The 72,089-nt window shown below is 33.1% G+C and overlaps 1 protein-coding gene and 2 pseudogenes across 1 annotated transcript; 1 reads left to right on the top strand and 2 right to left on the bottom strand.

The window, feature by feature from the left end:
- Window positions 1-30,880: 30,880 nt before the first annotated feature.
- Window positions 30,881-34,172, bottom strand: LOC111989377 (beta-hexosaminidase 2-like; annotated as a pseudogene).
- A 16,066-nt stretch (window positions 34,173-50,238) lies between these two features.
- On the top strand, window positions 50,239-58,973 carry LOC112023282 (ankyrin repeat-containing protein BDA1). Its single transcript, XM_065774145.1, has 3 exons — window positions 50,239-50,476; window positions 56,734-57,410; window positions 57,763-58,973. Exons 2-3 carry the CDS (start codon window positions 56,811-56,813, stop codon window positions 58,606-58,608), a joined length of 1,446 nt encoding a protein of 481 aa, XP_065630217.1. The 5' UTR covers window positions 50,239-50,476; window positions 56,734-56,810; the 3' UTR covers window positions 58,609-58,973.
- Window positions 58,974-64,081: 5,108 nt separating this feature from the next.
- LOC112023281 (G-type lectin S-receptor-like serine/threonine-protein kinase LECRK3) lies at window positions 64,082-66,684 on the bottom strand (annotated as a pseudogene).
- Between the last annotated feature and the right edge of the window lie 5,405 nt (window positions 66,685-72,089).

Here is a 72,089-nt window from a genome sequence, read left to right as displayed (position 1 = left end):
ATCGTGCAAACACACTCCTAGCACATTGGTGGCTATTTCATTTTCCTAGTTTGATATCTAGGCCCGTCTTCAATTGACATATTGATTGGAATATAGGTTCCATCTAGCGCACCTAGGCAATTCTATTATAGGACTTATTCATTAAATTTAAATCAATAATGAGAAATACATAGAAACATTCTAATCTAAATAGTAATGTACCTTAAACCATTTCCATCTTTCATCAGTACAATTCTCAGGTATAGGCTCTGGTTTCTTAAAAAGGATGCTATGAAGATGAAGGACAACATGCAATACAGCATTGAAGTTTCTACTTAAACTCTCACCCGATTGAGCTAATTGTCGTGCTACAACTCTATTTTTTGCATGATGTGCAAGTACATGTAGAAAAGACACTACCATCTCATCCATTTCCATATTCTTAGATGACCTCAAAACCCCATGTATGTGGAGCATGTCACAAAATTTTCTAAATGCTCTCCTGTCCATTTGTACATTGTTTATGGATGTTGTATCATCCATCCAAACCATTTGATTCGTATTCACAACTCTCACATTTGCTCTGTCTAATATTTGGTCACCCCAACCTCCAATTCTTCCAACTCTCCTATTCCTAGAAAGAATCACTATTGCACACATGTGCACTAACATCATCCACATTTGATGTAGTAAATCTAATTGATGTAGCAATACAACTAAAATTTTCTTTTTATGATTCCTTGTTGGTTGAGCCATCACTGCAATCATACACAAGAAATAAAAACTTGACATTTAAGAAAATTACAAATTATTAAAGGCGAAAACCACATTTCCGTCCTTATATTTTCACGAGATTTCCACTTTGATTCCTATCTTTTATTTTCACCACTTTTAGTCTCTATTTAGATAAATGCTTTCCATTTTAGTCCTTTCCATTAGTGCCCTAACGGCAAAATCCTACATGGCAGACGGAACTATTAAAATAATAATAATTTTTATTTTGGCATTAAAAAATGCCACGTCAGCATCTAAATTAAAAAAAAAATTAATTTATTAATTTTAACTAAATAAAAACCAAAAATTACATTAATTGAGATCTAAGTGTGTCTTGAACAAGAACACAAATTTAGATATAAGACCACAAAATTAAAATCTAAAAATTACAAACCCAGCAGCTGAAGTATAATTTATTTTAATAGTTTCGTTTGCCACATAGGACTTTGCCATTAAAGCACTGACAGAAAGGACTAAAATGGAAGGCGTTTTACTAAATAGGGACTAAAAACGGTGAAAATAAAAGATAGGGACCATAGTGAAAATCACGTGAAAATGTAGGGACGAAAATGTGGTTTTCACTATTATTAAAACAACTGCTACTAGACTAGCTTCCAGTGTGACATATAGCTATGTAACTAATATAATGGAAGAAAAGTACTTGGGATACTTACTAATAAATTCTTATTAGTTAAAAAAATCTATTATTTTTAATCTTAGATTAGCTATTGCCCGTAAATGACCAGTGCAAAAAGAGTAAAATGAGTTTCCTCCATTATATATTCTCACAATAATATCAAACCAATGAATGAAAAAAAAATAGCATATACTCTGTTTAGGATTGGTTGGTTACTCACCTTGTGTAACATATGAATCTAGAAACGAAGCCATTAATCTATTATTTAAAAAAGAAAAAGAAATAAAAAAAGACAGATTAAGCCACCAATCCAAATCTATATTTTTAGCAACTAAACAAAACCAATATCTGAGATACGAATAGATTCACTAACAAATTTCCATGAAAATAAATCCATTAATAATTTGTTAAGCAACACACATACAATAGCAAAAGTGAATACTTGGCAATAACGGAGAGTCCCCTTCAAACTTTTTTTTTTCCACACATGAAACCTAAATAAAACTTTGTTAAAGAATATATCAACAGAGTTGTCTATTCTGTTTATGTTATTTTGGCGGGAAAAGATAAAGACAAGGGAAAAGATATTGATGATTTGTTTTATATTTTATCTTAATTGCTTAAATGATAAGGAAAAAGGGGTTAAAAATGTCAATTTATAATTAAAAAAAAAAAACAATTTCCTTTAAGCTTGGGAATCTGGATTCCCACATGTTTTAAAGGAAATCCACATTCTTACTAAGAGGGTTTAAGGGGGGGAATTCAGATTCCCCTGGCATCTGATTCACTAGCATGATTTGCAATCAAACACGAAAATCTTTAAATATTCCTAGGAATTCTAAAACATTACATTGTACCAAACGCCACATAAGTGGTTTGCGGATTCAATCATGGGAGAAGAATTGATGGGAAACAAAATATTAGCTGACCTAACGTGTCTAAGTTTTTACTTTTTTTTTTCTTTGATAATAAATTTTAGTCCATGTTTCTAAGGGCATAGTTGAAGTGCGCAATGTCATCTATGAATATAATGCATATTGCAATAAAGCAGTGTGATTGCATAGCATTACTTAATTTTTGAATTTATAATTAAATTTCTCACATATCTTGTGTCAGAACCATATCTCTTCTCCATTGTACGTCTGTAAACTCTAAAAAGCTATAACAAGACAAGTTTTGATTTATGTGCTTGTCTAAAATAAAATATTTGGTGTTAACAATATAGACAACATTTAATTTATTGGTAAGATATATTTTCAAAATATTATTCCATTCAAAATTTATAAGGTGGTGTAACATTAAGTAAGAGTTAACAATTAAACATAGAAAGAGTTAACAAGAGCAGCATGCCAATTAAACATAGTAGTCGTTATATCTTGCACAAACCATATCATTTTGATCGGTTCACAAGAGCAAATTGCCAACACTTTTGGGTCATGGAGGGTGGGGGCAAATGATGTAATTTAGTTTGGCTCTGTTAAGAACAGAGTTTATAGTAGTTGAATTCGAGGTTAACTAGGCCTCCTTGAACAAAGATGAAGAGAATTAAGTTTGGAGATAGAGAGAAGATACAGAAGAAAGAATTATCCAATTAACAAAATGGTTCAATGCCTCCCTTACAATTGGTTATTCCCTTATATACTTGTAACCCCCCAATCATAACTGTGTAACTCCTTCTAACTACCATGACAGCTCACAGTGTAACTACCTTCTAACTACCATGACAGCTCACAGTCTAACTAACTCTTACATCTACTAACACACTCACACAACTCCTTACACGTGTTACTAATTACACAGATGTGCATAACAACACTGGCAGCCCTCCCAATCAGCTGTGCACGCATGCTGCATTAGCAACTCCTGCCCTTCCCATCAGCAACTTAGGCACCCTCTGTTAGTACCCTCTCATGCAGCCCCACCTGCATTAGTCATCAGCACCACATGCATTGGCCATTCAGCTTCACATACACCTGTGCCAACCTTACCTTCACTGAATTCCTAACAGGCTCCTCAATATTTGAAAGCTCTAAAATAGTTTCAGGTGCTCTGAGGGTCTAATTTGAATGAGATCATGCTTTGGAAGCATAAATTTATAACGAAAAAATAGCGGTCATACCTGTGTTGGTTGCATTCATAGTTTGAACTTCTAAAAAAGAGTAAATTATACTTCAAATTGGAGTGAGTTGAAACACTGTTGGCCGAGTTGTAATGCACATACTAAATTATGTATAGTTTCAAACTCCAATTATCCATAAACATTTTCTCATCCTCATAGGCGACTAACAGAACAAACAGAAGTGTCATCTTAGCTTTCTTTAATGCAATTTTTCTGTCTAAAATCAAAAGAAGAAAGTGGCATGGAATTTCATGGATTTTATCAACTGCAGCCTACCCGGCAAGTTGTGGTGAAGCTTCAGTGTAGGGATATTAATTCGGTTCTAAAACTCACGAGAAGCAAAGATTTGACTTTTAACAGTCAAAGAAGCAGATGACAAATGTGTAGGCTTTTAGATCAGTGTACTATTTTTTAAACTTCTTGAAGGTTGGACAATAGAGTTTCGCTAAAAGCAAGTTCTTTTAATAATTTAAGGCTAGAATGTGTTAAAGGAAGAAACTCAGAGCGCACAAGATTCAAAACTGAGGAAGAGGATGAGTAACGGCTATTTTACCAACGGTCAAACGTCAAAGGCCAAAACTTAAACGTATTGTGTTTAATGAAGTGGTGAAACGGTGACGTTTGTATTAATCAGAATTCAGAACGGTGGTGTTTTGGACTTTGGCTCTCCTCTTCATCCAGACTTCTTTCCAGAATTGCTCTGTTTCTTGTTCAAGTATGGAATAGCTACAGAGTTATTCTTCAAGCTCTGGTTCTTAGCTGTTAACCCGATAAATAGAGTGCTTTGTAATGTACGAGTCAAGCTTGCATAATCAAAATATTTTAATTCAGAAATCTCTCTCTCTCTCCCACTTTCTTCCATTCTGTTACAACTACAATTGTTATTTTCCGCCATTGTTGAACCTTTGCAAGCTCAAACAACACCTCAAGACACTGCTCAGTCCTGACATATTGCTCATTCAACAACACCTCAAGATACTGCTCAGCCCTCACATACTACTCATTCAACAACCTCTCATTCATCACGAGCTCAATCTCCACTACTGTTACTATCTAACATGTCAAACCTCATGTCAATCAAGTTAGACTACACTAATTACATTCCATGGAAGCACCAGCTGATTACAATACTGGAAGCCTACACTTTGATTGAGCATATTGAAGGTACTTTAATAATTTCTTGCTTGCAGTTTGGTTTAAGAAAATAAAAGTTTAAACCATAGTTTGGTCTGCAAATGGCAATAAACCAGCAACATAAGGTTCTGAACTGAAGCTGAATAGCTACAATGAGTTTGTTCTCAATGACCGTTAAGGCATAGAATTATGGAAGGTTCAAACGAATGGTTCTAAACCTAGTTGCATAGCTATGCTAATGGAAACTTGGTGATTAGAGACAAGTATAATAATCCTATATGGGAGAGCTTCAAAGAACCTACTGATACAATTTTGCCAGGGGATACTACACAAGCCTAGCAAGGTCAGGTCTCACGCATCTAAGATAGTCATTTTAAAGGGCACTTTCAGCTTTATTTGCAGAAGTGCTTTATTCTCTGTCTATGCCTTCTGAATAAATTGAGAAACCTTATTATGCCACCATGACACTGCAATGGGATTCACAGTTGGTCTTTAAAGAGGCTGGATACGTCTACATCCAAGATGTAGTGAAGACCTACAAGACCTACAATCTTACTAGGGAAGACCCAGGCTCAAGAGAAATTTTCTATCACATGGCTAGGATTGATCATGATGGAGTCTTTAGAATATACAAACACCTAAGGGACAATACAAGTGATGGGAGCTGTCCTTCATCATGGACCATCATGCAAGGCATTCCTGATGATATATGTGGTGGCAGTGGTGCATTGGCCAGTGATCACATTAATGCTGGTGATCATGATGGGTTCTGCAGACCCAATGGCATTTGTAGTGTTAGAGATATATTAGTCCGATAGCATAGGCCCAAGCCTAATTCTATTTTGTGTGCAAGTCAAGTCTCTTATACTAGAAGTCTATTAGTCTAGGGTTGAGTCTACTATATACACACATGTTATAATTCATTGTAACACATGATTTGTACTACACTATAATATATTATTGATGTAGTCCTTTAGGGTTTTCTTCGTGGATGTAGGTCGTTAGGCTGAACCATGTAACCCTCGTGTGTTATTGTGTTTTATACTTTATGTTTTTGCTTTCGCATCTATACTAGCATATTCAACATGGTGTATCAATGCTAATATTTAACATGGTATCAGAGCTAGGTTCTTGTGGCCATGGTTTTTTGTCCTTGCGGTATATTTAAAAGAAATCTTTGTCTTCTTCGGTGTTTTTTTTCGCTGCGTTCATCTTCTTTGGCTTCCTATTACTACCTTCAAAACTCTCTGGTATAGTCATGCCACCGTTAGAAGTCGCATCAACACTGCAAGACCATTGCCTTCCTCAAACTATCGTCACAAAGCCAAATTTTATTCAAGGGATCTTCTTAACCTTATCAAATCTCAAGATTTCATCAAGCTTCCACCTTGAGTTTGAGAGGGGGTGTTAGAGATATATTAGCCCAATAGCATAGGCCCAAGCCTAATTCTACTTTGTGTGCAAGCCAAGTCTCTTACTTGTACTAGAAGTCTACTATTCTAGGGTTTAGTCTACTATATATACACATGTTGTGATTTATTGTAACACAGGATTTGTACTACACTATAATATATCTTTAGGCATGATTGTCAAAATCGCGATCCAGATCGTAAAATCGCACGATTTTACGATCCCACCTCACCAAAAAGTTTAAAATCGTAGTAGGATCGCAAAAATGGTAGGATCGTATGTAGAATCGTGTAGGATCGCATAGGATTGTAGGATCATATGGGATCCTACCGATCCTACCATTTGGCATGATTTTTTTTTTTTTGTTTTTTTTTTTTAAATGGGATTCATTTGGGTAAGATAATCCACCTAAACCCACAAGCCCAACGGGTTATCAGAAGCCCAATAATGAATTAAAGTCTCAAATTCACCTCTATGTCAACATAAAATCTCAAAAAAACCTATAGTACTTAAGTTTAACGTTCTCAAAAACAAAACCTAAAATATTTAGATGATGAAATGAAATATGAGATTGACAATAATTAGATTAGAAGAACCTGAGAATGAGAATTCTCTTTTGGATTTCATATTTGTAATTATCTAGTTTACCTTAGATTGAGAAATCTCTTTTGGATTACATATTGTAAATTTGTAGTTAGCTAGTTTTTATATGCTAACTAGCCTAACTTATTTTGGATTTGGAACTTAGAATTGGGAAAACATTTTTCATATGTGTAGATAATATTTTGGTGCTTAGTTGCTAATTAAACATGTACTGAACTTTTTAGATACACTATGTCAAAAGTTAAATATATTTTGTTTCATTAGAATGACATAAGAACGATGTAGTGCGTGCAAATTACATTTTATGATGCATTTTTTTTTTTTTTTAAATTGATGGATTCATATTTTAAGTGATTATATAACATACAAAGTCACTATCAATAGGTTTTTTGCTTAAAATCTGAAAGTAGATAGGATTTTACAATTCACGATCCGATCCTGCGATCCACGATCTTACCTACCTCCCACGATTCTCCGTAGGATCCCGATTTTGACAACCTTGTCTTTAGGGTTTCCTCCGTGGATGTAGGCCGTGGCTGAACCACGTAACCCTCGTGTGTTTTTGTGTTTTATACTTTATGCTTTCACTTCCGTATCCACATTAGCATATTCAACATGGTGTATCAATGCTAATATTTAACATGTAGTACCTCAGATAATTCAAGTGGGAGAGCATTTTGCTCATGTCCTAATGAATTTTCTCCCTTGATCCAACTTGACAATTAGGTAGGGTGTAAACCAAATTTTCCATTGCCTAGCTGCCACAAGGGATGGGAAAAAAAATAAAGAGCTTGTAGATTTTGTAAAGCTTAAAAACGTGGACTTTCCATTCACTTCATATAAACTAGTTGAAGGACCTTAAGTCAATTTGGCAAGCTGTAGACAGCTATGCCTCGACAATTGCTTGTGAGTTGTGGCCGTTTATGAGGAAAAAGGTAATTTATGTTGGAAGAAAAAGTATCCTCTATCCAATGGAAGACAAAGCCCAAATATTACTAGAAGAGCTCTCATTAAGTTACATAAAAATCATGGTTCAGATAAGAAAGACTAGTCTGTGGCAGCTATCTTGGCACTACTCCTTGGTAGCTCTGAATTTTTAATAGTCTTTTTCTTCTTAATTAGTTCTATGGCTGTTTACTACTTATACTATAAAAAGATGAAATTGGCATGGCATATTGATAGAACACTTGCAACAAATGTGAGAAACTATACATATAAAGAACTCAAAGAAGCAACTAGGGGCTTCAAGCAAATATTAGGTAGAGGTTCTTTTGGAATAGTTTCTAAAGGGTGTTTGTTTATTTAGACCCCTTAAACCAAATTGTTTAAACTAATTAATTAGCTAAGCAGTTACTTAGGTTTATTATACAGATCTAGGTTAAACACATACAATTATATCACTAAGTGCAGAAAAGTAAAGAAGACAAGCGATATGATTACGTAGGAAAACCAATGAAACCGTCCAGTTTCAAGGTAAAAAACTTGGGGAAGATTTGACCTAACTATCTTCAAAGTTTGAGAAAGCACAAAAAGCAGTTATGTGTTAGTCCAGTGTTCACATGAACACACTTACCTAAAAGACTATAAACAAAAAGCCCCCTTGAATTTAGGTCTTCTTGAGTAAGGCCTTATATAAAATGTAAAATGATTTTCATGGTGGTGGGTGGAAAGAGGCCTTGGATGCCAAGACCCTTGACTTTAGGTCTTCTTCAACAATGTTTAGACTTTCTTAAACCATACATTTTTAAAATATATAATGATTTCCCATTATATATATATATATATATATATATATATGATTTAGAAATTTGGTTTAGAATCTTTGATTTTTGCACTCAATAATTCATTTGCCAAAAAATTAAAAACTTAGAAAGGCATATGACAGAAAATTAGACTCAAATTGAAATCTAATTTACAATCTAATTGGATTTGGACTCTTCGATTTTTACACTTTTTTTTTTTTTTGAGGGGGTTCGATTTTTACACTTAATAATTCACTTGGCACAAAATTAAAAATTAAATGGGATATGTGGTGCAACATTAAGAATCCAATTAAAATCTAATTAGATTTTTTCTAAGATTCGACTATTAATATATGTTGGAATATTTTTATATAAATTATTAAAATTTATTATTTAAGTGAATAGATGAAATCAGTTTCCTTTTTACCAATCACAATTGCATATATATATATATATATATAAATAGATTTGGCTATTTAAGTGAATAGTGTGTAACTCTGTGCATATGCACGGATACATTTAAAAACAATCACAATTGCATATATATAATTTAGAATCTTATTACATCTAGACTCTTCTATTTTTGCATTCAATAATTTACTTGTCTCAAAAATTAAAAAATTAGTTGGAACACATGCGTAAAATTGAACTCCAATTAAAATTCAATTTAGAATCTAATTGAATTTAGACTCTTTAATTTTTGCACCTAATAATTCACTTGAAACAAAAATTTAAAAATTAGATGAGACACGTGCCACAAAATTAGACTCCGGTTTAGAATTTAATTGGATTTTCTCTTAGTTTTGGCTATTAATATATATATATATATATATGACTTATAAAATTGAATTGTTTTAAGTTATACAAAAAAAAAGGCTCATAAATATAAAATCATTCAAAAATTATATATATTTTTTTATGGTTTACTTATATTGGACTCCTCATTTTTTACACTAAATTAACTCATTTGACACAAAAATTAAAAAACTTAGATTAGATGGGAGACATGGCACAAAATTGAACTCTAATTGAAATCCAATTTTTATATTGAATTAACTCATTTGGCACAAAAATTTATAAACTTAGATTAGATGGGACATATGGCATAAAATTAGACTCTAATTTAATTTAAATTTGAAATCTAATTAGATTTTCTCTCAGGTTTACCTATTATATATATATATATATATATATATAGATTTGAATGGCTATAAATATTCTTAATTAAATGAACATTTAGTGGCTCAATTTATATGGCAATATTTCCTTACCAAATACATTGTCATTTCCTAATGAAAATGTTTTGTCCTGATTGTCTTTAAAACGCATTTGAGGACTAAAAGCAAGTTATGATATTTCCATTTATATAATTCAACTTTTTCTTGACATTGTATGAGAATGGTTAATTGTATATAGACTACTATTTTCTTTGGAATTGATCGGTCAGAGCTTTTGAAGAAGTTATTTCTAATATTAATTCCTACCATCATGGATGTTAAGTGGGTTTTTTGTTTTATATATACATATATGGCCTATATGTTCAGTTAGAATGTAGAATATATGAAAATAGGATATAGGGCTGATTTTATCTTCTTCCCATTAAGCAACAAATATTTGCATTATATTCCTCTTCTTCAATCATTAAATATATATATATATATATATATCCCTACTATACTATATTGTGGGTAAAAGAAAAGTATTATTGAGAGCTTCCTATTCTACAAGCGGTGTAGGTTTGAAGGATAATTAGTGAAGATGGCTGGGTTATTGTATCATGGGGGTGGCGTGCATAATGTTTAGTTTACTACACTGGAAACCTCATAGACGCGTGTATCCTCTAAAGACAGTGACTTGGTCCACACCTCAACCTTGCCATCTAAAAGCATATATGAATTGATGGTAATTTACTTCTAATGTTATGAGACTACTTTGAAGCATCATCAAGGTAATATCTCTCTATTGTTCTCTAATTTTATTGAAAACTATATATATATATATATATATATAGAGAGAGAGAGAGAGAGAGAGAGAGAGAGAGAGAGAGAGATTGTTTAATGCATTTTGAGCATAAGGGATGAATTATGGGCCAGGTTTTTAAACCATACAGATCCCACATCATTTTTACAATCCACTTTGGAAAGACACCCGAAATTTTCTCATGATCCTGTTGGGCCAATATGGTTTCATCTCAGAGGCCTATCCCTATCTCATATATTCATAGCACTTTTATCTTTTTGGTGAAAGCATATAGGCTAGACCTTTGAATCTTTTTTTCATTATTTAATCAAATTCTTTATTGATTGAAAGAAAAGGAATTATCTACTACAAACTTATAAAAAAAAAAAAAAAATCTGATGGTGGTGAGTAGAAAGACACATGAATGTGAAGTTTTCAATGTCGTGGTCTAGACGTTTTTAAATAATGCAAAGTTCATAATGTCAGAGATGTTAACAATATAAAGTGAGAGAGAGAATGACTGAATAGTTTGTATATTGTGTGTATCAAATAATGTACAAAAGAGAGCCTTATATAGGCCAAGTATGTGTGCAATACAAGTAATATACTGGGCTAAGCCCAATTGGCTAATTTATGCTAATCTATACACCAACATTCCCCCTCAAACTCGAGGTGGCAAGGAGGAAGCCAACTGGAGTTTGGATATAAGATCTCGAAGACGACCAAGTAGGTGAGACTTGGTGAACATATCAGCAGGCTGGTTAGCAGAGGAGATGGAGAACAACTTGAGATTGCCTTTCTTGAGACGCTGGTGGGTGATATGGCAGTCGATCTCAATGTGCTTGGTGCGTTTGTGGAAGACATCATTATGAGCAATGTAGATAGCACTACGATTGTCACAATAAAAAGGAGTAGCAGTGGGCCGTGGAGCATCCATGTCAGCCAAGAGCTAGCGAAGCCACACAAGCTCGCAAGTGGTGTCGGCAAGGGCACGATACTCAGCCTCAACATCTTGCTTCTTACTACGCCACGAGACAAGAGAAGTACCCAACAGGAAATAGAAACCAGTGATAGAGCATCGATTAGTCGGATCACCTGCCCAGTCCGCACCTAAATAAGCATGAAACTCGAGAGAAGACCGAGAGGAGTAGTGTAGACCATGATAAAGTGTGCCCTTGACATATCGGAGAATCCGAAGAACAGCAGCATAGTGGACAGAACGAGGGGCATCCATGAACTTACTAACCATACCCACGACATGTGAAATATCCGGCCGAGTAACAGTAAGATAGATCAAACTACCAACCAACTGACGATAGCGAGTAGCATCGAATATAGGTTCACCATCCAAGGGTGTGAGCTTTGCATTGTATTCCAAGGGAGTGGAAACAGTCTTGTTGTCGGTGATACCGGCTTTGGAGAGAAGATCAAAAGCATATTTAGCTTGGGAAAGATAGTATCCATTAAAGGATAAGGTAACCTCAAGCCTAAGAAAATAGTTGAGAGTGCCCAAATCTTTCATTTCAAAATGCTGACTAAGGAAGTGCTGAAGAGAGCGGATACCTATAGAATCATCTCCAGTAATAATCATATCATCAACATAGAGAAGAATAAGAGTGATACCAGCAAAGGATCTTCGGATGAAGAAAGCAGTGTCATGAGGACTCGAAGTGAAACCTTACTGAGCAATAACTGAGCTAAACTTTTCAAACCAAGCTCGAGGAGCCTGCTTGAGGCCATAAAGAGCATGACGAAGGTGACAAACTTGACTGCCTAAGTGTGGATAGCCAGGGGGTGGTTGCATGTACACTTCTTCTTGAAGGTCTCCATTGAGGAAAGCATTCTTCACATCCATTTGATAGAGAGGCCAACGGCGAACAGAAGCCACAGCAATGAGACATCTGACAGATGTAAGGAGAGCAACATGAGCAAATGTTTCCTCATAGTCAATGCCATACTCCTGGGTAAAGCCCTTGGCAACTAGGCGAGCCTTGTATTGTTCAACAGATCCATCAGCCTTGGTCTTAATCTTGTAAACCCACCTACAACCTACTACAGACTGACCAGGAGGCAAATCAGCCATATCCCAAGTGTGATTCTTATGAAGGGCATCTAGTTCATCATTCATAGCTTGCTGCCAAAGAGGGTCAGTATGGGCCTCACGATAGGTGTGAGGTTCATAGAGGGTGGCAAGGGCAAAAGAGCAGTAATAATCAGAGAGATAAGGGGGAGGAATGCTTACCCGAGTGGAACGACGAAGTTCAGGACCATTAAGAGACTCAGGAGAGGGTGGTGCCACAGGATCCAAGACAGGCGGGTCATATGTTGGGGACAGAACCGGAGATGAGTCGTCTGGAGAGGCAGCCGATGTCGAAGAATCCTCCACAAGTTTAGGATAGAGATGGAGGAAAAGATCAGTAAAAATGGGAGACTTAGAAGAAGAGGATGCAAGAAACTGCTGAAGACTCATGAAAGGATGATGTTCCCAAAACTCAACATGACGGGAGACACGAAGACAGTGAGAAATGGGATCATAACAGTGAAACCCCTTTTGAGATACACCATAACCAAGGAAACAACAGAGACGAGCACGAAGCTGGAGCTTTGTTCGTTCATGAGGGGGAAGAAAGACAAAGCAAGCACAACCAAAAACCCGAAGAGAGGAGTAGTCGGGGGTTTGACCATAGAGAAGCTCAAATGGTGATTTGTTGTGTGTAGTTGGTGAAGGAATACGATTAATGGTGTATACAGCAGTGAGTGCGGCCTTACCCCAAAAGCGCTCAATAAGAGAAGTAGAAATGAGAAGGGTGCGGGCAACATCAAGAATGTGACGATATTTTCGTTCTGCACGACCATTTTGGTGAGAGGTGTAAGGACAAGACCGCTGAGTAAGGGTACCATGATTGTCTAAAAAGGATAGGAAAGATTTATCATTATATTCTTGAGCATTATCTAAATGAAAAACTTTGACGGTGCGATTGAACTGTGTTTCAATCATTTTATGAAATGTTTGGTAAATAGACACAAGTTCCGACCTATGGTGAAGCAGATAAATCCAAGTATATCGAGAAAAATCATCCACAAATACGACAAAATATCTAGATCCCCCCTCAGTGGGAACAGGTGCAGGACCCCAAATATCAGAATGTATAAGATCAAAAGGTGCAGAAGAAAATGAGTCACTATTATTAAAGGGCAATTTTGTTTGTTTGCCAAAATGATAGGAAGTACAATCAAATTTTTGAAACTGAACTGAACCTAAATGACCTTGAGAAGCTAACAACTGAAGACGAGATAAGGATGGATGACCAAGACAAGCATGCCATAGATCAGGTGAAGAGGTGGCAGTGGTAGCGGCTACAGAAACAACTTGTGAAGGAATTTTTAAGTCATGAACCTCAAACATGCAACCAACCTTACGGCCTATCCCAAGCACTTGACCGGTCCGGGGATCCTGCACATCCACACCATGATTAGTAAATAGAATATCTACGCCTAATTCACAAAGTTGACCAACAGAAAGCAAATTGAGGGATAAATTTGGGATATGAAAAGTTTCACTAAGGGATAAACAAGGAGAAGAGATTGTTCCTTTATGACTAATAGGCATAGGAGTTCCATCAGCAGTGTAAATGGTGATTGGATATTCTAAGAGTGCCTTATCAGAGAATTGGGATTCATCAGGAGTCATATGGTTACAACATACAGTATCAAAAAATCAAGGTTTTTTACCTGTAACACAGGTGACAGAAAGGGCAGTGGAAGTGTGGGATAAAACCTGTTGAACAACTGCCTCAATATCAGCCGTAATAAGTGAAGAAGCCAAAGATGGACCTGTAGGAACCAATGGATCTGAAGGACATACAACAGCCACCCGAGGGGAAGAGAAGCTTTGTTCTGCTCTTGCACAAATTTCTACAGTTTGTGACAAATTGAGATGTCATGGCCTTTGGCACGGCAAAACTCGTAGCGAGTACCTTTGGAAGACTAAGAGGTGGGACGCTCAGAGTTTATTCGTGGAGGAGCAGTGAATGCAGCAATGGGAGGCTGTGGAGATGGTGTAGCCAATACATGATCAGATGATGACATGTGATGAGTAGGCTGACGGTTCTCCTCAAAAATGAGCTCCTTGACTGCAGCATCAAGAGAAGGAGTAAGAGACCGGCTAAGCTCAAAATCTTCACGTAAACCCATCATGAAGTGCATAAATTTACAGCGATCCCGATATTTGACAAAGAGCTCAATGTCCTTAGAACACACTAGTGGAGGATCTGCAGCAGAGAGTTGTTCCCACATAGTAGAAGTCTGAGAATAAAAATCAGAAATAGACTGACCTGTCTCTTGGCGCATTTGATAAAGTTTTGATTCAATGTGGAACTCCAGGCTTGAATCATTAGTGCAATTATAGCGATCGGCCAGAAATTTCCATGCAGCCTCAGCAATCTCAAGACGAGGAAGAAGATTATGAATGGAGGGAATAGAGGTATTGATAAACCAAGACAAGATCTTACTCTGAGTACTCTCCCATTCCTCTAGGCGTTCTTCATAATCATCCGCTGTAATAGCAGTCTTAGAGGCATCTGCAGTAGTTGTGGCTTTGGACTGAAGGTTTTGTACTGGCTTAGGAATTGAACCAGTCACATATCTCCATGGTTTTCGACCCTAGAGAAAAACAGTCATATTCGGAGACCATGTATGATAGCTAGTAGGACCATCCAATATGATGGTGATAGGACGTATGATATCGCGGTCATTTTGTTGAGCCATAATGAAGAAAATGACTAAAAAGTGGTATTTAGAGACCTCAAATGAAGAAACGAAGCTCAAAATCGGAATCTACGCGAAAAATTGAGCAAGATAGGCTCTATTCAAAAATTTTGACTTTGGTCAAAAAGTCAAGGAAAAACTCAACGGTCAACACTGCTGGTCAACGGTGCTGTCTGCTGACGTCAGTGGATGACATGTGATGATGACGTGGCAATGACGTGCTAGGGCTGACGTGGCACTTAGAGGAGTTGGGCGCGTGTAGCGTGTGGCGCGACTGAAGGCGTGTGAAGGAAGTATGTCAGGCGCATGAGGCGTGTGAGAATCGCGGTGGCACGTGGGAGCACGTGTAGCACGTCTTCGACAGCCAAAAACTTGGGGTGGTACATGAGGGCGCGTGAGAGCTCCTTTGGGATAGTTTCTGGCTGGGTTTTGATTGGGGAAGTCTAATCTATCACGTCGTATCTGTGGTTCGACGATTTGATTGATGAATAGACTAGATCCGAGAGGTAGTGGTTGGGTGTGACGGCGGTGACTCACTTCTGACGGTGGCTACCGGTGAAGGTGAGGGCAGCGAAAGAACGCCGGAGACTACCACTAGGTTAGAGCAATGGCTTTGATACCATGTTAACAATATAAAGTGAGAGAGAGAATAACTGAATAGTCTGTATATTGTGTATATCAAATAATGTACAAAAGAGAGTCTTATATAGGCTAGGTATGTGTGCAGTACAAGTAATATGAGTGCAATACAAGTAATATACTAGGCTAAGCCCAATGGGCTAATCTATGCTAATCTATACACTAACAAGAGATATGGATTAGTGTTCATTGTTCACTATGAAACACTTTTCAAGAAAGCACTTACAAGTTGAGAAAGCACAAAAATGGCACCAAGTATTTGGCCTTTGTTGAATCCAAGTCATTTAAATAATGCAAAGCTCATAATATTATTAGAATATGTGAGCTAGTCATCATTATGAAACATTTTCTAAGAAGGTGCTAGATAGGGATTAGGAAAAGCACTATTTACGCTAAAGATTTTGGGTGAGTCTTTTTGAGTTAAATAATGAAAAGCTCATAATACCATTAGTATGGACTTGTCATCAATTATAGCATGTTCTGAGAAAGTATTACTAGATACGCAATTTGAAAATAAGCACCATCGGCCCTTGACTTTAGGTCTTCTTGAGTAGGACCTAATTGCAAAACTTGAGAAAGAAAGCAATCATAAGAGTTAATTAATTAAAAAGTATTTATTCATCAAAGAAAATGAATGATCTTCTTCTACCTTTTTGTTTTATACTATTAGTAAAGTATAAAAAGATTTTCATGGTAGCTATGTGGAAAGACGCCTTGGATGCCAAGTCTTAGTCTAGGTCTTCTTCAACAATGCAAAGACTTTCGGAGAAAGCACAAGATAGAATCTAGGAAAGTGCCATTATTTCAGTATTGGATGTAACTTTTTTACTTCACGAAGGATGACTTGAGAGATAGAGAGGAAAACTTAAACATATTAGATCGGGGAAAAACAAAACTAGAAATGAATAAGTGTCCGGAATTTATTAATTAGATAATGTTGGTACTTAGTTTTCATGTCTATTGATGGGTGGTGATAGTTGGAAAATGGCTTTAAAAGGAACACTTTGCAAGATTAATTTATTAAAACAATTGAGAGTATTCACGTTCATTTAGTATTTAGCCAAAAAATTTCTACTATTCTACAATAAGAATCTATTAAAAAAATTAAAATTAAATTAGCTAACTATTTTGAAAACGAGAAAGTTAACCTGTTTAGGAACCAAATTGTTGTATGTTAGAGTCTTTGAATTTGTAATAGAAGAGTCCGTGGATTCATAATAAAAGAGTCCATAGATTCAAAGCTATGTGTGGTCACGTGAATAAGTATTACAAGAGGTAGCATTAAATTTAGGATTAAATTTATTATAAAAACTTCCATTCTATCAGTAAATGGTTGCCTTGTGGATTGTTTAGGTTAAATCCCTCCTAGGTTTTTTACCTTGAAACTAGACAATTTTATTACTTTTTCTAGGTTATCATATCGTTGTATTCTTTACTTTTCCTCTGTTTATGATATGATTGATATGTGTTTAACCTAAATCTAAATAATTAACCTAAGTAACAACTTGGCTAATATATTAAGTTAAACAAACTGAATTTTCTAGGGGTCCTAACTTTAACATTTTCTTTTTTTAATATTAGTATTAAAAAAAATCACATGGTGTGGTGAGTGGAAAGACACCATGGATGTAAAGTTGTTGACTGTCATGGTCTAGCTTTTCTTAAATAATGCAAAGTTTATAGTGGAAAAAACTATAGCTACAAACTTATGAGTATGAAACACTTTCCAAGAAGGCACTTACGAGTTGGGAAAGCACAATTGATGCAAGCCTTTGACCCTTTGTTGAATTGAGGTCATTTTTTAAGAACATACTGGATGGTGATTAGGAAAGCACCATTGACGCCAACGACTTTGGCAGCGTCATTTTGAGTATAGATTTTATTAAATAATGCAAAGCTCATAATGCAATTAGTATGGGCTGGCTAGTTGTAACTAAGCTTTTTCGAAGAAAGTAACAGATACGACACTGAAAAAGCACCATTGACGGTAAAGTATTATTCATCAAAAGAATATGAATTATCTTCTTCCACCTTTTTATTTTATATTACTAAATTAGAAAAAGATTTTCATAGTATTGGGAGATGATATGGATGCCAAGTCTTGGTCTAGGTTTCTTAAGTCTTAACTAATGCAAAAATGGAGGTTTCTCCAGAACGTATCTTGTTAATGGATGTAACTTTTTGCATGTTGATGGTTTGTGTGTCTTAACCAATGCAAAAACTTTTTGATGGTTTGAGGATCTGAATCCTATTTTGTTTGATGCATTTTGAGTCTGAGGGATGAATTGTGGACCCTACTTCATTTTTACAATCCACTTTGGAAAGACACACGAAATTTCCTCATGATCATGTTGGGCCAATATGGTTTCACCTTGGAGGCCTAATGGCCTATCCTTATCTCATGTATTCTTAGCAGTTTTATCTCTTTGGTGAAAGCATATACGCTGGGCCTTTCAATCTTTTTTCATTCCTTAATGAAATTCTTTATTGATTGAAAGAAAAGGAATTATCCTCTTCAAACTTCTTTTTTTAATTTAAATATTAGTATTACAAAAATTTGGATGGTGGTTAAGTTTTGACTGTCGTGATTTAAGTGTTCTTAAATAATGCAAAGTTCAAAATGCTAGTAATATGGATGAATGTTCACCATTCACTGTAAAGCACTTCCCAAGAAAGCACATATTTCAAGTTGAGAAAGCACCAAAATGGCCCAAAAGTCTTGGCCTTTCATTCAATTGAGGTCATTATGCGAAGCTCATAATATTATCAGTATGTTTGAGCTAGTCATCATTATGAAACATTTTCGAAGAAGGTGCTAGATAGGAATTAGGTTGCTAAAACCATGATCTATTAATTGGGCCATTAGTTATTAGTTATGTGACTTGTTTAAATTAATAGTACATGTAGATGGTTAAATGACTTACATGTAATGAGTTAAAGGAGATTCCTTCAAACTAATTCTCTATTATGTGGTAATTGAAGAGATTATTTATGCATAATTTTACTCATATATGACTTTCTTAATGAGTCATGTGACTTATTTAGTATTTAGTATTATGTGCCTTAAGTCCGTGCGATGTATGACTTGATAAAGAATAATTGCATTTAAATTAAATTAATATTTCAATAATATAATTAAATTGAAGTTTTCTAATTTGTGAAAGAGATTTTAACTCCTAAAGTAGGTAAATTTAGATGGTTATTTAATGAGAATAAAAATCAGTTTTTTAGAATTACCAAAAAAAAAAAGAAAAAAGAAGGCTATTAAGGAAAATATTGATATGATGGTTATTTCTTATTTTATAAAAAAAATATTACACTTTCATAGCTATATACACCAACATGCATAGAAATTAGAAACACTAAAATGTTCTAAAAAAACAATTTTAAAAAAGAAAGAAATTACAGTAAAAATAATAACTTGGTTCTTAGCATGAAGCATCCTTCTGGAAAATTGACAGCCCCAAATCGCTAAACCAGTTGGAGAATCCTTCTGGAAAATCCACCAACGAAAGATACAAATAAACTATTTAAATAATGTAATACACATTGCACAAATTCCTTTGTAATGCAAGAATTACCTCAGCTATTTCATAATCCATGTTTCAAACATGAAGAACCTACGAATGGCCTATATCATCTTAGCCAATTGTTGTGATGAATCATAAAACTTCTTAGCTATATAAACTTTTTTTGCACGTTACAGCTAAGAAGGCTAGAATTTTAAAAAATCAATAGTTCATACTAACATATGTCCTTTCTTTTTTATTTTTCTTTTTTGAGTGAAAAGATAGAACATTTGTCCTTTCGAAATCTCACTATAATCTAAGAGCTATAAAATTTCTACAAAGCAGGTGTAGATCTAGATAGGCTTGAATCTTGTATGAGTAAAAAGTAACCTGGGATATGGACAATAATTAAATATTTAAATAGTAACCGGGGACTTTAAAGAAAAAGTGAGTAAAGATAAGGTTATTTTAAAAAGGATTAACAAAAAAATAAAATAAAAGAAGAAAAGAAAAGGTTTGCTAGGATTAAAAGAGTGATAGAAGAGTGGTTAGCCTCATGGATAGCACATGGCTTGTATAAATCACGAAGTTAAAATAAAAAATTTAGAAAAACATAAAGGTGAGACTAGTAGATAGAGCACATGGCTTGTATAAATAAATGAGAAAGGCCAAAGTTTTCTCACTTCTCGCAGAACCTTTTTAAGGTAGACAAACTGAAAGAAAAAGAAGAAGAAGAAGAAGAAAGGGAAGGAGGAAGCGAACTACAAGCACCTGAGGTGAAATTTCTGTTGCATTTTTCTTCTTCTTTATATTTTTTTATTGTTAGAGTTGTGTTTATTATAAATGAATTGTTATGCACAATTTTACACAAATTGAAAATCGTGATTTTAAGTCACGGTTTCAATTAAAAAATGAGATGTGTGTAAAATTGTGGGTAAAAACTTATGTGCAACAAGTATTACCCTTCACAACTGGCATCTTACTACCAATCATCGATTATTATTATTATTTTTTATAAAATCATCACTAAAAGTGATTTTTTTTTTTTTTGGATTTTTTTCTTTACTTACAACATTTTTACAAATTATTGATTTTGTAAATTTTAATTGGTTCTCATTTGGGCCCATCACCAACATCACTTTTTCACTCAGGGACGACTTAATGCATTTCGGTGCCTAAGGTGAAAACTGAAATTAAGGCCTTTATATATATATATAAATATATATATATATATTTAAATATAACTTTTAAAAAATAAAATATTATTTAAATTCTATTATCTTTTTTTAGATGCAAAATTATTACTAATTAACATGAACCATGTAAATTTTTTTTTTTTTAAGAAATTCTAAAAACACAAAAAATTTGATAAAACTTTTCACACCTATTGATGTGGTAGATTGATTGTGATAAGTAAGAGAATCATGTTAGCGGTGGACCTAGGCGAGAACCAGTAAAAGGTTGCCAACTCAACGATTGTAAAAAATGTTGTGAATTTTTTGTGTGTATTGCTCCCTTTTTTACTTTTTGAAAAGTGCTACTTTCACAATATTTTTCACAACAAATCTTAGGTGTTAAATTATTACTGGTTCTAATTTGAACCCATGTTTGAAATTATTTTTTTGTCATTACGTACAACTTGTAACAACTTGCAACTTAGAATTTGTTGTAAAAATGTTGTGGGTGTAACATTTCTCTTTCTTTTTTCTTTGTTTTTCATTTGATAAAAAAATATTATATTATTTGTTGGCTAATACTTGGGCTTAATTAATTAAGGAAATAATCATATTGGTTAAAATTCGGGGGCCTTTTTTTTCTACTTAGGGCCTTAGGCGACCGCATCAATTGCTCATATGGTAGAGTCGGCATTGTTTTCACTTACCAATAATCATTCACCACATTAACTATATATAAAAGTTTTTGTAAAAATGTTTGTAGTTTTAGCATTTTCCATATTAGATTAGATAAATTCCTTCTTATACTATTTTGCTTTGTGATTAAAAAGTTGACACATTATTTGTTAGATCTCTTGTAAAATTAATAAATACCCATAATATCTTTCATATATTTTAGTATAAAGGTTGGTTAAAAACTTAGTTATAGTCAATGGCTACAAAGTCAGTACTTCACTCAAGGATTTGGATTGGGTGCGATTGCTAGTGTATTGCACCCGGTGCAAGTACCCCTTCCTTACTTATAAATTGTTTTTACAACTTTCACTTTTTTACTTTTTCGCACTTTATTTATTTAATAATTGAGATTGAAAATTATTCTTTTCAACTCTCAATCTCAACCATTGAGAGCTATTGCATCAGGTGTAATGCTTTAGGTATTGCACCTGATCTTAATCCCTTCACTCAATATTTTTTTTATTGAATTTAAATTTCGACAAATCTATCATTAGATTATATATTTTTTCTTATATCCTCCACGCTTAAAATATTTCCAGAAAATCAAAGATTAATAGCTGTGTCATATCATATGTTTAAATTTCTAGTTTTTGTAATCTAAAATTATGCATAAAAAACAAGTTAATAGATCGAATAGTAAATAACATTCAATTGACATGAAATTTGACATGCATGTTAAGAATATAAATAATATGCAATCCGACAGTTAAATTTTCCAAACATGTAGCCATATTAATGTTTTTTTTTTTTTTTTTTTGTGAGAATTGTAACCATTACCTACAACTAGCCAAACTTTGTCCTATATTTAATATTCATGTTATGACATTTTGATAGTGTGATGAATTTTCATTTATAGACATATTGGAGTATGATTTTCCTTAACATCACTCATATATTTAGCATGCACGTTGCATCATTTTGATGGTTGTTGATACCCATTTTCGCGACACATTTCGTACAAGCCCGATTCAACCAAGCTTGACTTCCTTATGGACTCGATTCATGTATTATATTTTATTTATTCTTTTGAGCATGGCCTAAGCCCATGCGACATATGGGGGAAATTGAGGAAGTGTGGTTTGGAGGGTATGGGTCGGTTCTATTCAGACCTTTTGCATGAGCCCAGCCCATGCGTGCTACCAAGTGGGCAAGGGACACTGGTAGCATCTCAGGCTTATGGAGGAGGTCTTATATCCAAAATTTCCACCGCAAAAGAGCTTTTATTCTTTGGGTGACTGTGCCCCTAATTTTCAGCCCATCTCCATTTTTCACACCAAAACACAGCTGACTCTAAGAAAAAAGGCTGAACAGCCTAGCCCACTCAGCCACCCAAATGTAGTTTTTCAAGGCCTCCCAATGATCTGAAATTTTTGACCAAAGGCAACCAATTCAAACCCACTTTATTTCCAAAATCATGTTAAAAGCTTACCAAACTCTTCCCTAAACAAAAGCAATCCAAGCCAAAACACCAAAATAGTATCATGGGGGATAAAAGCCTCTTCCACTACTCAAAAACCAGTCAAGAGCAACACCCCAAACTCTATATAAAACTCTCTCTTCAGCTCATAAACAAAGCAGCCACGTTCTACCTAGAGACCTGAAACTTCAGAGGAAAAACCCATTTAGCCAATCAATAATCTCCCAATTTCGAGGCTTGGGGGTGGAAATATGGGTACAGGGGAACCTTCCCTCTCTTCCTCATGACCTCCTTCAATTTCCTCTTCTGTGTGACTACAGGTTGAAGTTTCAGACCTGTTGAGCCACATTCTATTCAAATACTTGAAACTTCAGAGCTAAACCCCATTTAGCAAGTCAACAATTTCACAATTCCGAGGCTTGGGGGTGGAAATATGGGTACAGGGGAAACTTCCCTCTCTTCCTCACAACCTCTCTCAATTCCCTCTTCTGTGTGACTGTGGGTCGAAATTTCAGATCTGTTATGTTTTTATGCTTTTTCTGCACTTTTGTTGTTAGCATTTTGATTCTCTCTTGTCAAAGCATCATTAGCCTTTGTTTTTTATACATTGTGAATTTTGGGCTTGATTCTCCATAAACAAACACTTCTAAAGAATCCAAGGGGAGATTTGGGCCGTTTTCGCATTTTTAGCCCTTGTTGCAAAAACGTCCCCGACAACGGTCAAATAAATTTTCATTTATGGGTATATTAGCCTCTTTAAGTTGATCTAAGCATGTTAGTGGATTAAAAAAATGACAAGATTGGGAACAAACTTGGTTGTAACCTAAGACTATATCTCCACTTAATATATTTTTATTTTATGTGAGAAATGAAAAATGTTTAAATTTCAAGATTAGCATGAAATTTGGCATGTGTATTATAGTGAATATAAAAAATATGTTATTCAATGGTTAGATTTTCAAAAGTACATATAGCCGTGTTAATATTTTTACTCTAAATCCATGTATTTTGAGTAGTAAATGTTACAAGTACTACAAATTTTACTACTTTATCTCACAAATTGATGTGTCGTCAATTAGAAAAAGATAATTCAAAATTCCATTATAAAGTGGTTGACCACTCACCGATCACGTTCATTGCCATATTCTTTTATAAGTTTCATGTAGTAAAACTTGTAGTACCTTAATATTTTCCATTTTAATATAACTAGTTTAGACTTTAGACATATGACGCATTGACCAATGAAGGATAAATTCCTATTTTTTATTAGACTATTTTAGACATCTAAAAGATGCACCAATGATGGATAAAATTCCTTTTGTAAATGGTACAGACTACTTTTTTTAATGTATAAATAAATGTTATTCTATAATGACTTGTAAATTGAAAATATTTAATTGTAGTCATATATGAGCTTTCCAATTGAATATTTATTTCTTTTTGGAAAATAAATTTTAGGGGGTAATTACACTCCATTTCCTTAAGGTTTAGAAGAATGACACTTCACCCTAAACTTGATGGGAAAAAAGTAATTAGGCTGAAGTGCTAATATTGGTTTGTTTGTTTTTGTTTTTGTTTTTTTTTGCAGCACCTACTAATTCAAGCCACACATCAACAAGTTTAGACCAAGAAAACCCTGCCTTAATATATCAGCCTTCTTTAAAATGGATGAAAGGATGAAACAGTTTGCTGAAAATGGAGATATTAATGTCTTTTACCAATTAATTAGAGAGGATGTAAAACTTTTGGAGCACATTGATGAGCTACCATTTGCTAATACTCCTTTACACATAGCTGCATCTGTTGGGTGAATCCCATTTGCCATGGAGATGATGGGTTTAAAGCCCTCATTTGCACGAAAACTAAATCAAAATGGGTTTAGCCCTATTCACCTTGCTCTACAAAATGGACATATTGAGCTGGTGCGTCGACTTCTACAAATTGATGGGGACCTCGTTCATGTCAAAGGAAGGGAGCGTCTCACTCCTTTGCATTACATAGTACAAAGTGGTAAACACCATGATCTATTGGAAGAATTTTTATTGATTTGTCCTGATTCTATTGCAGATGTGACAGGGCGAAATGAGATTGCTTTGCATATTGCCCTCAAATATAACAGGCTCGAGGTTTTTAAATTCTTAGTGACATTGCTTGGAGTAATTGTTTATAAAAATGCCAAATTGTATCAAAGAACCGTCCTGAACTGGAAGGATGATGAAGGCAACATCTGCTAAGTATTATATTAGCGAAAGGAAAACATCTACTAAGTATTAGGAAAACATGAATAAATAAAAAACACATAAAATAACCAACCATGAATAGTCTAGATGACCATTTTATTTTTTGAACCAAAACTCATTTTTTGGGTCAAGTAATTTTCTTTCTTCTTCCCTTTTTCCCAAAATTCAAAATATATTTTAAAATGTTTAAAATTAAATGTTTAAAATTTTAGAGAGTGGTGGCCTCCCTCGGTCTATGTACAATTCTATTACCTACATAATATATAAAAAATTATTATCCATTTGTATTAAGATAGAAGGACAAGACATGAGTATGTGTTTGGATTGCGGTTGGCAGTTGTGAGTTTGCATTTTCCTCTTTATTTTTTTTCTTTTTATATTTATTTATTGAGAAGCGCTCCATCATGTGGGATGTTGTCTATACCTCTTTGACAACAAAATTTCCACTGAAATTGCACTGTTCAATGGGTCTCGTGCACTGTTCACGGGACCCACAAACCTCTTTTTTCACTAAAACTTTCATTAAAAATAGGTCTCACGGCACTATTCACATATTTAAAAATTATTTTACTGTAGTTTTTAATTTTCAGTTTTCAACAAAATAAGCAGTATCCAAACGAACCTGACTGATTTACATTACGCAGGCTGTGAGGCACTTACTCACTTAGGGTTACAAATTTGTCGATGTAAACCATAAGAATTTAAAAGGTAAAACAGCATGGGATATCGTGCAGCCACAAGTAGAGAACGGAGAGAATCGGGATATCTTACAAGGGCAGACACAAGTAGAGATTCGCGATATCTTGCAAGGGCAGCCACAAGTAAAGAACTGAGAGATTCGGAACGAAGAGATTCAGGATATGCTGCGCTGTGCTAGAGCTAAATAAGATTCATATGTATCTACATTTAATAGGTATGAAAAGTACCAAAGGCTGCCAGAATCAAGTTGTTTTCAATTTTTGGAAACAGATTTTAAACGTGAAATAAAGAAATTATCAGAAGAAAGGCACAGTATGCTTCTGGTGGTTGCAGCATTGCTTGTAATAGTCAGCTATCAAGTGGTACTCAGCCCTCCTGATGATGGTGAGTGCTTTAATGCCACTAAAGTAGGGAGTAGTCCTAATGGAACCGTTCATATGAGCGCTTTTTTTCCTCTATGAAGATGCATCCCACATACATACAATAAAACATAAAATGATCCCACTTATTTGACTCCGTTCAATAGCACATTAGCATGTGAACACAAAGCAGGGACAGCCATTGCTTTCAAAGTTGGCCTTTTTCAGGTGTTCCTCGCTTGTAATGCTATCATATTTCTGATCTCAAATTCATTAATTATTTTCCTTGTTCCAAATGGATACATGAAGGTTCTGTTCTTCGCACTCAATGTCACCCTCTGTTTTAGCTATTCTTATGCACAACTCGCCATAGCCGGTGATCCATATAGGGCATATATGGCGGGTATTTTGATAACTATTTCGGCCTTGTTTATTTTCATAGCACAGATTTTTTTCCTGGAAGCAATGATCAGACTCAGGGACAACCATTGGTTTGGAAGGAAGCCCTTTTATGATATTCTTGATTTATAGTAATTGTTCTACTCATTCCAAATGTTGCCTACTTTCTCTGGTTTTGTTATTTTTGTTCCCAGGCCCCAGATTGGTTGAATCTTCCCACTTTGGAAAGAATCAGGCTAAGTGGCTTGTGGATTCAATCATGGGAGAAGAAATGACAGAATGAAAAAAAAAAAAAAAAAAGCCGACTTTGGAGTTGTATGCATCTGTAATGTGTGTCCATTTTTATTTTCTGTTTCTTTGATACTAAAATTTAGTCTATGTTTCTATGGGCATTGTTGTAGTACTTAATGTATATAGCAATACAGCAGTGTGATTGCCTAGCATTGCTTAATTTTTGAGTTTATAATCAAATTTCTAAGAGTGTTTGAAACCTATGGCGTCTGCTCCTGATGATAGCTCTTTTATCATCAGACCAAGATACCAATCAATTTTTGGTATAGGCGGGGATTGAACCCCAGATCTCTTATACAACCATCAGAGACTTTACCAGTTAAGCTAACTGAAACCCACATTAGAGTGAAGCTTTTAGAAAAGAATATACTCTACTTTGAATCAGAATAAGGTAAAATCTCATTGGCTTGGTCATAATGCACAGACTTAATTAAGTATCCTTAAATGTGTATTCTTCAAAAACAAGTGAAAAACAGAACAAATAATGATTCTAGCTTAGTCTGTTCAGGACTTTGACTTTGGTAAGTGCAGCCTGCCTTGCTTTTCAGTGTAGGGTTATGCATTCAGTTATAGTACTCACAAGCATCAAAGCAGTGTCTTATTTGTGTGATGGAATGGGTACTCTAGTTGGTCCATGGGCTTGGAGGCAGTTGTGCTGGACTTTCAATTGTTAAAGAAGTAGATGACAAATGTGTAGGTTGGACAACCTCATTTTAGCTGAACCGTTTGTAATAGAAAATAGTGCTTCCAAAGTCATATATGAATAGCTGGAAAAACAAATAAAGCTCTTTGGTCCTGTTTTTTACACCACCATTTTGCTTTGTACTTTTGGAACTATGGTATCAAAAAACAAAAAATATTGTGCCATGGTAAGACAAGCATAGTGAAATCGTAAAATCATATCATTATGCCACCCTCTATCTATAGGAGAATAAAAATTAAAATCCATTGCTGTCAATCTAAGCAATGAAAATATAAAAAGCCATTCAGCTGAATATCACGCCCCTTGTTATGGGCAATGTGTTCTAACACTGTTCACTGAACTTGTACTCAGTTTTGTTAACTAAAAAATTAGTCATATGATTATGAAGTGGTTCACTTGTAAGGCTGGAAATGAGCCATGTTCATGTATAAATATTTGTACTTGCTCAAACGGTGAAAGAATATAAATTAGTAGTCCTTGTTGTGCTGCAAAAAATTGCAGCTTCTTTCTCTACTGAAAAGTGCTGGTTTGTTGCAACCTTAAAAAAATCTTTGTGCATCTTATCTGCTAGAATATACAGCCTAGCATTAGTTTTTTCCCTTTTCAAATGAAACTCCCTTAGTCCCTGTCAAGCATCATTTCATAGTACAATGTCTGTCTCCAAGTACTTCAACTAGCAAATAGATAAGACTTAAGCAATCAAGCCCGTGTAGGCTTTAAGAAATCGGAGGATTGTATAAGTAGAAACTAAGAATATTACTTAGTACATTTCTTAATGAAAATTGAACAGTACTATATAGAGGGAACCTATATATGGAGAGGCCAATCAATTTAAGAGTACTAGTAGTACAATACAACTACACAGGTTGCACAGTGCAGTACAATAGTATAAGAGAGTACAAATAGCACTACAGTAGGCCCAAGAGTGGGCTTGGGGCTGATACTTCTCAACGACAAGGTGGAAGATGAGAGACCAACTTCAGTTTGGATATGAGGTCATGGAAATAACAAGGAGGGTGTGACTTTGTGAAAATGTTTGTAGGGTGGTCATGAGATGGAACAGAGTAAAATTGGAGGGAGCCCTGGAGGAGATGATGAAGAAGATCACAATCAATATTGTTATGCTTGGTCCATTAGTGGATGGAATTGATACGGCCAATCTAAATGGAACTTTTGTTATCACAGTATATATAGGAGTAGTAGAAGTAAGAGGGACCCCAAATCCTAAAAAAGCCAGGAGCTCCTAGCTAGTCTCACCTATAGCACAATATTCAGCCTCAGCAAACGTCTTGAAGAAATTAAAGGATAAAACAGCATGGGACAAGTTGCAAGAAGGCAACGAAGAAATTAGGGTTATGCTACGCCATGTTGGAGCTAAACCAAGTTCATTTCTTTCTACAATTAATAGCTACCCAAATCCAAAGTACCAAAGGCTGTCAGTGCCAACAATGTCAATTTTTTATGTTTTTTGGTGTAAGAATTTAGGAAGAGAAATGTTAGGACATATGTGAATCATGTTAAGAACATATGTCAAATATAGAATTGGCTAATCCTTTGACAAAACGCACTTTACTTGTAAATGAGAAGATCTAGGATGTGTTTAATGCTTCAAGGAACAAGAGTTTAAGTCCAAGTGTTAAAGCCATGCAAGTTTGTCCAAGAAATAAGTGAAGAAGTGTTGGATTTTAAAGGTCAACGCTCTACAGATAGCATCTATCAAGTTTTAAAAGGCAATATTTGTCTGAGGCTCGACAGCTGCTCGATAGATACTCTATCTATTGAGATTTAAGAAAATCAATTTTTTAGATATGATTTCAATCCAATCCATGTATAGATATTTGGGCCTTTTTTTCTCACAACTCTAAATATATATAAGGATTGTATAAGGCCTGTCATAGCTAATGCACATCAATGCAAAAGTTTTTCACAAACATATTGTGAACCAAAGACATATGCCCTAGTTCATCTTTCTCTTGAAGAAGCTGCTGCATTTGTATGCCGTAGGAATGCGTAGCTCTAGCTGGTCTATGGAGGCAGTCATGCTAGACTTTAAGCAGGTAGAGAAGCAGATGACAAATGCGTAGGTTGGACAAGTGGACAAACTCAGTTTAGCTAAACCGTTAGCATTAGCAAATATTGCTTCCAAGTTCTATAAAATTTTACCTAGATTAACAACTAAAGCTCTTGGACTTCTTTTTTCTCTCAACATTTGTTCTGTACTTTTGGAACTATTGTATCAAAAAACAAGAAATAATGAGCCATGCTAAATATGATATCATTGTGCTGCCCTCTATCTACAGGGGAAAATGAAAAAGGAAACTTAATTGTCTATATAAGCAATGGAAAAATATAAAGCCATTTTGGCTGAAAATCCAGACATTGTTCACAGAACTGTTACTTCAAATGAAATAAGTTGTAACACTAATTTTAACTTGTGTTTGGTTTGGTCAACTAAAAAATAGTTGTTTGATTATGAAGTGATTCACTTGTAACTTGTAAGGCTGAATATGAGCCATGTTCTTGTATACATACAAAATTTACTGGCTGAAACAGTGAATGAATAAAAATCAGGCCCTAGAATCCTTGTTTTGCTGCTCTGTTCTTTCTCTGTTTGCTGCAGAAAATTGCAGCTTCTTTCTCTGTGATAAGGGCTGGTTTGTTGCAATCCAAGCCATCTTTGTGTGTCTTATCTGCTAACATTAGTTTTTTCCCTCTCCATCTGCAACTCCCTGCCAAGCTACATTTTATTGTACAATGTCTATGGTTCTAGGTTGTTGTTGTGATTGTTGTCTTTGGCTTTAGGCACTTTAATTGACAAATTGATTACAATGCTTAATACCAGGCATACATTTTTAGAAATTGGATAATTTTATAAATCAAAGCCATTTTATTTTATGTGGTAGACATTGCTTCATAAATTCTTGTGAGGTCTACAACCATGACTTCACACCTCTACTATTAGCTAGTTATTCTCACCACCATTACCATCCATATAATCATTTTCATAATGTTCTATTTTCTTTAGCATTAATTATACTCATTCAATTAGTAGAAATTTGAGTTGATAGAATTTCATTTCTATTAATTAATTCAAAATCCTTCATTTTAATAATTCTAAAAATTCCTTAAAAGTATTTTTTTAACATCAAACAAAAATACAATCATCCAATCACTATGAGAGAAACTAGAGTACAAGATTACGTGTTCTAGTGTACTATGGCTCAACCAACGAAAGTATCATAGCCAAAACCCCACGTCCTTGTCATTCTTTCCTTCTATAGCTTCATCATAATCTTAATTCCTTCATATAACACCCTCTCAAGCTAGTGCTAGCCAGGAGAAAAATTAATTTATTTTTTGATAGGTGAAGAAAAAGATTTAAAACTGTGTTGAGAAGGCTCATTGCTTAAAACTGCGTTGCACACAGCAGAGTGATTTAAAACAAGACAGGAGTCAAACTATTTGTCACATGAGTTAAGGGCTCAATACATTTACAAAATTAAATACAATTACCATTCATCTTCCTCAAATAATGCATTCTATAGCAAGAAAAGTAACACAAAAAATAAAATCCGGTATTGTTATTAGTATTATTATTTTTCGAGTATATAAGAAAGAAATAGCTAAGCAAAAGGATGAATTGTGTTGCACATGCCAGGGTTCCTAATGCACCAAAGTGGCTGAATGGGTTTAGCTCCAATACATCTTCTCACCATTCTATATCTCCACTCATTCAACCTATCTATTGCCTCAGCATACCTTTTCTTACCTGTCTCATCCCAGTTCCCAGACCAAAGTGTCTCTGCCATTGCTGAAGTTCTTGGCCAAATTCTTGCATCTAAAACTGTAGGATCTGCTTGCTCGGACCACAATGCCACCTCCCCACCTAACACTAGATTGGCCTCCTCCTTGCTCAACCCATATGTTATAGCGTAGTTGTATATGGTTTGCCATGTTTTGAAAGGCCCTCACCATGATCCTCCATCTCCAGAGTTATCACTTGTTCATTGATCGTACTGGCTATCATTCCCCAGAAAGTCACTGTGCCCTGAGTCCAGATAATAGAAATTCAAGGATGATACGATAACCCGGTATCCAGAAGAAACAATCTTTTTGGTGTTTTCAGGCCCATTGTTCCATGTCTGCAAGATGGTATGCTCTGGAGGAAGAGCTGTGGTTGGTACCTTGATATTACCATCCAATATAACATCTTCCCAATAAACCACTGTTCGGTTTAGGGATACAATATAAGGAAAAGTAGAGTTGACAAAGATCTCGAGTAGCTGACTGAGAGTTCCACCATTTGAGAGGAAGGACTGAATGGCCGGATCAGCTTTCCAACAACCAGGGATAATCTCATCAGCTCCAGCATGGTAGAATGGTTCTGGGAATAAGGTGGCCACATCGTTAATGACTCTTTCCAGGACTTGGTAAGTCTTGGGGTTTAAGGGGTTCAAGTGACCTGTTCCAGGTTCAGAGGCAAGACGGTCTTCCCACATACTTCCAGCTGGCCACCAGAACATGTTTGCACATGTCACAATGTCAGGGTAGGCTTCTGCCCATGATCCCGTATGGGCTGCAATTAAAAAACAAAATTTTAAACTCCTTCCATTTTCACCACAAGGATTACTATAGTTTAACTTAGTACAACCATCTGATATGGAAAAGGAATGGACTGAAGTTTACTTGATATCATCGTATGCATTATGATTCTAGATTAAATGGTTCAACAATGTGAATCATCTTGTGTTTTATGTCTTTCTAAAATCCTTGCCCAATCCCACTGTCAAAAGTTGTATTAGCTTGTGTATATTCACCATATCGTAATATAAGAATTATCAAGGTTTCTCCAATTATATTTGAATTTTGACTTTGCAATTATATCTTGCTCATATTCAAATTCAAATATAAAATATGTATAACAAGTTTTGGCAAACAATGAAAAACTGAAGAAAGCATCTAATGGGAAGCTATCGGATAGATAATCCAATATCCTGTGTTAAATAGCTTGGACTGCTTCCATTCATCATATTTGATGCCAAAGGAAAGCAAGAACTCACCATGGACAAGTAAAATGGGAGGTGTATGCTTGGGTTGATTTCAGTGGGAATTTTTTTTTTTTTTTTTTTGGCAGTAATGCTGAATGGAATTCTATGCAGTGAGTAAGGGATGTATTCTTAAGAGGAATAAATGTAATGGTAGGAGAGCTCTTACAGTGTGATTTCTGTCATGTTTTGTTGATTAATTAGATGGTAATGGTAGTTATGGTTAGTTTTATCCGTAATGTTTGTCATTATGTAAGATCTGTTTGTACCACTGGTAAGAGGTGTTTGAAGCTTTGAATAGCTGCTTGTTTTTGCTACTATGCATGTTCTGTTAGTTGAACAAAGGTCACTTGTTCATCAAGAAATTATCTAGGCATCCTAATTTTTAATTAGAAGGGCAAGAGATGCATATACGGGACTTGTTGGAATAGATTTAGAATGATTGTAGCAAATAGGTTGTTTGAAACAAGTTTACTAAACATAATTTCATTTCTCTCCTTTTTTGGTATAAAAGGTTCATCAGAAATTGTGAGATTCAACCGCTTTGTCTTTTGAAGTCTCCTGATTGATTTCTAAACCTGTTAAAGAATACCATAATTTTGGAGGGCTAAATCTTAGTTAAAGTTCTTTATGTACTAAACCTTAGGCTCCTCAATTAAATTCTATCATGTGTTTGTATTGGCCAATAGACCACAAGGTTGAATTCATTTGTGGTTTAATTCATTTGTGCTTGGGAGTGGATGACAGTATGACACTATTCGCACTGCATAGGTCAATACAATCTTGTTGTTGGATACAATTGAGGAACCCAAAGTACAACTCTTAAGGAACTATAACTAAGTTCTGCCCCTTTTGGAGTACACTTAGATGAGTTAGATTTGCATATCCAATGTTTGAACTCATTCTAGTATGTTTTGATGTAGTTGAGATTCCAAAGTTCTTATGCATATACAATTCTAGCTAGCTAATAATTTGCCCTTTGTGGGTCATGCTAACAAGTGCCCTTAGGGCAATGGTTAACAATCTATTTTAGGAAAGTTTTGACACCACTTTTATGAGAAATAAAAAAAAACTATCAAAATATTAATTTTTTTTTTTTTTGTTTTTTCTCATAAAAACTTCTTTAAATGAATTGTTAACCATTACCCAAAGAGCATCTATTAGCATTTCCCTTTGTTTAATAGTTTCTTTGCAATACAATGCAAAATTGGTAAGAGACTGCTCAAACATGTTAAAGTGACAGTTTTGTGTACTAGATAGGACCTTTTATAACTAGCAATACAATCCCAGAAATTTTGTACCAAAAAGAGAAAAAGAGTAGGATTGCAAGCAAAAAAGTAAACGCAAAATAGAGAACTTTTACTGACCGGGTGAGTCATCTCTGGAATAATTCTCACTCCATGATCCAAGCCAAACTGCACAATTTTGTTGACATCATCAGGAGTGTACAGCATGTCCGGGCCATAAGACCCCTTAGCTGCCAAATCAAGCTCAGACGGCACCAAAAGTGGGAAAGAGTGTGAGTCAGTGATGTGCCAATGAAACACATCCATCTTTTTCACACTCATAGCCCCAGTAGTCCTCAATATGTCCTCAACTGGGTAGTAATTCCTAGAAGTATCCAACATAACCCGTGTCCAAAAAGTGGTGCATCCCACGTATACAACCCTACAGCCACACGTAAAGGGTCACCCCAAACAAGCTGAGAAAAAGTAGGGACAGCCATTGATTGGTGCGGGCCTCTACTTTGTTTTAATACAGCTTTTATCCCCGTGGTGATGATCAGACTCAGTGCAATACCACAGCAGCACACAAAGCAGGCTGCAGGGACAGCCATTGCTTTGGAAGGAACCCCTTTTCTGATATTCTTGATTTACAGTACTCGCACATTTGTTTTGTTCTCATACTCAGTAATTGTTCTCCTCATTCCAGCTGGGTATATTAATTTCTTTGTAATCGATGCCTACTTCCTCTGGCTCCAAATTGGTCAATTATTTCAGTTTTTCTTTCAGCCTTGATTTCTGCAATGTTAGTAGCGAATTTTCCCTCTTTGTAAAGAGTCAGGCTAAGTGGTTTGCGGTTTCAATCATGGGAGAAGAATTGATGGGAAAAAATAATAATCTTAGCCGACATTGGAGCTGTATGAATCTGTAATGTGTGTCAATTTTTATTTTTGTTTCTTCAATAATAAGATTTAGTCTATGTTTCTAAGGGCATAGTTGAAATACCCAATGTCGTCTATGAATGTAATGTATATTGCAATAAAGCAGTGTGATTGCATAGCATTACTAATTTTTGAATTTATAATTTAATTTCTCACATACCTTAGATGTTAAGAGTGATTGGTTCTGAAAGCTCCGGATATTATTGGGTGGTTTAAATTTCAATAAGATCATGTTTTGGAAGCATACTATCATGACCATGAAACAGTGTTCACACTTATATTGTTTGCAATAATAGAGTGACACTTTTAGAAAAGAATAAACTCTACTTTGAATCAGAATAAGGTAAAACCCTATTGGCCTGGTCATAATGCACAGACTTAATTATGATTGATTTCAACCTCAAATAAGTATCCATAAACGTCTATTCTTCAAAACAAGTGACAAACAGAACAAATAGTAATTGTCATCTCAATTTTTTAAATATGAATTTTCTATGTCCAAAATCAAGAGAAGGAAGTGGCGTGGTTCTAGCTTGGTCTGTTCAGGACTTCGAATTTGTTAAGTACAGCCTGCCTTGCTATTCAGTGTAAGGGTATGCATTCAGTTATAGTACTCCCAAGCTGCAAAGCTGTTTCTTGTTTGTGTAATGGAATGGGAACTCTAGCTGGTCCATAGGCAGTTGTGCTGGACTATCAATTGTTAAAGAAGCAGATGACAAATGTGAGAATTTAATGAAAGAAATTCTGTATTGCATTAAGGAGCATATGAAAGTACATAGATATTTTATACACACTCAAGGAGCAACAAACTTCTACCTAACTCTAAATTATACGGATCTAATTTATACAACCAATCAATCATTTACACGTGTACATAAATAGAAACTACTAATTAAGCTAATCCTAAACTACAACTAGCATAGTGTATTGATCTAATTTTTGAATTTGTAATCAAATTTCTCACATACTTTTGTATTACAACTCGATTCCTTTTTCCCTTGTGTAAATGCATGTATTTGTTTATTAATAAAAAAGAATTCCACTTACGCTGAGTACTGAAAAATCTACTTTAACTGGATTCCAGTTGGTTTAATTCATAAAATTACTAAATGTTTTACATGATGCATGTGTACACTAAAAGTTCATTTTCTAATTTTAATAAGAAATTATTTTTATTTCTAATATATAATACTCGTTATATGTTATAGTATTTTGGGAATTAATTTCAATTATTTTAAACAAGATTAAAAATAGTGGAAGGTAAATTGTTAGGATTAATATAGTTAAGATAATGAATGTTTTTCTTAAAATAATTGACAAATATAAGTATTTCAACTAACTTAAAGCACATAATTTTTTATTGCTTTTATTGTTGTCAAGGTAATTAATAAATTGTTTTTCACATAAATTTTAGAAAAAATAATTATAACTTTATATATATATATATATATATATATTAATAATTACAAGAAACTACTAATTAAGCTAATCCTAAACTACAACTAGCATAGTGTATTGATCTAATTTTTGAATTTGTAATCAAATTTCTCACATACTTTTGTATTACAACTCGATTCCTTTTTCCCTTGTGTAAATGCATGTATTTGTTTATTAATAAAAAAGAATTCCACTTACGCTGAGTACTGAAAAATCTACTTTAACTGGATTCCAGTTGGTTTAATTCATAAAATTACTAAATGTTTTACATGATGCATGTGTACACTAAAAGTTCATTTTCTAATTTTAATAAGAAATTATTTTTATTTCTAATATATAATACTCGTTATATGTTATAGTATTTTGGGAATTAATTTCAATTATTTTAAACAAGATTAAAAATAGTGGAAGGTAAATTGTTAGGATTAATATAGTTAAGATAATGAATGTTTTTCTTAAAATAATTGACAAATATAAGTATTTCAACTAACTTAAAGCACATAATTTTTTATTGCTTTTATTGTTGTCAAGGTAATTAATAAATTGTTTTTCACATAAATTTTAGAAAAAATAATTATAACTTTATATATATATATATATATATATATTAATAATTACAGTTTTAAGCTGTTGTGGGTTCCTATGGTTGGCAATTGATTTCTTTATTAGATTCGGTAAAATTTAGTTACAGTTTAATAAGAGTATAGAGTATATTGAAATTTTCTATCAAATTCAAACATATGATTAAATTGAAATTAATTGTTTTGAAATTTTATGTTTTATGGCTCAATACAATAATATATTGCAATTTATTAGTCTTTATATTGTTGGATTTTGTTCTAAGTTCTAACTCTCTCTCTCTCTCTCTCTCTCTCTATATATATATATATATATTTGATGCATTTTGAGTATGAGGGATGAATTCTGGGCCAATGGTTTTAAACTATACGAATCTCACATCGTTTTTACAATCCACTTCAAAAAGGCACATGAAATTTCCTCATGATCCAGTTGGGCCGATATGTTTTCTTCTTGGAGGCCTATTCTTAGGGATCTTATCTCATATATTCATAGCAGTTTTATCTCTTTGGAGAAAGCATATAGGCTAGGCCTTTGAATCTTTTTTCATTCCTTAATGAAATTCTTTATTCAATGAAAGAAAATGAATTATCTTCTTCAAACCTATTTTATTTTTAAATATTAGTATTAAAAACGTAAAAAGACGTTAATTTTTTACTGTCGTAGTCTTAGTGGTGACTCTAGAATTTTTTCTAGGGAGGGTCAGCAATGGTGGAACTAGGAATTTGTTGGGGGCGAGTAAAAAATAAAATGATCAGTTTTATTTTCTTATATATATATATATATATATGCAACTTCCATATTATATAAAATAATCTAAAATAATATTCTAAATAAAAAATAAAATGATCAGTTTTATTTTCTTATATATATATATATATATATGCAACTTCCATATTATATAAAATAATCTAAAATAATATTCTAAATACAATTTAGTATACAATCCAGCTATATTGTACAGTAGTTTAAAAGACTTATTAATAGTTTGAAGATTAGTAAGACACCAACCATTAAATACAAAAACAAATATAATTAAATAACCAATCATACATTTTTTTGTTAAATTAATAATAACTTATTATATTTATTTGTAATAAAAATTAAATAATGATATGTGATAAAGAAAAATAGTAACACACCTAGGAGTAGGACTAAATGTGAAACTAAGAAAAAAAAACATTAATCGATATAGGTTTTTGCTTTTTAAGTGTATGGATTTTAAACCACACACATGATTACTCTCTTGAAATTGGAGCAAGCACTAAAAGACTTCTTGGACTTGGAAAACAATAGAGCATTTATCAAACTACTTGACCAAACAAAGAGAAATGCTAAGAAAACATAGAAGGGAGAAGGAGAGACAAAGAGAATGAGCAAAGAATCACGTATATAGATACAAATCTGTTGGTTGTAACGGTGGTGTAATTTTTTGTTGACGAAGAAGAAAAATATAAGGAAAAATAGCTTTATTTCTGCTATCAATGGCAACGTAACCGAGAGTCCTGAAGAAAAGGTTTATTTATTTTTTAACAATGAGCAAAATTTTGAAATATTTTTTTTTATTTCTTATAAAATTAAATTTTTTGAAGTGTAGTGTCACATTCACAACACTTTAGTAAAACTTTCACGACAAAATCTAGATGGCAATTTATTAAAGGTATGTAAAAAAGTGATGTATTAGCCAAAATAAAAATATAAAAGTAATGTTAGTTGTAGGTCTAATTAAAAACCAAGTACAACTTGTCACTTAACCTTTATTGTGAAATTATTGTAAAAATATTGTAAAAGTAGAATTAAAATGATCATAGTCAAGCTTATTTTAGTTGTGTTTAAACAAAATTTAGGGATTCTATCTTCAAATTTTTATTTTAGGGGGTTAAAACAAAAATACATTTGAAATTTTGTATATAAAAAATATTTTTTGGCCAGGTGGGTTCATTTGAACCCCTGGCCTACATGTAACATCACCCTTACATGGTCTAGGTCTTCTTAAATAATGCAAAGTTCATCATGCTAGTAATATTGATTAGTGTTTACTTTTTACTATGAAGCACTTTCCAAGAAAGAACTTAGGATGAGTTTGGTTTAGCTTTTTGTAAAAGTGCATAATGAAAAAGTTGAGTTTTCAAAAAGTGCATAATGAAAAAGTGCATTTTCAAAAAGCTGAGTGTTTGGTAAAAACTGTTAAAAGGTACTTTTTGAAAAAGCTGAGTGTTTGGCTAGCACTTATAAAAGTGACAGTTTGAGGGGTAAATTACCAAAAATGACAATGTATATATAAAAACATTTCTAGTAGGTTAGACAAATTTTTGTATTGTTTGGACAATCAACAGTGACATTTACTTTTTGTCTATCCACTTTTTAAATTTTTAATTTTTAATCAAATTTATTCTTTTTTAATCTTTATTTATTCTTTTCCTATTCATTCTCAACAATTATATTTTTCAACAAAAAATGTTACATCCACAATATTTTTTGCAATACTTTCACAAGAATCATAACAAAATATTATATGGAAAGTTGTTACTAGTTCTAATTTGAACCCACCACTGAAATTATATTTTTACTCACCAATATTAGCTAATTACTTAAAATTGATTGTGAAAATATTGTGCTATTATTTTTAAGTTGCGATTTCTTATTTTTTGCCTTTTCTTTCATCCATATGTTTCCTTTTTTTCTCTTTTTTCTTTTTTTTTTCTCTTGCATTTTGTCCACCACACACGTATACCCATCACTTGATTCCAGAAGCTCCTTTCCACACACGTATTCCAGAAGCTCCTTTCTCCAGCTCTCTCATGTTCTACTCTTTTTTTTTTTTTTTTTTCCTTTTTCTACTTGATTCCATAAATTCTCTAGCTCTCTTTGTAAGAAGCTCCTTTCTCCAGCTCTCTCATGTTCTACTCTTTTTTTTTTTTTTTTTTCCTTTTTCTACTTGATTCCATAAATTCTCTAGCTCTCTTTGTGATACGTCTCACATAAATATTGTTTGCCTTTGGTGTCATTATCTTCAAACACACACAGACGCATGGAGAGAAAGGAGAAATCACCTTTGCTCCACCACACCGCCACCGATGCTCCTCCTCCTCACTGCGGAGTGCATGCAACCAGGGGTCCTATCAGCTTCTATTTTTTTTTTTTTTTCCTTGTTCTTGATTAGTTGTTGTTTCTGATTTTAGATTTGTCTCAGATCAGCTTCTTTTTTTTTTTTCTTGATCATTTATTGTTGTTCTAATTTTTTTTTTTCTATTCTTGATCTGCTGTTGTTGTTGTTGTTGTTGTTTCGATTTTAGATTTTTTGTTTAAATTATATCAGTTTTATGAGTGCAAGAATTTTTTTGCTTTTATTGTTGTGGTTTGATTAATTTTATTGCGTGAGTGAGCTTCAAGGCAAAGGGAGAGCAGAGAGATGAGATGAGAGGAAAATGTGCTAAGCCTGACAGGCTGTGCGTGATCTGAAGAAGACACCTTGCCCTTTATTGAAGGGAAATTTTGGTAATTGAAGACACCCCAACAGATATATATAAACGTCCACACCAGCTTTTACAATTATGGACCGAAACAAGCCATTTCTCAAACACGCGTTTCTTCACAAATATAAAACGCAACTTTTGTCAAAAAATTGCGTTTTATACTCACCAAACGCTGAACTTGGCCTGGCTTTTTTAAAAAGCCAACTTTTAGGCTCAAAACGCCCAAACAAACGGGCACTAACAAGTTGAGTAAGCACAAAAATGATGATTGATGAGCCAAGTCTTTGGCCTTTCATTGAATCAAGGTCATTATGAAAAAGTTTCTAAGAACGTGTTAAATAATATCATTATTTAGTATGGGCTTGAGAAAGAAGGCAAATCAACCTTTTCATTTTAAATTAGTAAAAATATGGGGCCGCGCTATGTGTTAGTCAGATGTTCACATGAACACCCATACACTCAGATCAATGTTTGACTGCTTTTCATAATCGAACAAGGCTCTACCAAACTCAAGCTATAAGTTTACATGCAATCTTAAATATAATTACGATTTTGAGGAGTTTACCTTTTGCCAACAACTTTATAGTTAAAAAATAAAAATAAAAATGGACCAAATTTTTTGATAAACAAAAATGGACCAAATATTGATGTTGCATAGCTCGTTAGTATAATGATAACATTCCTATAACATAATCAAAACATGTGGTAATTAGATAACATATTTTGGTCCATTTTTAGATAACATATGTTATAGGAATGTTATCATTATATTTTGGTATCTACTTGCTGGACGAGCCGCCCTAGGTTAAAAAATAAAAATATAAAATCAAAACATGTGGTAATTAGATAACAGATTCACTTTTTTTTTTTTTTTTTTTGGAAGAGGATGTGGTAACATAATAACATGTAAATTAAATCAATATTTCAATAATACAATTTTGGATGGTGATTTACTGAGAATAAAAATCTTGTTCCCTTGTGTACGTATGTGTTTGTTTATTAATAAAATAAAAAAATTCCACTTGTGTTGAGTACTGAAAAATCTAGTTCAGATAGGTTCTAATTAGTTCAATTCATAAAATTATTCAATGTTTTGCATGATGCACATGTATACTATAAGTTCATTTTGTAATTTTAATAAGAAATTTTTTGTTGTTCATTAGCTGTTTTTGTTCGTTAGCCATTTTAATAAGTTCAGATAGGCTTCAGTTAGCCATTTTTGTGCTTTCTTAAATTGAAATTATTAGAAAAATTTTGACATCGTGTTTATGGAAAATGGATTGTTAATCATTGCCCTAAAGGCATCCGTTAACATTTCCCTTAAACTATACCAATCCCATATCATTTTTACAATCTACTTCGGAAAAGACACCTGAATTTTCCTCATGATCCTGTTGGGCCAATATGGTTTCATCTTGGAGGCCTATCCTTACCTCATTAGTTTTATCTTTTTGGTGAAAGCGTATAGGCTAGGCCTTTGAACCTTTTCTCATTCCTTAATGAAATTCTTTATTGATTGAAAGAAAAGGAATTATCTTTTTCAAACTTTTTTTTTTTTTAAATATAAAATATTAGCATTAAAAAAATTCTGATGGTGGTGCGTGGAAAGAAACCATGAATGTGAGGTTTTTGACTAACGTGGTCTAGGTGTTTTTAAATAATGCAAAGTTCATAATGCCAGTGATATGGATTAGTATTCACTTTTCTCTATGAAGCACTTTCCAAGAAAGCACTTATTACAAGTTTTTTTTTTTTGTTTTTGTTTTTGTTTTTGTTTTTTTGTTTTTTTGTTTGTGTGTGTGTGTGTGTGTGAATGACTTATTACAAGTTGAGAAAGCACAAAAATTGCGCCAAAGTCTTTGGCCTTTTGTTGAATCGAGGTCATTTAAATAATGCAAATCTCATTACTATGACACATTTTCTAAGAAGTTTTGTTAGGAAAGTGCCATCGACGCCAAAGATTTTGGCTTAGTCTTTTTGAGTTTATAGGTTTTGTTAAATAAAGCATAGCTCATAATACTGGTATGGGCTAGTCATCAACTATAGCATGTTCATGATACACAATTTGAAAAGCACCATCGACCCTTAGCTTTAGGTCTTCTTGAGTAGGACCTAAGTGCACAAACTTGAGAAAGAAAGCAAATTATAAGAGTTAGTGAGTCAAAAGTATTTATTTATCAAAGAAAATGAATGATCTTCTTATATGTTTTTATTTTATACTATTAGTAAAATATTAAAAGAGATTCATTGTAGTGGGTGGAAAGACGCCTTGGATGCCAAGTCTTAGTCTAGGTCTTCTTCAACAATGAAAAGACTTTCAAGGAAAGCACAAGATAGAATCTGGGGAAGCGCTAGTATTGGATATAACTTTTTTACTTGATGAATGAAGACTATGATATAAACAAATAAAATGGGAATTAAGAGATAGAGAGGAAAACTTAAATATATTAGATCAGAAAAAAAATAGAAATAAAAAAGTTTCCAATATTTATTAACTCAATAATGCTTGTACATAGTATTGATGATTGGTGATACTTGGAAAATAGCTTTAAAAGGAACACACTTTGTATTATTAATTTATTAAAGAAATTGTGAGAGCATTTACGTTCATTTAGGATTTTTCCAAAAAAATGTCTACTATTCTACAATAACAATCTAAAAAAAAAAAAAAAAAAAAAAAAAACAATTTGAAAAGCACCATCGACCCTTAGCTTTAGGTCTTCTTGAGTAGGACCTAAGTGCACAAACTTGAGAAAGAAAGCAAATTATAAGAGTTAGTGAGTCAAAAGTATTTATTTATCAAAGAAAATGAATGATCTTCTTATATGTTTTTATTTTATACTATTAGTAAAATATTAAAAGAGATTCATTGTAGTGGGTGGAAAGACGCCTTGGATGCCAAGTCTTAGTCTAGGTCTTCTTCAACAATGAAAAGACTTTCAAGGAAAGCACAAGATAGAATCTGGGGAAGCACTAGTATTGGATGTAACTTTTTTACTTGATGAATGAAGACTATGATATAAACAAATAAAATGGGAATTAAGAGATAGAGAGGAAAACTTAAATATATGAGATCGGAAAAAAATAGAAATAAAAAAGTTTCCAATATTTATTAACTCAATAATGCTTGTACATAGTATTGATGATTGGTGATACTTGGAAAATAGCTTTAAAAGGAACACACTTTGTATTATTAATTTATTAAAGAAATTGTGAGAGCATTTACGTTCATTTAGGATTTTGCCAAAAAAATGTCTACTATTCTACAATAACAATCTAAAAAAAAAAAAAAATAGCTAACTATATATAAAATGAAAAAGTTAACCACTAAACTAGTTTGGAGGAAAACTCCTCTAGCTCATGTGATAGTTTTAGTGACGGTTGCTAAAACTATCCATCTGGCCTATTAATTGGGTCATTAGTCATGTGACTTATTTAAATAATATATGTAGGTGATTAATTGACTTACATGTAATGAGCTGGATAAGATCCCTCCAAATCAATTCTCTACTTCATTTAAGGGGGAAAAAACTCTTGTTGGTGTAGAGAAAATAACATGGTTTAATAAACCGACAGGGTCAAAGAACCGTTTTTGCTCCCGATTCCTGAATTTTACTGATTTTTGACTGATTTTTAGCGTTTTATTAATTGGATTGGATTGATGCCTGATTCTTGGTTGGACTAGCCAATTCAGTCCGTTTGAAAACTATGGAAAATATTGATAAAAAAAAATTAAAAAGGAAGTTTATAAAAACAAATAAAATAATAGTAAAAGTATAAATTGAATCAAAAGCATGTGGTAATTAGGTAACATATCCACTTGGTGTTTAAAAAAAAAAAAAACCTTTTAAAATATTTTATTAAATGGTATTAATATTATGCCCATGAAATGTATGACTTAATAAAAAATAATTATATCTAAATAAAAATATTCTAACTTCTGAAAGAGATTTTAACTCTTTAGGATATGTACATTTGGATGGTGATTTAATGAGAATAAAAATCAGTTGTTTTTAGAATTACCAAAAATATATTGAAGGCTATTAAGAAAAATATTGAGATATATATATATATATATATGTAAATACTCCACTTCTATAGCTATATACACTAACATGCATAGAAATTAGAAACAATAAAATGTTAAAACAATTGTCTCACATTGCTTAAGAGAGAGTGTGTTATGTGTAGTATAACTTGCCCCACCCTCCCTTAAAAGTTACTATAGCTTTTGAGTGGAGTTGTGGTGTGCTTTTGTGTTAGAACCATTTTCCCTCTCCCTTGTGTGTGTGTGTGTGTGTTTATTTATCAAAAAAAAGAATGGGTAATTGTCCCACATTGCTTAAGAGAGTGTGCTGTGTGTAGTATAATTTGTCACATCCTCCCTTAAAAGTTACCATGGCTTTTGAGTAGAGTTGTGGTGTACTTTTGTGTTAAAACTCCTTTCCCTCTCCCTTATGTGTGTGTGTGTGTGTTTGTTTCTCAAAAAATGTTAAAACAAAATTAATTTTAAAAAAGAAAAAAATTACATCTAAAATGATAACTTGGTTCTTAGAACGAAGCGTCATGGGTTTAGTAACAATTGACAGCCCCAAATCGCTAAACCAGTTGAGCATATCCTGAAAAATTAGCAACGAAAGATACAAATAAACAATTGAAATAATGTAACAAACAATGTAATACATAATACACAATACGAAATGCAAAAAAATTCCTTTGTAATGCAAGAACTACTTTGGTTATTTCATAATCCACATTTTGAACACAAAGAACTTTCGAATGGCCTATTGTAGGAGGGAGGAGCAAAGGTACAAGGCATTAGGTATCCTAAAGAGACAATTGAGCCTCACTCCTCGTTAGATTGGGCCCAACCTAGATGAGGTAACCAAATACCAAAAACCAAGGGAAGTGTTCGGTCTGAGGGAAGTGTTGAGCAAGTTTAATATAATTTTTCAATTTGAATTTATCTTTGTTAGTGAGGTTACATAGGAAATGATTTTTAAGAAACTAAAATTTAAGATTTGAAATAGAGTAAACTACTAGATTTAGTGTGGGCTAGTTTTTAGGAAAAAATTATTAAACATGTGTGAGATATATTTAAATAAAGAGCGTGCTAATTTTTAGGAAAAAAGTTTCTCTGGTAGGTTTTTTATTTATTTATTTATTTTTTAAACTTTTTGTTGAATTACAATTTTAAGCCTTTTTTTTTTTTTTTTTAAAGAATAAAGATTATCTAATTAGTTTAGGAGTATTTTTGATATTTTCTAAAGGCATAACCAATTTTCTGAATCATCTTAATATATAGAAAAGAGATGAAGGCTAGAATTTAAATATTAAAAAAAAAAATCATTAATTCATACTAACATATGCCCTTTTGGAAATCTCACTATAATTAATCTAAAAGTTATAAACTTGTTTTAGGCTTTTATTTTTAGAAAGCAGGTGTAGATGGGCTTGAATTTTCCATGCGTAACTAAATAGTAACCTGGGATTTTAAAAGAAAATGTGAGAAAAGAGAAGGTTATTTTAAAAAGGATTAACAAAAGAAAAAGTATAAAATAATAAATAAATAAATAAATAAAGAAAAACATAAAGGTAATGCGAGGAAAGCACATGGCTAGTAGTATAAATCAATGGGAAAGGTCAAAGAGTTCTCACTTCTCGCAGCCGGTGGGCAAATTGAAAATGAAAAAGAAAGAAGAAGAAGAACGGGAAAGAGGGAGAGAACTACAAGAATATTTTTTTCATTTTGTTTAACCAACCCTTCCACACGTTTTATTCCGAATGCATACAAGCCATTCATTTTGTTTAACCAAGTTTCATTCTCGCCAAACACACAGAGTGAGAGAAAAGAGAAATAGCCAAGTGAGAAAGAAATCGCCGGTTACAGCCATTGTGAAACTTCTCAACTACGGTGAGATGCAGTCAGACCTTGAGCTTGCATCTTCATTTTTTCTTCTTCTTCTTCTCTCTCTCTTTCTTTCTGTTTTTTTGCTGTTTCTGTATTTTTGCTCTCTCTGAAGTCTGCTATTCTTTGCAGACGATGAAGATGAACTTTTATTATTATTTTTTTTTTGGGGCTTATCTTAGATACTTTTTTTTTTTTTAACTCAACATGTTGTTTTATTTTAATTATACAATGACAAATAGTAATAAGTTTTAATCTCCACATTTTATTTAGTCAGTTAATGATATAACAATTTCTCATTAAAATAAAAAAAAAAAATTCAGTAAAAAAAATAGTGAAAGTAAGCTAAACTTTTTTTTCCCTATACAACAGTCACCCACTAACCAGTAAATGTATGGCTGTCAAAAGTGTAAAGTGGGAACACCTTCTTTTATTTGTACCAAATGTTTGGCCGTCAACCATTTACTTGGGCCTTGTATTAGTATTAACCAAGCCCAAGCCCAAGCCCACCAAAAATAGTGATAATGGAATTCCTAAGCCCGGCCCAAAACAATAGAGATTTGTGTAGAGAGTGGGATGAACAAGCGTGGGCTTTGCCCAAGGACACAAGTAGGGAAACAAAGACTAAAAGCTTAAGATTTTGATAGATGAAGGGTTCTTTACATTATTGTTCGAGGATGATGTTCTTGATGGTTACAGATATTGTTCACTCTTTCTCTTAGTTATAATTCTCTCTGTGATTTCTTCCCTTTAATTCTTGCTGGCCTCCTTCTATTTGAGACTCTTTCCTTTATATATTTCATGGCCTCTTGAATCCCAACCCTCCATTTGTAATTTTCCCAAATCTCTTTAAGACACTTGTCCCTTTGGACTCCTTGTGAAGGTAGTGGAAGGAGCTGTTGAGTTGTGGATCCACTATTTAGGTCACTTTCTCATTAATGCAGTTGATAAAATTGTTACCCACCTTTTAATGCGGAGGATCAGGGGAGACCTTTGCAAGAGACTTCATCTAAAAACCCCATTCAACCCCTGAGACACCCTTCTCCACCCCTTTTATCTCCCAAGGATGCTCCGTCACTTCCCATTCCATCCTCGGACCACCTCACTCCTCAGGCCACGGACGCTCCTTCCAGATGAATAACTGAATGCTACAACCATGCTTCCCATCTTCGGTCCTCGGATCCCCATATATATATATATATATGTTTCATCTCTTCACTAAATTAATTGTTATTAACTCACTTGATTAAGAAACTTGATATATAATTTATGCTTATAATTTAATATTTCTTATTTGTCTTATGAAAGTTATGATATAAAAAATACACTTCAAACATAAATCTCAATATTTATTTTGGCTATTTTAGTCAATTTTTTTCTACTGTTACTAATTTAATTAAATTATTTATTTATCTTTAAAAAAAATTAAACGGCAATTGCCTATATCCACCCGCAGTGACATAGAAAGTTCCACTATAAAATAAGGAGATTAGAATAGTAACACACTAACACTCTCACAAGACCCAAGTCCCAAATATACCATTTGCACTCTCACACAAAGAATAGAGCACCCTATTGTATTTGCACTAGTCTTATAGCATTAAAGTTTCTCACAATTCAACCACTCTATAACATAGTGTATGTATATATATATATATACACTTACCAAGTCGACTAATCAATCCTAATACAACTAGGACTTGATTTCTTATATTGCTAGCCAAGAAACCAAAACCAAGTAGGACTTGACGTCCTTGGTTTCCACGGCTGAAACAATCCTAACATGGATAGGATTCGGTCAAACTTTATTGACCAAGCAAGCCACGGACTCAACAAATCTCCACCTTGACTTGAATTGGTCAAGCCTCTCACACAAAGAATGGAGCACCCTATTGTATTTGCACTAGTCTTGTAGCACTACAATTTCTCACACAATACAATTCAACCACACTGTAGCATAGTGTATATATATATACTAACCAAGTCAACTAATCAATCCTAATACAACTAGGACTTGATTTCTTATATTGCTAGCCAAGAAACCAAAACCAAGTAGGACTTGATGTCCTTGGTTTCCACGGCTGAAACAATCCTAACATGAATAGGATTCGGTCAAACATTATTGACCAAGCAAGCCACCGACTCAACAAATCTCCACCTTGGCTTGAATTGGTCAAGCCTCATGAACTAACACCTCCGTCACCACCACGATAGCCCTTAGAGCTATCACAAGCTGCAAACACCAATCAAGTCCAAGCAATGCTAGAACTTGGCCTTTAGAACCAACTTTGTCAACATATCAGCTGCATTCTCTGAAGTGTGAACCTTCTCAAGAAAAATTTCTTTTATAACAATTAATTCTCTTATCTTGAGGAAACTCACAGCAATATATTTTTTCCTTGCATGATAAACCTAATTCTTTGCCAAATAAATGGCACTGACTGTCACAATGCAACTGAATTCCTCCTTGGTTCAAACTAAGCTCTTCGACTAAACCTTTCAACCACAGTGCTTCCTTTGCAGCTTCACCTGCAACCATGTATTAAACCTCAATAGTAGACATGGCTATTATGGATTGTAATGTGGATCTCCAATAGATAGGTCCGCCTGACAATGTGAAAATATAACCTGTAGTAGACTTACTATCATCCACATTGCTTGCATAATCTACATCCACATACCCTACCACTGAATTATCACCCTGTTGCCCCGCAAATGAGATTCCATGTTCTGAAGTACCTTTCAAGTACCTGAATATCCACTTCATTGCATTCCAATGCTCTTTACCAGGTTATGACATGTACATCCTGACAGTACTCACTGCATGAGCCAAATCTGGCCTGGTGTAGACCATCGCATACATCAAACACCCAACAGCACTTGCATACGGGAACTCTGACATTTCTTCAAGTTCCTTCTCATCCTTCGGGCGTTGACTCTCAGATAATCTAAAATAATTTGCCAATGGAGTGCTTACAGACTTAGTGTCTTGCATGTTAAATCTTTCAAGAATTTTTCTGATATAGTTCTTCTGAGACAACCATAGCTTTCTTACCTCTCTATCCCTACGAATCTCCATACCCAAAATTTTCTTAGCAGCACCCAAGTCTTTCATGTCAAACTCTTTGCGCAACAAAGACTTTAGTTTATCAAACTCACACATGCTCTTAGCAGCAATTAACATAATATCAACATACAGTAACAAATAAATATAAGAACCATCATCAAGCACTTCAACATATATGCAGCAATCATACTCACAATGAGTGTAACCAATCTGAATCATATAGGAATATTCAAACCTCTTGTTCCATTGTCTAGGTGATTGCTTGAGCCCATAAAGTGACTTCTTCAATTTGCAAACAAGATTTTTTGTACTGGGTTGCTTGAATCCCTCTAGTTGTTCCATGAAGATCTCCTCCTCCAAATTCCCATGAAGGAATGCAAATAATGTTTACACTAGCTTGGTAAAAATTATGATAAAGTGGATGATGAAATTGTTTTTGATTTTTTTTTTTTTTTTGGTTGAGAAAAATGGATGATGAAATTGTTGTGCAACTAAGACAATTTTTTTTTTCCTAGGCCCTACACTATAGTGTACTCTATGCATTTATGGAAATGAAGCTGGACATCTTATCAGGTGGAAAATGCGCTAGCAAGAGGCCACGGTGTGAAGACAAAATACTGTGTATAGCCGAGTCTTTTGTTTTGTCTCCATGTATACTTTTAATTTTCTTCTAAAAAAAATTATACTTTTAATTTTAGTTACTTGATTTATTAAATAATCATGTGATTGTTTAAAAATAATAATAATAATCATTTAATTTATTTAAATAATTTTATGAATTATATATATTTTTTAATATACACGCACATACAGTCTTATAAACAGTCACAAAATGAGTTAGAATTTCAACTAGATTTGAAGGAAAACTCTCAGTTAAAATGTAAAAAACTTTGGCCTAACCCCTAAACATGCTTCCTTATATTTCTTAGCCTTTCCCCACAAAAAAACTAAAATAAAAATAAGAAAGAAGTCCTGCTAATCCGAAAGACAAGTCTTTCCTTCCGACAACTAGAGGTCATTAATCCTGGCGTCTGGTTTTGGTTAATTTGACAAAATAAGTGGATAAAAGTCAAGGTGGTGGGTGGAATAGTGGAAAGCCACCATTGATGCCAATTCTTCAATTGTGTCGTGTACGTAAACTTAAAGCAAATGTTAAGTTACAATAAAATTTATTTATTAAAAAAAAATTACAAATTGATATGTGATAAGTAAATGAGTGTTCAAATAACCTTTTGCGATTGGTGATATTTCCATTTGTAAAAGCTATGTTGTAAAACTTTTAATATCCCAATTACCGATCATCACTAGCAAGTAATTGATTCAAGGATCCAAGAAAGCAGTAGACTAGTCTAGGTCAAAGGTGAGACTAGTAGAGCACATGGCTTGTATAAATCAATGAGAAAGGCCAAAGGGTTCTCACTTCTCGCAGTACCCTTTAAAGGTAGACAAACTGAAAGAAAAAGAAGGAGAAGAAGAAGCGGAAGGAGGAAGCGAACTACAAGAACCTAAGGTAAAATTTCTGTCGCATTTTTCTTCTTCTTTATATTTTTATATAGTCAAAGTTGTGTTTATTACACACGAATTGTTATACACAATTTTACACAAGTTGAAAATCATGACTTTAAGTCACAGTTTCAATTAAAAAATGAGATTTATGTAAAATTATGGGTAAGAACTTATGTGCAACAAGTATTACCCATCACAACTGCCATCTTACCACCTACCATCAATTATTTTTATTTTATTTTTATAAAATCATCACTAAAAGTGATTTTTTTTTTTTTTTTTGCATTTTTTTCTTCACTTTTAAGTTTTTCGAAAAATATTAAACTATTACAAATTTGAATACGAAATACTCAAAAACTAAAATGACAATGAATATAATGAATGGCACATCAACATCAGATGAATAAAACTACAGGCACAAACGATTTTACAACATTTTTACAAACTAGTGATGTTGCAAATTTTTATTCGTTCTCATTTGGGCCCATTACTAACATCACTTTTTTACTCAAGGGCAGCTAAATATAGTTGGGGTCTAAGGAGAAAGCTGAAATTGAGGCCTTTATATGTTTAAATATAACTTTTCATAAAATAAAATATTATTTAAATTCTATTATCTTTTTTTAGATGCAAAATTATTACTAACTAGTTGCAGACTCGCGCATTGTGCGTGATAATTTTTAGGTAGAATAATATTTTAGTCCCTAGAATTTGTAAAGAATTTTTTTTAAAAAGAAAGTTTTATCATATTTTTTATAATCTTGTTTATATCGTTTCTTACCATTATCATATGTTTATTGATTGATAATTTGCATAACATAGACATTAAATAAGAGGTGAAATTGTTCATTAGATTTTTTTAAGTCATGGTGTGTGTGTGTGTATGTATATATATAAGGTTAAATGAAATGTCAAAAAATGAGATTATAAAATTTTTAAATTTTATTTCTAATATAATTTCTAAATTACCAAAGAACATCTCATTTTTAGTTATAATGGGAAATATAATTTCCCTAGTTAGAGTTTGATTAGTTTTAAGTTAAAATTTTGTATTGTTATATTTAATTGTTGATTATTGGTTTAATTAAGTGAATGTAATGGTTGATTTTATTGCACTATAAAGTTTTCAATGTCCTCTGTATAGTTATTTCTATTTTATTTCTTACTCTTCTTGGCCACCTTTTTATTTTCCAAATAATGGTTACTATTGGTGTTTAATTTCATTTCATTTTTTCTTCCATCATTTATTCTTAATTACTTTGTATGTTCCCTCGCTAGTTGTAGTTTTTATGGTTATCAATAAGAAATAGATATCATGAATGATTTAAATAGTTATAGATATAGTTACGTTAATGGTATATCATAGGATTTTTTTTTCTCCCCTTTCTGAATTTTCAAGGAAATATAAAAGGCATTTCTCTAGTTTGGTCTCAATCAATTAAGACATCTATAATATCTTAACGGAAGTAATAATGAGCATTAAATTGTTTTTTAATGTATGAAGCGGTTAGGTTAGTGGTATGTCAAAGTTAAAAATATATATATTTAAAAAATTTCCAAGGAAATGTAAAAGGCCTTTTTTTGAAAAAAGAAATGGGAACTTTTTGAATTGTAGACACATGATTGTTTTAATTACCTTGTTTATAGACTTCATTATTAAGTTATAATCATCTAAATTATAGTAGACCACACAAGATCAACATGTATAGATGATTTTTTTTTTTTTTTTATTCATGAATCATTATTTCATTGTTTACTTATAAATATCTAAATTAAAGTTTTCTTTTAAATCTAAATTAAAATAGATAAATATGTAGAGCTAAAATTATATGAAAAGTTAAAATTACCCAAGATGAACGTTTAACCACCGGTAGATATGTGTTTTTTGAAGACTTAAAGTTTGCTTGATTGCTTTACCTGGAACTATATAACTATGCAAATATTGTCGCAAATGGTTCCATCATTTGCAAATTATCAAGTTTGGTGGCCTTACATGAACTCATGTTTTGTGACAACCTTCTTTTTTTTTTTGGCTGAAACAACTTAAGAATATTAAAACTTAAGTTATCACATGTGGTAACTATAAAACATGTCAGTGATATAAAAAATAGAAAGATTTAAATTTTAAAAAAGCACTTTTAGTAGATTGTAATATAAAACATTTTTTTCTCAATATTTTATGTAACTTTTCTCATAAGATCAATATTGTTGGCATCCTTTAAAGATGACACATAATATTTTTGAGAAGAAGAAGAAGAAGCAGACATGATGCTAACACATAATATAAAATTATTAAGTTTACGTGATTTAAATTTGTGGCAAAAAAAAATTAATATATCTATGATAAAGGTTTTTCTCTAACTGATATAAAGTAGTCCATATATTTTTAGTCTTGATTCAAAAAATCCATTCTCAATAGCCTTATAAGACTACAAATTGCTCAATTTATAGGCCTAGACACATTCAAAGAGTGGTATCTAAATTATAAATTATATGACCCTTCATCACACAAATATTTTGATTCTCCTAATGTATGGTAAAGGAAGGCAAGTGTGTGTCTAGCCATTTTCTTGATTTGTGCTACATAAGTATAGAGGATGTGATTGAATTTAAATGTTGAATAATATAACATAAGAAGAAAAAAAAGAGTAAAAATAAAGTATATAACAATAAACATTAAATTATCCAAGTCATTCTATGTAATATAATAACATTATATTATTATATACTAGATGTATAATGCAGTAGGATAATATTTAATAATCAAAGATAATAGAAAAGATAACAACTTAAAACATAAAACTAAATCACATCAACCCAAAGTAGAATTCTAATTAACACAAAAATTCATCAACTTAAGTATGGAGGCAATAAAAAAAATGACAAAAAAAATAGAGAGAGAGAGAGAGAGAGAGAGAGAGAGAGAGAGAGAGAAGTAACCTTCTTTGTGAGAAAACTTTGCATAGAATGAAAAAGAAAATGTCAAATTTACAGCAATATGTTAAGAATAAGAAGAGTCAAACTAAAGGAAGATAAAAAGGTAGAGAATGAATGATATTAAGGTAGAAAGTAGTGGGGAGATGAAGGGGTAAAAGAGAGGGATAGTTTTGGAAAATTAATAATAAAAAATAATGGTTAAAAGATATTTTAAGTTTTAAATAATAGATTTTTAAGTCACCTTATTGAATGAGAAAATGTTTTAAAAAATATATAAGAAAAATTAGAAACAAAATAAAAATGATAATGACGTGGCTGCTGAGATGGCTCAACCGGAACGTAGCAACAATAAATGTTACACTTCATTTTTTAGATATATATAGATTAACATGAACCATGTAGAATTGTTTTTTAGAAATTCTATAAACACAAAAAATTGACAAAATTTTTCACACCTATTGATGTGGTAGATTGATAGTGATAAGTAAGAGGGTGATGTTAGTGGCGGACCTAGGTGAGAACTAGTAAAATGTTGTGAAATTTTTGTGTGTATTGCTCTCTTTTTTACAAATCTTAGGTATTAAATGGTTACTAGTTCTAATTTGAACCCACGACTGAAATTATATTTTTGTCATCACTTACAACCTGTAACAACTTGCTACCTAGAATTTGTTGTAAAAATGTTGTGGATTTAGTATTTCTCTCTCTTTTTTCTTGTTTTTCATCTGATAAAAAAAATATTTTTTTATTTGTTGGCTAATATTTGGGCTTAATTTATTAAAGAAATAATCATATTGGTTAAAATTTGAGGGCCTTTATTCTACTTGGAGCCTTAGGCGACCGCATCAATTGCTTATTTAGTAGAGTCGGCACGGCACTATTTTTCACTTATCAATAATCACTCACTACATCAATTATATATATAAAAGTTTTTTGTAAAAGTGTATATAGTTTTAGCATTTTCCATATTAGATTAGATAAATTCCTTCTTACTTTTTTGCTTCGTGATTAAAAAGTTGACACATCTTTTGTTAGTGAACGGTTTTAGACCCCTTAAAACACACAGATTGCGTAGCCTAGATTAATTAGCCAAGTTGTTACTTAGTCAAATTAAGCAATTCTAGGTTAAAACAATCAAACAATCATATCAAGAATAATAATGCAGCGGAAAATAAATAACACAAGATATGATCACCCAGGAAACCACACGGTAAAAACCTGGGGAGGATTTGACCCACCGATCCTCAAGGCTAACCTGAATTCACTATGAAAGAATTGAAGTTCGTACAAAAGGACTACAAGCTCCCCGCTCGACTTCCTAAAATACCTAGGGTAAAAACATAAAACCCTAAACGTTTAATGAAGTAGGGCTGAGTTGGAAATTCTGCAGAAAATTCAACCTGTGCGATTTTCGATCGATCGAGTCTATTCTTCGATCGATCGAGCCAGGCCGAGAGTCCCAAGTACTTCTGCAGCCACTCGATTCCAACTTTACAATATCAAACCAACTTTGAGCAAGTCTAAAGAAGACACCATACAATGTTTTGATCATGGTTTGCCAACATTACAAATTAGAGTTCTAAATACATAAAATCCTAAGACCTTAGAACCTAACAGTTAGATCTCTTGTAAAATTAATAAATACCCTTAATATCTCTCATATATTTAAGTATAAAGTTTAGTTAAAATTTTAGTTATAGTCAATAACTACAAAGTTAGCTATACTTCACTCAAGGATTTGGATCGGGTGCGATTGCTAGGGTATTACACCTTGAATGGTTTTAGACCCCTTAAACCAACCAGATTAACCTAGTTAATTAGCCAAGTGATTAACTTAGTCAAATTATGCAAGTCTAGGTTATCACAAACACACAATCATATCAAGAATATAAAGTAGCGGAAAAGTAAATAACACAATGATATGATGACCCAGGAAACCACATGGTAAAAACTTGGGGAGGATTTGACCTAGCTATCCTCAAGGTAAACTTGAATCCACTATATGAAAGAATCGAAGTTCATACAAAAGGACTTACAAGCTCCCCGCTTGACTTCCTAATGCTACCCACCAGTAGAACTTACTGACACGACCACGTGCAAGCTCCGAATCCATGGACTCCTTCCTTCTTGGATTCTCCACAAGATACAAGCACCTACGCTTGTTATTCTTTAAGCTCCAATGGCAGTAACTGAGTTGATCATCTTGAAGTAATCTCTACCTTGAAAACCCTAAGTTTATGTGAAGGAAAACTCCTCAAAGATCTCATAAGAGATTCACACAAACCGCAAAGTATGAGCAACAATACAACCAAAGCAACTCATAAAAACGTGGCTAGGGTTTTGTTTTTATACCTAGGACAAAAACAGAAAACCCAAAATGTTTAATGAGATAGGAATGAGTTGGAAATTCTACAGAAAAACATTCTGGCCGACTTTCGATTGATCGAGTTTAACTTTCGATCAATCAAGCCAGGCCGAAATGCACCAATGCATCTGCAGCCTCTCGATTTTAACTTTACATAAATTAAACAACTTTGAACAAGCCTAAACAAGACTAAACATATTGTTTTTATCATGGTTTGCCAACATTACATATTAGAGTTCTAAATACATCAAATCCTAAGTCTTTAGAACCTAACACACCCGATGCAATTACCCCATCCTTATTCACAAATTGTTTTTACAACTTTCACTTTTTTACGTTTTTGCATTTTATTTATTCAATGGTTGAGATTGAAATTTGCTTTTTTCAACTCTCAATCTTAACCATTGAGAGCTATTACATCAAGTGCAATGTTTTAGGTATTGCACCTGATCTTAATCCCTCTACTCAATATTTTTTATTGGATGTAAATTTTGACAAATATATCAGTAGATTACATTTTTTTTTTCTTATGTCCTCTATGCTTTAAAAATTTCCATAAAATCAAAGATTAACAACTCTGTCATATCATATGTTTATATTTGTAGTTTTTGCAATATAAAATTATGCATAAAAAACAAGTTTATAAGTTGAATAGTAAATAACATTCAATTGACATGAAATTTGACGTGTATTAAGAATATAAAGAACATGCAATCTGACAACTAGATTTTCAAAACATGTAATCAATAAAGGATAAAATTCCTTTTCTAAGTGTAAAAGCTACTTCTTTTAATGTATAAATAAATGTTATTTTACAATGACTTGTAAATTGAAAATATTTAATTGTAGTCATATTTAATTACTCCATCCCCTTAGGTTTAGAGGAATGACACCACCTCAAACTTAAAGGGAAAAAAGTAATTAAGATGAAGTGCTAATATTGGTTTTGTTGTATGCAGCACCTACTAATTCAAGTCACACATTAAGAAGTTCAGGCCAAGAAAAACCCTGGCTTAATATATCAACCTTCTTAAAAATGGATGAGAGGATGAAGCAGTTTGCTGAAAATGGAGATATTAATGCCTTTTACCAATTAATTAGAGAGGATGGAAAACTTTTGGAGCACATTGATGAGCTAACATTTGCTGATACTCCTTTACACATAGCTGCATCTACTGGGCAAATCCCATTTGCCATGGAGATGATGGGTTTAAAGCCCTCATTTGCTCGGAAACTAAATCAAAATGGGTTTAGCCCTATTCACCTTGCTCTACAAAATGGACATATTGAGCTAGTGCGTCGGCTTCTACAAATCGATGGGGACCTTGTTCATGTCAAAGGAAAGGGGCGACTCACTCCTTTGCATCACATAGTAAAAAGTGGTAAACACTTTGATCTATTGGAAGAATTTTTATTGGTCTGTCCTGATTCTATTGTAGATGTGACAGGGCGAAACGAGACTGTTTTGCATATTGCCCTCAAATATAATAGGCTTGAGGTTTTTAAATTCTTAGTGACATGGCTTGGAGTAATTGTTTATGAAAATGCTAAATTGTATCAAAGAACAGTCTTGAATTGGAAGGATGATGAAGGCAATACTGTGTTGCACGTTGCAGTATCAAAAAATCAATCCCAGGCAAGTTCTCTCCAATAGCATCTACTAAGTATTATATTAGCAAAAAGAAAACATCTACTAAGTATTAACAAAATATAAATAAATAAAACATATAAAATAACCAACGATGAATAGTCTAGATGATCATTTTATTTTTTGAACCAAAACTCATTTTTTGGGTCAAGTAAATTTCTTTCTTCTTCTTTTTTTCCTAAAATTTAAAATATATTTTAAAATGTTTAAAATTTTAGAGAGTGGTGGCTTCCCTCTGTCTATGTACAATTCTGTCACCAGCATAATATATAAAAAAATTATTATGCATTTGTATTAAGATAGGAGCAATGACAAGACTTGTCTGATTTAATTTACGCAGGCTGTGAGGCACTTACTCGCTTGGGGTTACAAATTTGTCGATGTAAACCATAAGAATTTAGAGGGTGAAACAGCATGGGATATCTTGCAGCAAGGGCAGACACAAGTACAGACACAAGTACAGAACAAAGAGATTCGGAATATGCTACGTCGTGTTAAAGCTAAATCGAGTTCATCTCTTTCTACCTTTAAATTTAATAGGTATGAAAAGTACCAAAGGCTGCCAATATCAAGTTGTTTTCAGTTTTTGAAAACAGATTTTAAACGTGAAATAAGAAAATTATCAGAAGAAAGGCGCAGTTTGCTTCTAGTGGTTGCAGTACTGCTTGTAACAGTCAGCTATCAAGCGGTACTCAGCCCTCCTGGTGGACTTTGGCAAGATAATGGTCAGTGCTTCAATACCACTGAAGTAGGGACTAGTCCTAATGGAACCGTTCATCTGTCCAGTTATTTTCCTCCAAGAAGTCATCGTTTTGGGCCCATTCCAGGAACGGGAATCCCACATACATCCAATAAAACAGAAAATGATCTGACTCCGTTCAATAGCACATTAGCATGTGAATACATAGCAGGGACAGCCATTGCTTTCAAAGATGGCCTTTTTCAGGTGTTCCTCGCCTGTAATGCTATCATATTTCTGATATCAAACTCATTAATTATTTTCCTCGTTCCAAATGGGTACCTGAAGGTTCTGTTCTTTGCACTCAATGCCACCCTTTGTTTTAGCTATTCTTATGCACAACTCGCCATATCTGGTGATACATATAGGGCATATGCGGTGGGTATTTTGACAGTTATTTCGGCCTTGTTTATTTTCGTAGCACAGCTTTTTTCCTGGAAGCAATGATCAAACTCAGGGATAACCATTGGTTTGGAAGGAAGCCCTTTTCTGATATTCTTGATTTACAATAATTGTTCTCCTCATTCCAGATGTTGCCTACTTCCTCTGGTTTTGTTATTTTTTTTCCCAGGCTCCAAATTGGTCAAATTTTTCTGCTTTGGAAAGAGCCAGGCTAAGTGGTTTGTAGATTCAATCATGGGAGAAGAAATGACAGAATTAAAAAAAGTAGCCGACCTTGGAGCTGTATGCATCTGTAATGTGTGTCAATTTTTATTTTCTATTTCTTTGATAATAAAATTTAGTCTATGTTTCTTTGTGCATCGTTGTAGTACTTAATGTATATTGCAATAAAGCAGTGTGATTGGCTAGCATTAATTTTTGAATTTATAATCAAATTTCTAAGAGTGTTTGGTTCTAAAAGCTCAGGATATTATTGGGTGCTTTAGATTTCAATAAGATCATGTTTTGGAAGCATACTATCATGACCATGAAACAATGGTCATACTTATATTATTTGCAATAATAGAGTGAAGCTTTTAGAAAAGAATAAACTCTACTTTGAATCAGAATAAGGTAAAACCGTTGGCCTGGTCATAATACATAGAATTATGATTGATTTCAACCTCTAATAAGTATCCATAAACGTCTATTCTTCAAAACAAGTGACAAACAGAACAAATAGTAATTGTCACTTGTTTGTAGGGTGATCATTAGATGGAACAAAGTAGAATTGGAGGGAGCCCCGGAGGAGATGATGAAGAAGATCACAATCAATATTGTTATGCTTGGTCCATTAGTGGATGGAATTGATAGGGCCAATCTTAATAGAACTTTTGTTGTCATAGTATATATAGGAGTAGTAGAAGCAAGAGGGACCCCAAATCCTGAAAAAGCTAACGTAACCAAAGGAACTCCAAGCTAGTCTCATCTAGAGCAAAATATTAAGCCTTAGCAAACGTAGGATGACTGAAAATCCCACCTAGGATGACCGAAAATCAGGTTCAGATGTTGAATTGTTGAGGAAAGGACAAGGAGGTGTAGAAATCTCATGAATGCCTTCTAGCATATGAATGGCTTCCCTCATGGAAGGCCTTAATGATGGCACATCCTGGATACACAAAATTGCCACCATCACTATATTTCTTCACCCACTTCAGATCACTAAGAGCCTCCTCATCATTTTCCACCAATCTTTCCACTTTACCTTGATAGTAACATTCACAAGCCCATTCTGTTAGAATTGCTGCTCTCTCCATCTCAATTTCCGCACATCTCCTGCAACAAGTGATCTCCAACAACATGACTCAGAAACTATAAACATCCACCTTTATTGTGACGGGTGTGTTCCTGAACCACTCTAGTGCAATATAGCCTTTAGTCCCCCTTGATGCTAGTGAGAGTTCAGAATAGGCTTTATGTCCCAATGAATGATTTGGGTGTTACATTCTTCATGCAAGTACATTAGTCCTCTAGCAACTCTTGATGCAATCTGCATTTTTTGTTGCCAAATAAACTTGTACACTATCACCATCTTTTCTAGATTCTTTGAGTGTTATGACTTGATGCTAATACCCCTTTATAAACGTTGGCAAAAGAACCCTTACCTTATTCTTCTTTGAACCCACCAGTGATTTCTTCAAGATCTTTATATGTAAATGTTACATGTGGCTTGTTTTTTGGTCCCCTAATAAGTGACCGAGTCCTAGGAGGACTCTTGTTATTTGATTGCTTTCAAACCATTACCTAACGGTATTAGAAAATCCAAGTTCAACTTGGGCTCTCTCACATGAGGTTTCTGCCTTTATATTCTAGCATGTAACCCATGCAAATGCATACATGCATTTAAAATTAAACATAATTTTTATTATAAAAATATAAATAATTAGTGAAATTATTTTAAAAAATAGCATGAACACATGCATACGTATGAGCCTAATTTTTATTATAAAAATATAAATAATTAGTAAATTTTTTTAAAATAAATGTAAACATAATTAGTCACATATTAATATTCTTACCTAAATTTAATGCGAATTATGATAATTTTTTTTTCTAATTTTTAATAAGATAGAACATGTAGTGATTTTTATTGTATGGTGATTTTTATTGAGTATATGTGATTGATTTTCTTTTTTTAATTTTATAGTTCATTAATATTAGATTTTTAGTATTTTGCACTCATTAACTCACTTGGCACAAAGATTAAAAAACTTAAGTGAACATATGGCACAAACTTAAGTGGACAATTATGATGTGATCCCCATATAAATTTAGACACATTGCGCAAAATTGGATTCTAATTTCAAATTCTAATTAAACTTTTTCTCTGAGCTTTGCCAATTAATCTATAGGTGTGTGTGAGTGTGTGTGTGTGTGTGTATTAATAGGTAAAGCTGAGAGGAAATCTAAATAGATTTCAAATTGGAAATCAATTAAAGTTTAATTATGTGCCATGTATCTCACCTAATTTTAGTTTTTTTTTTAAATTTTTGTGCCAAGTGAGTTAATTCAATGTGGAAAACGAGGAGTTCAATATAAATAGATCACATAAAACCTAATCATATATATATATATATATATATATATAACCAATGTTTAGAGAAAATTTAATTAGATTCAAAATTGAATTTTTCTTTAAAAACGAGGAGTTCAATATAAATAGATCACATAAAACCTAATCATATATATATATATATATATATATATAACCAATGTTTAGAGAAAATTTAATTAGATTCAAAATTGAATTTTTCTTTTGTTAGCTTTCCATACAAATTAAATTGTTTAGATTTTTGTTGTTATTTTTTCTCTGAACTATAATGAGCATATTTTTATACTATTTCTATTCAAATATTTTTATGCTAGGATCTTGAATGTAACAAATTGTTATTGAAATGAAGGATCTCATGCAACTAGGGGTGTGCAAAAAACCGACGAACCGAAAAAACCGCTTCAAATCGACCGAATTGTTGCAAAAATTTCGGTTCAATTTCAGTTTTATTACATAAAAAACAGAAAATTTCGGTTCGATTTTCGGTGGTAGATTTAAATGAACCGAACCGAACCGAAATATATTATTATATTCAATATATATAATGTTAAGTGTGTAAACGTGGGCTTGGCCTTGCCAAAATTACTCAAGCCCACTGCCCCTTTTTTTTTTTTTTTGAAAGAAGCCCACTGCCCACTGCCCATTAGATAATCTAGATTAATTAACTAAAATTAAACTAATTAACTAAATTAATTAAGTTAACAAAAACTAATTGAAAACAAAGAAAATAAAAACCCTTACCCTACCTACCCCACTTACATTACACGGCCTCATCTGAAAATAAAATCCTCCATCTCCCTCACACACACCGGCCTCCATCTCCCTCATCGGCTCATCGCCCTCACGCCTCCATCTCCCTCACGCCTCCATCTCCCTCATCGCCCTCACACCTCCATCTCCCTCACGCCTCACACCTCTGCTGCCGCCTCCACATGCCAGCCTTCACACGCCGACCTCCCCACGCTACTTGATCTTTTCATTCTCACGGTGACCTTCTCTAGTCTCTTTTTAATTTCTTGATAACCCTCTCTTTTTTGTATTTTGGGTTTTGAATCAATGCTATTTTTTTGTGAATCTGATGTTGAGTTGTTTTTTTCTTATTGAAAAAATGTGATGTTGAGTTGTTATTTTTTGTTGAGTTGTTATTTTCTTTTTGTGACTGTGATGTTAACTTAGAGTTTTGGAAAAATAGATAGCCCCATGTGCTTAACCGAAAACCGACCGAAACCGACGGAAACCGAAATACCACCGAAACCGATTGATTTCCAATTATTTCGGTCGGTTTCGGTTGAGGATTTCACAAACTGAAAATTTCGGTTTCGGTTGGCCAAAACTAAAAAAACCAACAGAACCGAACCGATTACACCCCTACATGCAACTATCCCCATTCAATTTAAGAGATACTATTAGATCAATTTATTCTTTTATTATATGATGTATTTAGCAGAATTTCAAGGACAGTTATTATGAATAGATATTATATATATAGTATTCAATAGTGATTTTTAAAATTATATACATAATAGCAGTTTAATGAGAAACTTGGCGTAACCAATATCATAAAAATTGCATGAAAAAACTACTTTAGTACCTCTGAATGTCTTGGTTGATCTAATATCATATATGTTTTATAACCCAAGATAACATCAATAGCACCACTACAATTCATCATTCTGCACGGGTTACATACTAGTATATATATTACTAGTTAAAGCTGAGAGAACATTCATTTAGATTTCAAATTAGAATCTAATTAGAGTCTAATTTTACAGCATGTGTCTCATTTAATCTAAGTTTTTTAATTTTTGTGACAAATGAGTTAATTTAATGTAGAAAACGAGAAGTCCAATATAAATAAATCATAAAAACCATAATCATATATCTAACTCTATATATAAAATTAGAGAAAGAAAGAGTTTGAATGATTTTATATTTATGAGCCCCTTTTTTTGTATAACTAAAAAAAATTTAATTGGATTTTGCTTTTGTTAGCTTCCCATACAAAGTAAATTGTTTTGAATTTTACTGTTATTTTTTCTTTGAACTAATGAGCATATTTTTTAGGGGAAATTATACTTTACCACCCTAAACTATACCCCATGTTACACTTTGCACCCTAAACTTTTCAAATGCACTTTTTGCACCCTTAACTATGACCTTTGTTACACTTTGTATCCCGATGTTAAGTTTGCTGTTAACTTAAATGGAAAAATATGATACCACGTAAAAAGACCTAATTGCCCCTCTTCTTAATGCTTTAAAAACAAAATATATAAATTATACTTTACCACCCTAAATTATACTCCTTATTACACTTTGCACCCTAACCTTTGAATTTTCATCCAAGTTAACAACAAACTTAACAACAGGATGCAAAATGTAACAGGAGTCATAGTTTAGGGTGTAAAATGTAACATGTATAGTTTAAGGTGGTAAAGTGTAATTTCTCATTTTTTTATATTACTTCTATTCACATATTTTGTATGCGAAAATATTGAATGTAATAAACTGTAATTGAGCTAAACGATCTCATGCACATATCCTCATTTAATTTAGGAGATACTATTTGACCAATTTATTATTCTATTTTGAGTTATATTTAGTAGAATTTCACAAACAATAATTATGAATTGATATTGTACATGTAATATCCAATAGTAATTTTCAAAATTATATACGTAATAACAATGTAATGAGAAACTTGGTATAACTAATATCATTAAAATTACAAGAAAAAATTATTTTAGTACCTCCAAATGTCCTTGTCAAACAATGTCCTATATATTTAATAACTCAAATTAACATCAATAGCACTACTACAATTCATCATTCTCATGCATAAGTACAGGTTACATACTAGTGTGTATATATATATATATATATAGATATTGATTATACTCATTCAATTATTAGAAATTTGAGTTGATTACTCTATTAATTAATGTAAAATCCTTCATTTCAATAATTCTATAAATTCCTTAAAGTATTTTGTTAACATCAAACAAAAATCCAATAATCCAATCACGACTGACTTCTCTCATTGAAGGCCTCAATAATGGCACATCCTGTACACACCAAATTGTCACCATTACTAGCTTCTTCACGCAATTCATATCACTAATAGCCTCTTCATCATTTTCCACTAATCTTTCAACTTTCCCTCTACTATAGCAATCATAAGCCACTCCGTAAGTATCTGCCCTCTCTGTCTCAACTTCCACACATTTCTTGCAGCAAATGATCTCCAACAACATGACACCAAAATTATAAACATCCACCTTTATGGTGACTGGTGTGTTCTTGAACCATTCAGGTGCAACATAGCCTTTAGTCCCCCTGATGCCAGTGAGAGGACAGGTTTGGTAGTTCATCAAAAGCTTTGCCAATCCAAAATCAGAAATTTTGGCAGTAAAAAATCATCCAATGGTATGTTTTGAGGCTTTATGTCACAATAAATGATTTGCATGCTGCATTCCTCATGTAAGTACATAAGTCCTCTGGAAATTCCTAACGCAATCTGCATTCTCTGTTGCCAACTTGGTCTTAATACTCCAAAGAGGAAACTTGACAATGAACCGTTGTAAATAAACTCATACACCAAAATTCGGTGTTCACCTTCATCACAATAGCCAAGTAATCGTACCAAATTCTTATGGTGAGTTTGGCCAATCACTGTTACTTCAGTTTTGAATTCCCTCTCACCTCCCTTTATCATCTTTTCTAGCTTCTTGATGGCAACATATTTGCTACAACTCAATACTATTACCCCTTTATAAACAGCGCCAAAAGAACCCCTACCCAATTCTTCTTTGGACCCACTTGTGGCTTCTTCAAGGTCTTTGTATGTAAATGAACGCAGATTCATATCAAGGCCTTTTGTATGTGGGGTTCTATAGAAATTTGGTAGTTTTTCTTGCCACAAGCAAAACACAAGAAGAGAAATTGCAGCTACAGAAAAGAAGTTAAAAAAATATAGAAGTACCTAGGAGGACTGCAAGAATCGATATTGCTTGATCCTGCTTTCCTTGGCCTGGATCTAGATTTGTAGGATTCTGTGAAGAGCTATTCAATTTCAATATAGAGCTTTTCTATCAACAGCATGGCGGTTGTACCTCCCATTAGAAAGCGGTAATCTGTTCTTCCAACATCTTCCCATGCCATTATTATATTTCGGATCCTGGAAAATGGTGACTGCACAATAACAATCGTGCAGACAAGATTTCTTGCATTCAAATTCTGTTATGGGTTGAAGTAGTTCATAGGCAGTTAAAGGCCAATCAGCATTCTCGATCTCCAAGATTTCAAACTGATCTTCCGAAATCACAGTACCCATCTCGTTACATTCATGCATGTAGCTTACATCATCTTGTTTGCGGCCAGTGTACTTGTTATTTACATCCAAGAGAGAGAAGCCTGGGGCGCATTGGCACTCTGGCTTACCATAAGCTCTCAGTGAACATATGCTATTATAACCACAAGGGCCACTTCTAAAAGTGTCAACAATATTCAGGCAGATGTTTTCAGGAACATACCAAGTTGCAGTCCAGGTTTGGCTTCCAGTAAAATTCTTTGGGTGAGTATAGAGTCTGAAAACACCATCAAAGTCAAGTGTTGCCCTGTAGTAGGAGTCTGACTCTGTCCTCAAGACCTCACCCTCTGATGAAAGATTGGATATAGCTCCCAGTGAGTTCTTGACTAGAAGGTAGCCTGACTTATCCATGATCAGCTCAGAAACATTATGTTCAGTATAATATGCTCCATAAGTATTTTTGGTGTAGACAGCTATTTGATTTAGTATCAAATCGTATGAGGAATTTGATATATTTTGTTGTCTGAAACGGAGCTGAAATTTACCCACCCCGAAGCTTTTTTCAGACATGGTAGAGAGAAGGCTTCTCGCAAAACCCAATACTTGGGTTGTTAACATGGTATTGGTTGGTTCATCGAAGCTATTCCATATGATGCTTGAGTTTTTGCAGCTTGTTATAAAAAAATTCCCAGTTTCTAGCATAGCCCCATTTGATACTTGAGGGTTCTCATTGTTGTTGGACATCCACAACTCCCATCCACTTGGAGCTATGAGTACAAGCTGTCCAGCTGTGTTAAGCTCGACTTTTGATTCTCTCTCTGCTGGATAGCATCCGTTTGCAGACCAAACTATAGTTTTATCTGGTATCTTAGCAAACCAGATTGCAAGAAGGAACTGATCTTGTTGACCTGGAAGGCGGCGGAATCCAAATGAAAAATCATCAGATGGTGAAGTCCACGTGGAGTTATCATCTGTAGCAAAGAGAGCTGAACCCACACTTACGTTGGTATTAACTTGAGCGATTGCAGGCACCAGGAGGGTGATGACAAAGGCAAGCAAATGATAGTAAAAAAGAGCAATTGCTGAAGCCATTGGAAAAAGATAGAGCTAACATATAAGTGGTAAATAGTGGTCTTACTATGACGAACTTTGTGTTGCCATGGGAAACATGATTGAGTTTAGGAGCCTAATTTGAACTCTTCCAATGGTCAAAATAGTCGGAAAGACCAGAATGCAGGCAGCACATATAAAAAAGGCTTTATTCTATGCAAGGGGACCAAATACGGACGCGCTATATCTCCTTGACAATGATAGGGTCTTGACATGAAGTTTATAAGAGCTAACCATGATTGGGGTTAGGTGAGTTTGGTCCTCTTTGCAATTACATGGGTGGTTCGATAAAAGAGCATTCACATAAGTTTGTATATAATAGAAAAAAAGTGTAAAGTTTGTCTAAAAATGACTCACTTTTCTTTTTTTGAGAAAGTTTCAACTTATGGTGTCTGCTCCTGATGATAGTTCTTTATCATCAGACCAAGACACCAATCAGTTTTTGGTGTAGGCGGAAATTGAACCCCAGATCTCTTATACAACCATCAGAGACTTTACCAGTTGGGCTAACTAGAACCCACAAAATGACTCACTTTAATTTGTGTATAATTATGTAAATTTATAAGTTTGTTACATTAATTGTATAAATTTACATTGATACTATTTATTTTGCATTTTGTTATTTATTCTTTCTCTATGTATATCGAGGATGAAGGAAGAAATTAAATGATAGGTGTTGTGTAAAAAAAGAGAAATAATTTTAAAAAAATTAAGAAAAAAATGATATTTTAATGAAATGTAATATAAAATAGATATATATATATATTTTTTTTTAGAATGATGTAAAATAGATAATCTAATATAGGGTGTTTTGAAAAAGTGATTATATAAAATAAAAAAGTAGATTCTTGTACTAAAATAAACATAAATTTTGCATGAGATGATGTGAATGCACTAATTGTGTGTTTGGATGGCAGGATTTGGGCACATGGATTTAGATTTGGGTAATTGAAATAAAAATACCTTGTTTGGATAGTTTACAAAGGGTTAAGGATTTTGATTGAACAAATCCACTGAGAATTTTAAAATCCATCACTTTAAAATTAAAAATTAAGTATCCAAATACAACCTAAAGGACCATGAAATCTATCAATTAGACCACCAATTAATCTAATGCGTACTTAAGGGATCAAATCTATTAAATTAGCACTTCTCTTTAACCCTACCAAGTTAAAACAAGTCAGTTCTTTTGGCTTTGGGCGGTGGCTTAGGCGTGTGGGACACAATCAGTAAAGAAAAGCCGAAGCAAAGAAGGCCATTCAGGATTGAGCAATATAGTTTTGTAAGATAATTGGTGAACAATGAAATATATAAAGAATACACTATCTGCAAACAACCAAAACAATCAACATCAAAGGAAGAAAGCTTCTATCGAAAAAGAAGGAAAAAGTTTCGCATTAACGTGTTGACTGTTGACTTTTGGACATTTGATTTTGATCTGAATCCCAGCAAAAATGGCCAACTACCACTATTTAGCAAAAAAATTAGCAATGTACCATTGTTTTGGAAATATGTATGGATCTATCACTTCTTTGAAACTCAAGTTTGTGAAAATTGAGCTTACCATGAAACTTGAGTTCCAAAAACTTGAATTTTTTGAAAAAATATTCTTCAAATTTGCTGAAAAAATTTTGATGGTACTCAAGTTTATAGAACTCAAATACCATAAAAAATTTCAAAATTTGTCCAATTAGGTGTTTCCTCTACCTTTTGGAGAGGAAGAGTAGACATAGAGCACTATTTAAGCCGATCATTTAGTAATAAATGTTAACCTATATTATGAGATGAACATCTAAATAATGCGAGGTGAACAGCTAAACTCTAATTCCTTGGCCCTGTGTTAATCAAGCTGCAATTATACCTCGGCCTAACATCACTATGCGAAGTGAGGTGGGAGATAAGTCGGCTAAGCATTGGGTTGCAGTGCGCGTAGAGCTTTGCCAGAACGGATCCTCAGACTCATGGACATGCTCAGTCCTTTATGCACTTTGGGCTGGGCTTGCTCCTTTTATACTCCTTACTCCTTTCATAGGCCTATGATCCACGACCAATAAAAGGAAACTAGTAAAATCACTCCCCCACAACATATCCTTCTGACATACCAATCCATTAAAGAGGCTCTCGGTGTTCCCAAGATCAAAGAGTCTGAAAAGTGTTTGGTACTTCCGTTTTTTGTTGAAAGATTAAAGAAAGCTTCATTTAGCTTCATCAAACAATATGAAAAAAAAAAAAAAAAAATTTGTACTCTTTTCTATTTTGAAAAAATAAATTTTAAGAAAAATATTAATTTATTTTATGTGTTTCATGAGGTACACGTATTTATTTCTAAGTATAATTAGATTTTTATAGGTGACAGTCTAATGATTAATATAAAAAAAAAAGGAACTTATATGGTTCTCTTTTTTCAAAATAAATGTGGAGGGAGGGTCTAAATTTGTGCTCTTCCAAGTAGTGTCAAAAGTCTAGGTAATTTATATTATTTTTTCTAAAACTTATATTACAAAAATAATTTTGAATATTGCAATCCTTCTCAAGTTTAGTTGAAATAAATAAAGAAAACACAAATGCAAATATAATAATACACCTAAACAAAATATAGAAAATAAATAAAACTTATAATTGATTATTTATGAGTTTATTCAAATAATATGTTCGTATACGAAATTATATTAATCATAACAATTTACATTTCTCCTCTTTTTAATGACACGCAATATAATTAATTCTCGAATATAATCCTACCTAATGAGTAATATACATGAACTATAAAAAATATTTTTTACAATAAATGTAACGACCCCACCTCAATTGTGTAGATATTGTCCGCTTTGGGACTCATACCCGCGCTGGAGAAAAGGCCTCTACACATTGAAGGAAGGTCATTCCTTATAAACACGTTCTCATATGCTTCCCTAGGAACGACCCCGCCCCAACTGTGTAAATATTATCTGCTTTGAGACTCATACCTCTCACAGTTTTGTTCTTCCTCAGGTTATGCTGGGGAAAAAGCCTTTATACATTAAAGGGAGGTCATTCTTTATAAACACATTCTCATGTGCTTCCCTAGGCGATGCGGGACTTCATGGAATGCAAGACCTCCCTTTTTGGATCACTACAATAAATTTTTATGTAAACTTATAATGTACTAGTACATCTCACGAAATATCTACTAGTTCCTTATGAAACACATACATGTCAAACTTGAAGTAATCCCTTGAGTTGGTTTTGTTCCAAAACTTTTACACTTTCATTCCAACTTTTGTGTCTATGACTCTATGCCTAACGTAAGAATCACCTTAACTTTTTAATTCTTTTTCTACTTTTGTTGGAAAATCAAAGAAAGCTTCATTTTTCATATTCTTTCCTTTCTAGATAAAAATAATTGTGCTTTAAAAAAATATTATTAATTTATTTTTATGTATTTAATGAGATACATGCATTATTTGTTTATTTCTTTTTTTAAGAAGGAGGGTCGGAATTTGGGTTCTTCCAAACAAAATCACCATGATACAAGGGTTTTGATAATTTATATTATTATTTATTTAATATTTATATTTAAAAACTATTAATTTTGAATATCACATTCCTACAAAAGTTTAATTGTTTTAGCAACATAATTATGTTGGGCCAAAAAAAAAAAAAAATTAGGATGGTCACAAATTTTTTTTAAGAATAAAAAATTTATCAATTTTTTAAAATTTATATATAATAATAATTATTTTTCCAGGTCAAGGTGATTTGGTGACCACCTAAATCCAAAGTGGAGCTTGTCCCCTGCATGGTCAATATTTTTGACAACTGAAAATAAAGTCATCAACTTGCAGCCAAAATAATAATAATAATAATAATAAATAAATAAATAAAATAAAAATTTAAATTTAAATTTAACTCTAATGTGTACCATTCTCTTGTATTTATACATTTATTTTGATAGATACTATTCTCATTAAACCAATGGAAATAGTCAAATGGAATCTACAATCTGCATGTATCCTTTGAGTAGGGGGAAAGAGGAGGTTGATCTATTTAACAAGCAAACAAATAGTGACAGATAATTAATTGCATATTCATTATCTGATAGATTTACAATGAATATTATGTTAAATAGATTGAAGTAAAAAAAAAAAAATCCTCTGGGAGCCATAAGAGCCTTGACTTTCGAATCGAGTTAAGTTGCATATACAAATTTGAACCTACGATTTGGCATTGATGAGAAGCCGTTCAAGACTTTATATATAACTAATTACTTGAAATAAATAAACTGTTTAAAGAGGAGCTTTTTTTAGATTTTAATCTTGTTAGACAAATCCAATTATAATTTTTTTTTGAAGTGTTGCTGCCTGTCAAGTTTGTCCAAAAATAGGTGAGTTTCAGTTAGCTTAATAGGTAAAATCTCTTATCATCAAATAACAAATTTGAGGTTTGGTCTCTACTTATACCAAAAATTTTAAAAAAATAAAAAAATCATTAAAAACAGATGTCATATGTTTAAAACACTCTCTTAACAAAGATAAAAAAGTTCGCCCAAAAATAATTCCTATCAAGATAGAAACACCTATTGTCTATATAATGCCTGCCTCTGGAATCAATTTTCTTTTGTAGAAGTATCAAAATTCAAAGTAACACAAATTAGGAACTTGGCTTGTCCTTGCTTCTTTAGTCATTGAGTTCATCCATCCAGAAAAAAAAGTACCAACAAACTCCTTAATTTGACGGGCGTCAAGTTCTGTGCAATCATATCCGTACTAATTATGTGGTTCAAGATAATCTTGAATTCCTTATAATTGAATTCTTCGGATGTGGTGGGTGTTGAAATTGACTGAGTGAGAATTACAGGAAAAGCTTAAGCCAGGCTCAAGTTATCTTGATTTGATCAGAGGCCTAGAATTCAATAGATTGTCTTTAGCACAACAGATCGATATGTTGACTTTTGAATCCAACTAGGAATCCCAGTTACCACTTAGCATGCCCTTGAGCCGAAAATCCATAGAACCTTAGACTATTTTGTTGAAATTGAAAACTCTTTACTAAAAATACTGTAGATAAAAGTAAAAATTAGCTGAAATAGTATAGTGAGATATATGAATAATACCAAAAAATATAGTAAAACTAAGACCCATAAATAGTAGTAAAAATAAGCTAAATAGTAAAATAAATTGACAAAAATAATTTTTGCCAAACGGACACTAGATAAACCGAGATTAAGAAGGTGTATGTTACATATATAAATTATGATATGCATATAGCATGCATCTCACAGTATATAAGTTATAAAACTAAATGAGACAATCACATATTGTGAGGTTGTATATGTTACACTGGAACATATAGCATGCCTCTCACAGTATGTGATTTCACAATTAAGTGAGAATGGGACAACATGCTTAGAGTGGTAGAGTTAGGATTTAAGTTCGAGACGTAAATTTTATAATTGAGATGCTGATTCGCATACACGCACATGTATAAATAAATATGCAAGCACTCGTGCATCAGTACATGCACATATATATTTTTAAA

The sequence above is a fragment of the Quercus suber genome, unplaced genomic scaffold (assembly GCF_002906115.3).
Source record: "Quercus suber isolate HL8 unplaced genomic scaffold, Cork oak 2.0 scaffold_87, whole genome shotgun sequence".
NCBI lineage: Eukaryota > Viridiplantae > Streptophyta > Magnoliopsida > Fagales > Fagaceae > Quercus > Quercus suber.
Note: the sequence above shows the minus strand (reverse complement) of the source record. Positions and strands in the feature narration are given on the sequence as shown.

Bases quoted from the DNA above. Each gene is read 5' to 3' on its own strand.
- LOC112023282 (XM_065774145.1), top strand. From the start codon at position 56,811: ATGGATGAGAGGATGAAGCAGTTTGCTGAAAATGGAGATATTAATGCC. The intron at 57,411-57,762 runs GCAAGTTCTCTC...TAATTTACGCAG, and splicing joins TATCAAAAAATCAATCCCAG to GCTGTGAGGCACTTACTCGC.